Consider the following 60,948-nt stretch of genomic DNA (forward strand, 5'->3'; position numbering starts at 1 on the left):
AGTGCAGGCACCAAGCCCCAGAGATAATCCTGGAGGCAAATAAATTAATTAATTAATTAATTAAGTTAAATCTATCCCGTTCCAGAAAGTCTTTCCTTTTATTTTAAATTTAATTGCTGAGTTCTCATGGAGTTTGGTGCCTACATGACAAATTCACTACTCCCAGTGGCCATTTCTGTGGCGGGGAGAGAAGAGACACAGAGAAATGTTGAGTGAAGGGAGAGAAAGAGACGGAGGGAGGGAGGGAGGGAGGAAGGGGGCAATCATCTGCAGTACTGCTTTATCACTTGTGAATCCTCCCCCTTGCTGGTGGGGACTTGGGACTTGAACCTGGGTCCTTACACATGGTAGCATGTACCCCCTACTGAATGAGCCACCACCCAGTCCCCCTATACAGTCTTCCTTATAATCCTACAGAAATAGAGGTTTCTGTAGTTAAGAAACACATTCTTTCTAGCTCAGACCTCAACCTGGAATAAATTGCCTCTCTTAATAACACCTCTTCCCAAGAGGCAAAGAAAAGATAGCATTTAATTATTTGAGTGTTTTTCATAATCTATCCTGTATGATGATTTTTTTGTGAAATTTGCAAGATATATTGCATTAGAAAACTCAAATTAAGTCATAAAAACAGACTGCGTATAAAGCATCTAGAGCCAGGCAGTGACACACCTTGTTGAGTGTATACATTATTACCATGCATGAGGACCCACCCAGGTTCAAGCCCCTGGTTCCCACCTGCAGGCAGGGAGCTTCATGAGCAGTGAAGTGGGGCTACAGGTGTCTCTCTCCCTGTCTGTATTCCCCTCCCTTCTCAATTTCTCTGTCTTATGAAATAAAAGAAAAATAAAATGATCAAAGCTTTAAAAAAAGAAAGAAGCATCCATTATGGGTTTCCAATGCACTTCAACTGAGGATGACTTGTTTCTCTTCTCTAATTACTCAGTTGTTTACTTGTGTGATTTGGAACAGAGGCTGAGAATCTATTTCTTCCCACCATTTATACATTCTGTTGAAGTAGCTAAGCTCTATGTCTAGTTTTTGTTGTTGTTGTTGTTGTTTGTTTTGGATTTCTGTGGAGTCTATACTTCAAACTGAAAATTCTTTTAAAGAGAATACCTTAGGGCCAGGTAGTAGTGCACCTGGTTAAGTGCACATGTTATAGTGCGCAAGGATCCAGGTTCAAGCCCCTAGTCCCCACCTGCAGAAAGAAAGTTTCATGAATGGTGAAGCAGTGCTGTGGGTGTCTCTCGCCTTCTCTATCTCCCCTTCCCTCTCAACTTCTTTCTGACTCTATCCAGTGGTAAATGAATAAAAAATCAAAACAATTTTTTTAAAGAAGAGAATACCTTTGCAGAAAAATAGCATAGCAAGGAGATTCTGTCTATCATTTTTTTAATTTTTTTTTGTTATCTTTATTTTTATTGGATAGAGACTGCCAGAAACTGAAAGGAATGGGGAGAGAGAGGGGGAGAGAGACAGAGAGACACCTGCAGCCCTGCTTCACCACTTGGGAAGCTTTCCCTCTGCAGGTGGGGACTGGGGGCTCGAACCCAGGTCCTTGAGCACTGTAACATGTGCGCTCAACCAGATGTGACACCAACCTGGCCCCTCTGTCCATCATTTATGTAATGCTGTGCTCTCAAGGATTGGCTACTTCTCTAAAGAAGCAACGTGGTAAGAAGAGGTTTCATAGTGCAGAAATAAAATAAGAGGAGGCAAAAGATGAACAGAGTCAAAGTATATTTCAGGGATATTTGAAAATATCAGCAAAAATATCATGTAAACTATCAGTAAAAGTATCATGTAATTTGCTTATTAATTACATTGCACTTTTTAACATACTGTAGTTTTTCTATCATTTAAATTCTCTAAAAAAGAAGTAAATTCTTTCTTTCTTTCTTTTCTTCTTCCTTTCGTCTCTTTTACCAAAGGACTACTCAGCTCTGGTTTATGTGGTGTATGGGACTGAACCTGGGACTATGGAGACTCAAGCATGAGAACTTCTTCGCATAACCATTATGCTGTCTCCACCATCGTATTTCATGTATTATTACTTATTATTAACTGTTGGTTCCAAATTTTTCAGAAGTAAACAGTCCTTTTTATTTATTTATTTTTAACTTTATTCCCCCTGCCACCAGAGTTATCACCACAGGGTCTCTGTTACCAGCATTATGAGTCCACCACTCCCAGCAGCTATTTTTTCCTTTTTTTTTTTTTCACTTTCTATTTTTTATTGGATAGGATGTAGAGAAATGTAAGGGGGGGAGAGAGAAGGAGACACTCTTTGCCATCAAATTCAATGATGAATTCCCCCACAATCAAATGGAAATCAGATCCTAACAACAAAGGGTTTTCAATTTCATATTATTTAACATAACAGGTTAGGTTTGTAGAAGAGATTAACACCTTTGTTATCACCAATGAAAATTATATTTTTAAGAATATTCTAATAGGGGGTCAGGGAGTGGCTCACTGGGTTAAATGCACACAAAGCCCAAGGACACGCACAAGGATCCTGGTTACAGCCCTGGCTTCCCACCTGCAGGGGGGTCGCTTCACAAGTGGTGAAGCGGATCTGCCGGTGTCTGTGCCCCCCCCCCCAATTTCTCTCTGTCTTATCAAATAAAATGGTTTCCAGGAGCAGTGGATTTGTAGTGCCAGCACTGAGCCCCAGTGATAACCCTGGAGGCAAAAAATGTGTGTGTGTGTGTGTGTGTGTGTGTGTGTGTGTGTGTGTGTGTGTGTGTGTGTGTGTCTGTGTGTGTGTGTGTGTATTCTAACAGTAAATTCTGTCACAAAATATTTTTTTATAAAATGCTGTCCTAAGTAGATTATATACATAGTACATACAAATAAATAGGACAGTGCCCAGAATATACCAGGACTCAGGGTGGGTGAATTGTGCTAAGGCAGAAGTTGGAGAAAAAACTTCTCTGCAGAAGTGGGCATGTGTGAGATAGAAAGTAAGTTTTAGAACTGAAAGATGCAGAATGGATAATTTTTGTTAGTATTATCTAATAAATTCTATAGCCATGTTCAAGGACCTGGGCTTAAGTCCCTGGTCCCACCTACAATGGGGAAGCTTCACAAGCAATGAAACAGTGCTGTAGCTATATATCTATCTCTCTCCTCTATTTCTCCTTCCCCTCTCAATTTCCAAATAAAAAAATAGACGTGGGGGGGGCAGGGATTATGGCAGTGAATTCATCATGCAAACACCAAGGAGCACCAATAACCCTGATGGAAAGGAAAGGGGAGAAATTTTTTAAATTCCACCGCAAACACAATAAAAATTCTGCCAAGCAGTTTGATGCCAATGATGTCTGCTGAGGACAGAAGCATGGCTGAAGCATCTTTATTCCTCCTTATCTTACATAGTTAAATGATGCCTAGGACAACAGGCACCATGTTTCAATCATGAAGTACAAAGTCAAGACTCTAGAGAAAAGGGTGAGGCAGATAGATGCAAGCAGGTAAGTCATTGAGGTTATCAAGGAACTACTTCCTCCAGATATTTTGTTATATGATAGATAATTAAATGGTTTGTTCTTCGGGGCAAGCAGCTGACTCACCCAGTAGAGTGCACATTACCCCACACAAGGACTTGGGTTCGATTCCTTGAGCAATTGAATGGGAGCACCTGCAAAGGGGAAGCTTCATGAGAGGTGGAATGGTGCTTTGCTTTCTCTCCCTCTCTCTCTCCCTCTAGCTCTAATCTTATATCTAGAACAAGTGTGGGAAAACTTTTCTCTGCCAAGGGATATTTGGAGATGTATAATATAATTCACAGGTCATACAAAATTATCAGTTTAACAATTAGCACTAACATTGCTATTTAAAAAGTTTCTAGTGGCATGTAACTATACACTGTAATCTCACAATCTTATAACCTACTGTTAATCACAAATAAAATATTTTTTAATTTCTAGATATATTGAATTTCAAGTCCCACATGCAGTTGCCTTGGTAGGGCCAGACCAAATGATTTTACAAAAGGCCTCAAAGGCTTATATACTCCACAGACAAGACATTTCCCACTCCTAATCTAGAGGGGGAAAAAAAAGTGGCCACTGGAAGTATTGATTCATACAGGCTTAGTAAGTCCCAGGGATAAATCTAGTGACCAAAAAAAAAAAAACATTTTAGGGTAGGGGTAGATAGCTTAATGATTATGCAAAGAGACTCTCCTCTCTATGGCTCTGAAGTCCCAGGTTCAAACACAGCCTCCCACCACCACCACCACCATAAGCCACAGCTGAGTAGTACTCTGGTTTTAAAAAAAAAAAAAAGCACTTAAAAAATTATCCTTTATTCCTACAGTTATCATTATTATTTACAGAAAAGTCTCTGACTGCATGAAAAGTCATCTGTCCAAGGGCAACAAAAGGGAAAATAGATAAATAAATATAAAAAAATAAAATTAAAATTAAAAAAAGAAAAGTCATCTTTCTTCCAGATCCTCAAAAATACATTCAGTGTAGCTTTAAGATCCCATGAGCACAGCACTCCAGACAAAATAAATAAATAGAACTGCCTATTTGGTATCTACAGCTCTTCACTTGGAAAAAAAAAAAAAGGACATGTGATATTGATTCACATGTAATAGAACAGGACCTGCTTTTGGCATCATCTTTGAGTCTTATCCAGGAGACAATTCCCTGCTTTGAGAAGGCTTGACTCACAAATTTAGATTGTCTTTAAGCATATTTACTCTTTAATTAGTACAGATTTCTGGTGGCAGTCCTTTAGAAGCTTCTGTCCTTATATTAATCACACTGTCAGTTTGCATTGTATAACAACGTCTGAAATTTCTCCTTCTATGCCACCTTTGTCCTGGATCCTTTCCTCAAATGACCACAAAACACCACCTGTGTCCGTTATCAATTTGTTGTCTCTCAGTGCCAAACCCACCTTCCTCTGTCTTGCTTTGAGATCCAAGAGCTGGTCTACATTAAACACTACCCCTGAATTAGTTGGTGTAATGTTAAACTTTGTCAGCAGGGGGCATAAAAGGGCCATCTCTGGAGGAAGGGGCTGCTTCATCCCTTGTCCTAGTTCTTGTCAGTGTTTGCTCCCACTGTTCTAGAATGCAATCAATCGGTGGGATGCCCTTTGATGCTCAGGCTCCAGCAAGTTCTGCCTCCATCACCACCAAGTCTTACTAGTGCCTCAGCAGGTGACTCCCCAGGGAGATGCAAGAACATCCCAGAAGAATGACTCCCAGCTGTTCTCGCTGGCATCCTAATAGGCAGCTTCTAGTCATTGCTGACTAATGCGCCAGGCAGCACTGCTGTTAAATGGGTCACAGCCAGTCTTCTCCAACCAGGCCTGGATTCAAAAGATGGTTCGGTTCCATGGGGACTTAGCATAAGCTGCATTGGTAGTAGCTACTCCCTATATCTACTATTTTTTCTATTTTGTAGTTTTCCTTATTCTTTAATCAGTGATCCCTGTCACCAGTTAGCTATTAATTCTTTACCCCTTAGTAGTTAATGTTTTGCTACTAATTCATGATTAAATCTTTTTAATTTCTTTATTGGGGAATTAATGGTTTACAGTCAACAGTAAAATACAATAGTTTGTACATGCATAACATTTCCACGTAACAATACAACCCCCACTAAGTCCTCCTCTGTCATCATGTTTCAGGACCTGAGCACTCCCCCCCACCCCAGAGTCTTTTACTTTGGTGCAATACCAAAAGTCTAAGTTCTGCTTACTCTAAGTATGATTAAATCATTCTTTTTAAAAATATATTTTATTTTTATTTATTACTGGATAGAGAAATCAAGAGGGGACTGGGGAAATAGAGGAGGAAGGGGCAGAGAGCCACCTGTAACCCTGTATCACCACTCATGAAGCTTCCCCCCTGCAGGTGGGATGATTAAGTCTTTGAAATGAAATGTCCAGCTCAAAGTATTTAGAAATTTTGGGGGGCTGGGCAGTAGTGCAGTGGGTTAATCACACATAGCGTGAAGTGCAAGGACTGGCACAAGGATTCAGTTAGAGCCCCCAGCTCTCCCACCTGCAGGGGTGGTCGCTTCACAGCAGGTTAAGCAGGTCTGCAGGTGGCTATCTTTCTCTCCCCTTTTCTGTCTTCCCCTCCTCAATTTCTCTCTGACCTGCCCAACAGCAGCAATGGGGAAAAAAGATGGCCTCCAGGAGCAGTGGATTCGTGGTGCAGGCAACGCATGCCAGCAATAACCCTGGAGGCAAAAAATAATAATAATACTTTTCTGTCCACTAGCTACACTCTAATGCATTATCTTTACATTATTTATAAGAATTTTTCTTGGGGTATAACTTTGTCTTACAAATGCCAAGACTCTACTGACTTCTATATGTAATGATTTTTTTAAACTTTTATTTATTTATTTATTTTTATAGGACAGAGAGAAAGAAATTTTAGAGGGGAGGGAGACAGAAAGAGAGGAGGCGTCCAGGATGTGGCGCAGTGAACAAAACACTGGACTCTCAAGCATGAGGTCCAGAGTTCAGTCTCCAGCAGCACATGTACCAGGGCAATGTCTGGTTACTTCTCCCTCTCCTCCTCTCTTTCTCATTAATAAATAAATAAAATCTTTAAGAGAGAGAGAGAGAGAGAGAGAGAGAACAGCAGTAATGCTTCACCACTTGTGAAGCTTCCCCCTGCAGGTGGGGACTGGGGGCTTGAAGCTGGGTCCTTATGCACCACATCCAGATCTGTGACTTCCAAAATAAAACTAACACATTAACTGAAATGTCAGGCACAGAAAACCAAATCCCTAGCATGGTAATCCAGAATATTAATATAACCAGCATACATATTTTGGTTTTATAATTAGTGGGAAAATAATGAAACCTTTAACATCATCTTTTATGTGAAAGCAGAGTATATCTTGTTGATGTTAATTGGCCTCCTACAGAATATCACTTCATGGCCCAGAGAAATGTTCATGGCACATTCAGTGAAAACTGTGTATATAAAAGTGGGTCTACAGTAATCCCTCTCCTAGGTCTATACCCTAAGGACTCCATAACACCCAAACAAAAAGATATGTGTGCACCAATGCTCATAGCAGCACAATTCATAATAGCTAAAACCCGGAAGCAACCCAGGTGCTCAACAACAGATGAGTGGCTAAGAAAGTTGTGGTATATATACACAATGGAATAGTATGCAGCTATTAAGAACAATGAACTCACCTTATCTGACCCATCTTGGACAGAGCTAGAAGGAATTATGTTAAGTGAACTAAGTCAGAAAGATAAAGATTGAGTATGGGATGATCCCACTCATCAACAGAAGCTGAGAAAGAACAGAAAGGGAAACTAAAAACAGGATTTGACTAAATCTGGAGCAGGTCACCAAAGTAAAAACCCTGGGGTGAGGGTGAGAGTGGATATTCGGCTTCCCGAGACGACGGGGGTGGGGGAACACAGACTTTTGGTGCTGGGAAGGTGTTTATGTACACTCCTATTAATTTGTAGTCATATAAATCACTACTTAATTAATATGAGAAGGGAAAAATTGATTGTAAGTCTCAAAATTCTTAAAGCACAGACTGAGTCTTTTTAATACATAGGCTGAGTCTTTGATATGCTGACTCAAAAGCCTAGACCAGGGAGAACAGAAGCAACCGCTGGCACAGCTACATACAAATAATGTCAAAGTACATAAATTATGGTGATGTTGGTATTATACAGCAAATCCTAACAAAGAGATTTTTCAAAGTTAACCCAATTGCCAAATAATGTGATTACAACAATAACTATTTATCGTCTTCTTGAACCCTATGACAGCAGGAACCTCAAATTTCCACTATAGAGCTTATATTTCCCTCAGTCCTGGAACCTTAGCATGGGGCGCACTTTCCTGCATGCTTCTCTCAATTCATATCAAATAATATTGCATCTGCCGATTTCAACCTAATCAATGCAACGAGTACCACCTCAATATGCTTCACTTCAGACTATCTCCAGAGACTTCAGGTGTAGAATGACAACCCTTCAGCTTCATTACTCAGGTGAGAACTTTCCTTTCATAGTATCCTCTAATTCTGTTCCAGGCGATTCACTTCCTAACAAAGTCCCAAAACCTACATATAGACCAGGTCCCGTGAGATAGAGCATACGTTCACACGTATCCATAAACTAGGGCAAAATATATACCTGAAAGCAAAAGTACACAGTAGTTTGCAGTGAGTACCCCCCAACACTTCATTTGCACTATTCCAGCCTTTAGGTCCATGATTGCTCAACAATTTGTTTGGTTTCGTATGTTAACTCTCTTTTCAGTCACCAGGTTCCAGATGCCAGCATGATGCCGACCAGGCTTCCCTGGACTGAAGACCCCACCAATGTGTCCTGGAGCTCCGCTTCCCCAGAGACACACCCTACTAGGGATAGAGAGAGGCAGACTGGGAGTATGGATCAACCAGTCAACACCCATATTCAGCGGGGAAGCAATTACAGAAGCCAGACCTTCCACCTTCTGCAACCCACAATGACCCTGGGTCCATACTCCCAGAGGGATAGAGAATGGGAAAGCTATCAGGGGAGGGGATGGGATATGGAGATCGGGTGGTGGGAATTGTGTGGAGTTGTACCGCTCCTATCTTACGGTTTTGTCATTGTCTCCTTTCTTAAATAAATAAATTTAAAAAATTAAAGAGAGATGCCACTACACCAAAGTTTCTTTCAGTGTGAGGGAAGCCAGGTCTGAACCTGGGTCATGCATAAGGCAACCAAGCTCAGCTCGCTATCCAAGTGGGCTGTTTTGCTAGCTCAATTTGAAACATTTTAGAGATCTGTTTTAAGTCCTGGGAGATAGTTCACTCAGTATAGCTCACACTTTACCATGTTTGAGGATTCAGGTTCAAGCCCCTGATACCAATGGGAACACCATGTACAGCACCAAGGGAAGCTTCATGAACCTGGAGCAGTGCTGTGGTGTCTCTCCTTCTCTTTCTATCTCTGACTCTCTCCCTTTCAATCTCTATCTGAAATTAAAATAGGTAAAATCACAATTTACAAAAGCCTGTGGGTATGTATACACACACACACACACACACACACACTCATTTTATTTTCATATGAAAGAGAGAAACCAAGAGTTGGGCAGTAGTGCAGCAGGCTGGAGCCCCTGGATCCCTACCTGTAGGGGAGTCGCTTCACAAGTGTATTGTAACATGTACACTCAGCCAGGTGCACTACCATCTGGCCCTCTTTCTCCCTCTCAGTTTCTCTCTGCCCCATCAAATTTTTTCACCGGGTTCAATCCCCCATACCTCCATAAACAAGAGCTGAGCAGTGCTCTGGTAGAAAGAGAAATATTGTAAAACACTTAGGCCAGGTGACAAGCCCAAAAGTAAATAGGACTCCAAGTAACAGAAGTTACAAAAATATCAAGACACATGTTATTTCTCATTTACATAAAGGTCTAGAGGTAGACAGGGGTTATATATCAGCTTCTCAAGTTGTCAGAAACCCAGCTTGTCCATCACACAGCTTCACTAGCCTTAGCACAGATCTCTCTTATTTTAACTACAGCATCACTCAGCTCAGGCTAATGGTGGTGCCAAGGATCAAAACCAAGGCATCTAGAACCTCAGACATAAAAACCTATTGCACTACACAGTATTTATCTCCCCAGCCTTCTTAGCACAATTCCTGTGTTTATGGTCCAAATGATTTCTAGAACATCACCCATGACATATAAATTCCAAGCAGCATGTAAAGAAAAATAAATGAGGAGGCTAGCGGTAGCACAGTGGGTTAAGCACTCATAGTACGAAGCACAAGCACCCACTCAATGATCCCAGTTGGAGCACCACCACCCGCCCCCGCCACATGCAGGAGGGTCACTTCACAAGTGGTGAAGCAGGTCTGCAGGTGTCTTTCTTTCCCCCGCCATCTCCCCCTCCTCTCTCAATTTCTCTCTGTCCTATCCAAAAAGAAAGAAAAAATAAATGCAAGAGAACATTTTAGGTATGTCTACACAAAACTGAATAGAACAAATTCACTTGTTCACATTTAGATGCAAGAAAGATTAGGAAACAATCTTGTATAGCAAGTTGCCACACACCAGAGAAAATATCAAAATGTAGGGAAAGGATTTGCAATTTTGCCATGGAACACAATATAAAATAGACTACTAGTGAAAGAGGAACAGTAAATATGTTGATGGAAAGAATTATAATGTTAATTGTCAATATAGTAACTACAATATTAAAATAACACCTATTACTTACTGAGCTCAGTAAACCAAGCACTATATATATAAGCACTAGCTAGCCTAGATGCTTATCCGGTGGAGTGCACACATCACCATGCTCAAGGACCTGGGTTCAAGCCCCTGATCACTACCACTAAAGGTGAAGCAGGTCTATAGGACTCTCTGTCTCTCATACAGTAGAACTTGGGTTCTGCTTTGTGTTTTCCCTTCTATTCTTATTTTCCTGTGAGTGGGATCATTCCATATTCAGCCTTCTCTTTCTGGCTTATCTGACTTAACATGATTTAGGGAAAGAATTTTAGAATGTTCAGGGATACTTTAAATTTCCATATTAACATAATAATTATATATTATTAGTAGACAAGGGATTGATGCAAAGAAATCAAAAGTTATATTCATTCGGGTATGACACTTCCCCTAAAACATTACTCTCCCCCATCAAATGGACATAAAATATATTAACACAGTTAAGTTTCCAATCACAGAGAACACAGAACTATTTATCATGCCACTTCAAGTAAGCTCCTGGCTCTATCTAGCAATGTGTTGTGTCTTCAAAATGTATACTGCAGAATTTTTCTGTATCATTGTGCATTTTTCTCTTTCCTATCACCCTTTCCACTAAGCTGCCTTCACCTTCTTTTTGGGAAACATCATTACCACACAGTTACTTAGTATCCAGAACATTAAAAATAACTATTTCCATAGGGCTCTTTTGTCCTTAATCTCTTTGTTTCTAATAGAACTTGTGCTGTGATGGTCATCCTCAAAATACATTTCCTTTTTGATCAAAATGTTACCATCAAGCTTAAAGATTAAAAATAAAAGATATGGGGTGTATTGCACCAAAGTAAACAACTATGGGGGAGTATCCTGGTGCATGATGGTGGAGGATTAAAGTGTTATGCAAAAAATTGAGAAATTTTATACATGTATCAACAAATGTATTTACTGAAAACCATTAATCCCCCAAATAAAAAATATGCACATACATACAGCTGGGAACACAGCATAATTGTTATGCAAAATGATTTTCATGCCTGAGGCTCTGAGATTCCAGGTTCAATCCCCAGCACCACTATAAACCAGACTGAGCAGTGCTCTGGTCTCTCCCCATCCATACCTACACCCGTCTCTCTCTCTCTCTCTCTCTCTCTCTCTCTCTCGTGTGTGTGTGTGTGTGTGTGTGTGTGTGTGTGTGTGTGTGTGTGTGTAATAAGACAGACAAAAATGCAGATACAATTACATTTGTAATGGTATTCAGGATAGTATCCAATTCTTTGGACAGTAATTGTCTCAAATCACACATGCCATTAATTCAATAATCAAAACAGAAAAGCATACCATTTTTACCTGAATAAAAGAATCTGTAATTTAAATCTGTCCTATGGTCTAAACACAATTAATAAGAATTAATTCATCCCCATCAAATAAGTATTTCAAGCTACAAGAGATAGTGGTTGCAATTAACATCTGTTATAAGTGGTCCACAAGTGACTAGAATGTTAGATTTAAAAGCATAAGAAAATGCTCTACTTCACTTATCATTAGAGAAATGCAATTAGATCCATACAGAATTGGTACAGATTTACAAAAATAATCCCAAAAAGTGGGCCAAAGAACTACACAGATGGGTTTCTAAAGAACAGATACACATGGCCCACAGACACATAAAGAAATGCTCCACTTCACTTATCATTAGAGAAATGCAAATTAAAACTACACTAAGATACCATCTCACACCTGAGAGAATGCCTTCCATCAACAAACCAGGAAGTGACAGGTATTGGGAGAAGTTGTGGAGAAAAGACTTCACTGCTGGTGGAATGCAAACTGATGCACCCCCTTTGGAAGACTCTATGGAGAGTCCTTAAACAAATAAAAATGGAATTACCTTATGACCCAATAATATCACTCTTAGACATTTATCCAGTTGACACTCAAGCACTTCTTCTTCTAGCGTTTGCCCTTCTTCCGTAGCCAGTCAACAGCGTCAGGTTGAGCCTGATGTAAAGTTTCGAGACCTCCTTTGAATCTGGAGAGGTAGCAGTCACTCAAGCACTAATTCAAAGGGACATATGCGCACCCTTATGTTCATAGCTGCATTATTCACAATAGCCAAATAGTGGAAGCAGCCTAAATGCCCATCAACAGATGACTGGCTAAAGAAGTTATGGTATAAATATTCCATGGAATATTACTCTTTGATCAAAAAAATATATATGATATTGTGTCCTTTGGGACAAACTGATGGAACTGGAAGTGATTATGCTTAGCAAGGTAAGTAAAGAGATGAAAGACAACTACCAAATGGTTTCACTCATATATGGAATCTAGAGATCTGATTTACATAAACCTGCCAAGAAAAATTCAAACAAAACAGAAGCAAGAAAACTGTAAGACTTGTGAGAACTATAGTGGTTATCTCTGGAAGGTGGCAGGGTTGGGGGACACAGATCTTTGGTGGTAGGTATGGTGTTGAACTATGCATTGAAATCTTACAATCTTGTAGCAAACTATTAATAATAAACAAAAAGTATTTTTAAAATATTATTTTAAAAATTACAAAAATTATGGGATATATATACACCATAAAATACTACTCTGGGGGGTTGGGCGATAGCCCAGCCAGTTAAGTGCACATGGCGCCAAGCACAAGGACCCACATTAAGGATACTGGTTCAAGCCCCTGGCTCCCCACCTGCAGGGGGGTCACTTCACAGGTGGTGAAGCAGGTCTGCAGGTGTCTGTCTTCCCCCCGTCTTCTCCTCCCCTCTTGATTTCTCTCTGTCCTATCCAGCAACAACAACAACAGCAATGACAACAATAAGGGTAACAACAATGGCAACAAAATGGAAAAAAATGGCCTCCAGAAGCAGTGGATTAGTAGTGCAGGCACCAAGCCCCAGCAATAACCCTGAAGGCAAAAAACAAAAAAGAAAAGAAAAAGAAAAAAAATACTATGTAAAAAAAAAAAAGATGATATTGTGTCCTTTGAAAATGGATGGAAGTAGAGGTAGCTATGCTTAGCAAAATAAGTAAATAGATGAAAGACAACTACTGAGTTGTTTCACCCATATGTGGAATCTAGAGAACTGATACGTATGAACTTGTAAAACAAAGGCGGGGGCGGAGGGGGGGACTAACCATTTCTAAGGCTTTGTGAGAAATGGTGGTTATCATTGAGAGGTGGGAAGGTGGGAAGGTGGGAAGGTGGGAAGGTGGGGGGGACACAGAAATTTGGTGGTAGATGTGTTGTAGAACTCTACCCTGTAATATTATGATCGTGTAACCCACTATAAATACAAAAAGGTAAAATAAAATGAAAAGCATTAAGTTCTGAGTTTGATACCCAGAATCATGTGCCAGAATGATGTGATATTCTGGTTCTCTTTCTCTCTCTCTCTCTCTCTTTCTCTCTCTCTCTCCTCCCTCATGTTAATAAATAAATCTTTTTTTAAGACTTTATTTATTAGCCAGAAAGATAGGAGGAGAGAGAAAGAGAGAGGAAGAACCAGACTCTGGTACATGTGCTAAGGGGATCAAACTCAAGACCTCATGCTTGAGGATTCAATGCTTTATCCACTGTGCCACCACAATAAATAAATTTTTTTAAAACATATAACAAATAAACAATATTTTAGGACAAGGAGATGAAAGAATATGTTGCTAATGAACATGGGAGTTAGCATAATGGTTATGCAAAAAAACTCTCATGCCTGAGGCTTAAGGTCCCTCACACTGAAACAGAGAAGTTAAAGGTTAACTTCTCATAAGAGAAGCAAGGATTCGTCTCTTAGTTGAGGAAAAATGCAGTTTGCAGCAATCCCCCACCCCAGCCCTGCCTCCTCCCAGCATAAACAAGGCTTTCTACTCCTGTAATAAAAGTGGCCTTGGTCAGCAGCCTTAGAATCTATTTCTGCCCGAGTCTGCAGATAACCCAAACAAGCAGTACTCTATTAACAAAGAATTTTTTTAAATAACTGTTAAGCTTGTTGCTGTGAGATACTATGAGAAACTTGATGACAACATAAAAGGGCAAGCACCACTGTGCTCAGGTCCCAGTTTCTTTTCTGAACTGGAGTCTGGCTGGGTCTGCTAGCATAAACACCACTTCCTGTACTACAACCTCGATGTGTCCCATCAGTCTGTCTGAGAATCAGCTAACATCATCAACATTAACCAGAGCTGAGCAATGCCCTGGTAAAGTAGTAGTAGTAGTAATAGTAGTAGTAGTAGTAGTAGTAGTGGTGGTGGTGGTGGTGGTGGTGGTGGTGGTGGTGGTGGTGGTGGTAGTAGTGGTAGTAGCAGTAATTGATAAAAATGAAAGTTCAAGTAGGACACATGCCTTGTTCAAAAGAATCAAATCCATAAAAGGGAAGGTGGCCTCAGGTGGAATGGCATTGGGCAAGAATATATAACTCAAGAGCAAAGAAGTGATAGTTCTTTATAAGGTCAGTGACAGAGAAAAAAAAATTGGAGGATGGGTGGTAAAAGGGAAGGAGAATGGCTTTTTCTTTCTTTTCTCATTAGAACAGAACACAACTCAGCTCTGACTTGTGATAGTGCCAGGACTGAACCTGAAACCATAGAAAAGAGGTGTATTCATGTGGAATGACAACCCTTCGGCTTCATTACTCGGGTGAGACCTTTCCTTTTATAGTACACTCTAATTTCATCTCAGGTAGTTCACTTTCTAACAAAGTCCCATAACCTAGATATACACCAGTTTCTGTGAGAGAGAGCTTATGTTCACACATATCCATAAACTACTGCAAAATATATACCTGAAAGCAGAAGTACATTAGAGTTTGCAGTGAGTACCTCCCTAAAGCTTGGGATCCATGATTGCTCAACAAATTGTTTGGCTTCGTATGTTAACTCTCTTTTCAGTCACCAGGTTCCAGATGCCACCAGGATGCTGGCCAGGCTTCCCTGGATTGAAGACCCCACCAATGTGTCCTGGAGCTCTGCTTCCCCAGAGACATACCTTACTAAGGAAAGAGAGAGGCAGACTGGGAGTATGGACCGACCAGTCAACCCCCATGTTCAGCGGGGAAGCAATTACAGAAGCCAGACCTTCTACCTTCTGCAACCCTCAATGACCCTGTGTCCATGCTCCCAGAGGGCTAGAGAATGGGAAAGCTATCATGGGAGGGGGTGGGTTATGGAGATTGGGTGGTGGGAATTGTGTGGAGTTGTATCCCTCCTACCTTATGTTTTTGTTCATTAATCCTTTCTTAAATAAAAAATTTTTAAAAAAAAGAAAGAAAGAAAAGAGGTGTATTAACCATTATGCTATCTTCCCAGTCCAGAGAGTAACTTTTTCAAATAAGGATAACAAACGAGCATAGAGTAAGTTATAGTTACCAAAGACCTTTCAAGTATTCAGCTATGTATGTTCTTAAATATTAAATACCTCATAAAAACATATCATATTTTGCTATATCATTATTCAGAAGGTCTCTACTCAGAATAGGAGAAATAAAATAGGTAGCCAGAGAAGAGAAAAAAATTTTTAAAAAAACAAACAAGGTGGTAGAAACTATGTTACAGAAACCAAGACAGTGAACACCTAAGTGATAAGAGATAGCCTGCCTGTAACCTGGCCAGTGGCATACGGATTCTTAAGCATGAGGTTGCAGTTCAGTCCCTGGCATTGCATGTAGCAGAGTGATGCTCTGATATTCTCACCCTCTTCTCTCTCCCTCTCTGTTCTCCCTCATTAATAATTAAAATTTTTTTAAAGTGGGGGAGATACCATGATGGTTATGCAAAAAAGCTTTCATACCTGAGGCTCCCAAGCCACAGGTTCAGTCTCTGTACCACTAAAAGCAACAGCTGAGCAGTGCACTGGTAATTTAAAAAAAAAAATCTTTTTAAAATTTCATTCTTTTATGTGATAGAACAGAATGCAGGGTTTCTGGAGGCAGGGCTATGAAGCAGTAGCAGCTGTGTTTCTCTCCTCTCCTCTCCCAGGTCAACTACGAATACCAGAGGAGATCACCTGGGACCACAACAAGACAGGACAAGAACAACTTCAGGAACACACCAAATCACCTGTAAGTCCAAACACAATGTGGCTTATGCAAAGAGATGAGCCTAAGGAAAGGCTGAGCGGCTGGTAACAGTCCAGCAATTTACCAGTTGAGGCTCCACCTCCAGTCTGTTTTACCAACAAAACAATTGCTGAAGGGAGGAGACAACTCCCCTGAGACTCACCAAATGCAACTGTGAGTCTCCATTGCTACTGCCCTCAGAGGCTGGAACAGCAGGGGGAGGCCCTATGCTGACATCAGGAGACAGAGAACTGACCAGAAAACTCAGGAGAAGATCTACACCACGGTGCCCTAGCAGTAGGTCTGTATAGTGGAGCCTTTCCACATTGTTCTCCTGATGAGAACATGGTGAATAATTGCCTCAGAACCTATAGCTTATAAATGGGTCTTGTTTAGAAACTCACAGTGCACAGCACTGCTGCCCATATTGGCAGAGAAGCTGAATTGAAGCCTGAGCTTTGGACCCTTGAGGTGTGAGAGGCTCTTTGCATAACCACTGGATTATCTCTCCCTACCCTGCTTTATCTCTTGGTCAAGAGTCAGTGATTAAGCTAAGAAGCCTACTTATAGTTTAAAAACCCTCAGGCTCCCATAGCCTACGGGGAAGAAAAAGAACAAAAGAGGCATTAACAACCACTGTGCTCCAACTCAGGGATTGAAATAATATTGAAACAACGGTTAATTTCCACCACTGTGAACACCTTACTTAGACACAAGTCAATCCAGGCAAGAATGATCAGTAATTTGAAAAGTACTGAGAGAAGGACCTCATCACATACTATATAGAATGGTTAAACCAACAAGAAGAAAGATTGGAGAAATGAAACAAAACAAGAGTCCACCTAAAGCCCCCTAAAGGTTGATGCACAGAATAATGAGGTCAACATCCAAACACTAGTTAAGGAAACAGTCACAGGAGTGAGTAAAGAGTTGTAAAGAATTGTTCTCAGAAATGCAGACACAACAAATGAGACTCTGGAAGAAAATACTAATTATCTGAAGGTTATTAGAGACCTGAAAGATGAAATTACTGAGCTAAGAACACAACTAGCTAAACAAGCTAAAACAGTATCAGAACAGGGTAACAAAATAGATGAACTCCAGAAAACAGTACAGGGGAGAGATAATAGAATAATTGAGGCTAAATACAGAATCAGAAAGATCAAGAACAAATTAGAGACAACAAAGAAAGAAGTAAGAGATCTCAAAAAGAGATTAAGAGATACTGAAAACAGCAACAGAGACCTATGGGAAGACTTCAAAAGAAATAATATACACATTATTGGCTTACCAGAGGAAGAAAGAGAAGGAGGGGAAGAAAGAATTCTTCAGTAAATAATAGCTGAAAACTTCTCTAGTCTAGACAACACCAAAGACATAAAGGTTCAAGAATCCCAGAGGGTCCCAAATAGGATTAGCCCAGACTTCAAGACACATCATATTTAAAATGAGAAGGAATAAAGATAAAGGAAGGATCCTGAAGGCTACAAGAGAAAAAAAAGTCACCTACAAAGGAAAACCCATAAGGTTAGCAACAGACTTCACACAAACACTATAGGCTAGAAGAGAATGGCAAGATATCAAGTGCTCAATGAGAAAGGCTTTCAACCAAGACTGCTATATCCTGCTAGATTGTCATTCAGACTAGATGGAGACATAAAAACCTTCTCAGACAAGCAACAGTTGAAAGAATCAACTATCACCAAGCCTGCCCTGAAGGAAGTTCTGAAAGGTCTCCTACAGTCAGACCACCATAAATATGCCATATATAAGAACACTATAAAAATACTGGTGTTAAAATATCTTCCATCTATGATATCGATAAATGTCAATGGCCTGAATTCACCTATTAAAAGGCACAGAGCAGGAAGATGGATCAGAAAGCACTACCTAACAATATGCAGTCTATAGGAACCCTACCAAATTTAACAAAAAAAAACCACAGCCTCAAAGTGAAAAAATGTAAAACTATCATACAAGCCAATAGGCCACAAAAAAGGACAGGAACAGCTATTCTCATATCTGACATGATAGACTTTAAAATTTTAAAAGATAGGGATGTGTTGGTATGCTTCTAATTCTGCTTCTAAAAACCCCTTCTGTTTCATTGGCTTAATCCCCCCTGCTTAACACTGTATTCCATTTACATAACCACTGTTAACTAATCACTACCCTGCCTACAGGGCATTGGTTTAATCCCCACTGGTTCATGATATCTTTTTGCTCTGCCCCCTCTTGTAGTACACCCTGATTTGCACCAGTCACTTTTCGCTCCACCCTCTCTACGTCACATCCTGTTTCCACCCTACTTGGCAAGTATATATATAAGGACAGGATTGTAATTATAGTTAGTTTAGATGGCTTAGATTGTGCCGCGTTCCACATAAATAAAGAGATACTGCATACAGCTCAGCCATGAGTCTCTGGTCGTCTGTCTCCCACCCACGAAGCTAGCCCAACAGGTATGAATATTATTTAATGCTCAGTGGATCAGTCAATCAAGAGGACTTAACAATTATTAACATCTATGCACCCAATGAGAAGACAACTAAATACATCAAACATCTACTGAAAGAGCTACATCAATATATTAACAGCAACACAGTAATAGTAGGGGACTTCAACACCTACTCCTTCAACTTGAAAGATCATCTAGGCAGAAAATCAATAAGGACATGAGGAAGCTTAATGAGGAGATAGATAAGATAAACTAGAACTACTGGATATTTTCATAGTCATTCATCCCAAGAAACTGGAATACACATTTTACTCAAGTTCACATGGGTCATTCTCAAGGATAAACCATAAGTTAGGCCACAAAGACAGCATCAGCAAATTCAAGAGCATTGAAATCATCCCAAGCATCTTCTCAGACCACAGTGGAATTAAACTAACACTTAACAATCAACAAAAGATTAGTAACAGTCCCAAAATGTGGACGCTCAACAGTACACTACTTACCAATTACTGGGTTAAAGAGGAAATAAAGGAATAAATCAAAATGTTTGGAGAGTTTAATGAAAATGAAAACATAAGCTATCAAAATATTTGGGACACGCTAAGGCAGTACTGAGAGGGAAGTTCATAGCCATACAATCACACATTAGGAAACAAGAAAAAGCACAAATAAACAGCCTGATTGCACATCTTAGAGACCTAGAAGAAGAAGAACAAAGGAACCCTAAAGCAACCAGAAGGGCAGAAATAACTAAAGTTATATCAGAAATAAATAACATTGAAAATAATAAAACCATACAAAAGATCAACGAAAGTAAATGTTGGTTCTTCAAAAGAGTGAACAAAATTGACAAACCTTTAGCCAGACTCACAAAATAAAAAAGGGAGAAGATCCAAATAAATCAAATCATAAATGAAAGAGGAGATATCACAATAGACACCAAAGAAATTCAACCTAGAATGCAAGGCTTCTATGAACAACTATATGCCACCAAGCTAGAGAAAGTGGAAGCACTGGTTACTAGATACCTACCAACTTCCAAAAATAAATAAAGAGGAACAAGTTAATATGAACAGGCCCATAACAGCTAATGAAATTAAAACAGTTATCAAAAACTTTCCCGAGAATAAAAGCCTTGAACCAAATGGTTTTACAAAAGAATTCTACAAAACCTTCAAGGAAGAGTTAATAGCTCTACTTTATAAAGTCTTCTAGAAGATTGAATCCGCTGGAATACTTGCTGCCAGCTTCTATGAAGCCAACATCACTCTGATACCAAAAGCAGACAGGGACACAACCAAAAAAGAAGACTACAGACCAATATCTCTGATGAACATAGATGCGAAAATATTGAACAAAATTCTAGCCAACCAGTTACAGCAGTCTATTAAAAAGATTGTTCATCATGACCAAGTGGGGCTTATCCCAGGGATGCAAGGTTGGTTTAATATATGTAAATCAACCAACGTGATCCACCACATCAACAAAAGCAAGACAAAAGCCACATGGTCATATCAATAGATGCAGAGAAGCCTTTGACAAAAAACAACATCCCTTTATGATCAAAACACTACAAAAAATGGAATAGATGGAAAATTCCTCAAGATAGTGGAGTCTATATATAGCAAAACTACAGTCAACATCATACTTAATGGTGAAAAACTGGAAGCATTCCCCTCAGATCATGTACTAGACAGGGCTGCCCACTATCACCATTACTATTCAACATAGTGTTGAAAGTTCCTGCCATAGCAATCAGGCAGGAGCAAGGAATTCAAGGGATACAGATTGGAAGAGAAGAAGTCAGACTCTCCCTATTTGCAGATGACATGATAGTATGCATAGAAAAACCTGAGGAATCCAGCAAGAAGCTTATGGAAATCATCAGGAAATACAGTAAGGTGTCAGGCTACAAAATTAACATTCAAAAGTCAGTGGCATACCTCTATGCAAACACTAAGTTAGAAGAACATGAAATCCAGAAGTCAATTCCTTTTACTATAGCAACAAAAACAATAAAATATCTAGGAACAAACCTAAGCAAAGAAGTGAAAGACTTGTATACTGAAAATTGAGTCACTACTCAAGGAAACTGAAAAAAGACACAAAGAAGTGGAAAGATATTCCATGTTCATGGGTTGGAAGAATTAACATCATCAAAATGAATAGACTACCCAGAGCCATCTACAAATTTAATGCTATCCCAACCACATTTTTTAGGAAAATAGACAAATGTTACAAATGTTTACATCTGGAATCAGAAAAGGCCTACAATTGCCAAAACAATATTGAAAAGAAAGAACAGAACTAAAGACATCACACTCCCAGATGTCCTCAAAACTGCTTGGTACTGGAACATGAATAGACACACTAACCAGTGGAATAGAATTGAGAGCCTAGAAGTAAGCCCCCATACCTATGGACATCTAATCTTTGACAAAGGTACCCTGTTGCTATGCTTCACATTGGTTTGGTCTCACTCTCCCCCCGCCAGGAGAATTGGTTTGGCCCTTGCTAGTTTCACGCCTCTCTTTCTCCCCGCCCCCTATGCTACATAGTTCGGGAGTTCTGGTGGAGCCGCTGGAGGAGAAGGATGCAGGACAGATCTGTGTGGTGATTAGTTTGGGTTAGTTTATGAATCGTTGTTCGTGAATAAAGAAAGATAGCTTCTCAGCTCAGCCATGTGTCTCTGGTCGTCTCTGTCTACTGCCGCGAAGCTAGCCCGGCCTGCTGGAGCTCCGAATTGTAACGACAGTACCCAGACTATTCAATGGGGAAAGATGAGTCTCTTCAACAAATAGTGTTGAAAAAAATGGGTTGAAACATGCAGAAGAATGAAACTGAACCACTATATCTCACCAAACACAAAAGTAAATTCCAAATGGTTCAACAGCTTGGATGTTAGACCAGAAACTATCAGATACTTAGGGGAAAATATTGGCAGAACTCTTTTCTACATAAATTTTAAAGATGTCTTCAATGAAACAAATCCAATTACAAATCAGACTAAGGCAAGCATAAACCTATGGGACTATATCAAATTAAAAAGCTTCTTCACAGCAAAAGAAACCAATACCCAAACCAAGAGACCCCTCACAGAATGGGAGAAGATCTTTACATGCCATACATCAGACAAGAGGCTACTAACCAAAATATATAAAAAGCTTGCCAAACTCAACAACAAGAAAACAAATAACCCCATCCAAAAATGGGAAGAGGACATGGACAAAATATTCACCACAGAAGAGATCCAAAAGGCTGAGAAACACTTGAAAAAATGCTCAAAGTCTTTGATTGTCAGAGAAATGAAATTAAGACAACAATGAGATGCCACTTCACTCCTGTGAGAATGTCACTGTTGGTGGTAAAGTCACTTAGTCTGTGGAAAGCAGTCTGGAGAACTCTCAGAAGTATAAATAGAACCTGCAATTCCTCTCCTGTGGATATATCCTAAGGAACCCAACACACCTATCCAAAATGATTTGTGTATCCTATGTTCATACAATTTGTAAAAGCCAAAACCTGGAAGCAACCCAGGTGTCCAACAACAGATGAGTGGCTGAGCAAGTTGTGGTCTATATACACAATGGAATACTACTCAGCTGTAAAAAAATGGTGCTTCACCGTTTTCAGCCAATCTTGGATGGACCTTGAAAAATTCATGTTAAGTGAAATAAGTCAGAAATAGAAGGATGAATATGGGATGATCTTACTCTCAGGCCGAAGTTGGAAAACATGATCAGAAAAGAAAACACAAGTAGAACCTGAAATGGAATTGGTGTTATTGCACCAAAGTAAAAGACTCTGGGGTGGGTGGGTGGGGAGAATACAGGTCCAAGAAGGATGACAGAGGACCTAGTGGGGTTTGTATTGTTATGTGGAAAACTGAGTAATGTTAAGCATGTACAAACTATTGTATTTACTGTCGAATGTAAAACATTAATTCCCCAATAAAGAAATTTTTTTAATCTTAATATTTTTTTAAAGGGTTAGGGTAGATAGCATAATGGTTATGCAAACAGACTGCAATGTCTAAGGCTCTGAAGTCCCAGGTTCAATGCCCCCACACCACCACAAGCCAGAGCTGATCAATGCTCTGGTTAAAAGACACCAAAAAATTGAAAACATAGCCTACCCATCAACATGTGACAATACACAGTGCCCATGCATCCTCACAGTGAAAGAGCTAATCCACAGTAAATATAAATTGACCAATTACAAACAATGGGGGACAGGGTGGAAGTAAAAACCTTTATAACAAAAACCTGAACCTAAAGTCCTGGTATACCACTCCTTTAACTAAACACCTTTTCCACTCTACAGGGAGCTTGGAGTCAGATTCTTTTTCATTTCTCCAAATCAAACCCAAACTCCATCTTTTGGTATATGTCTTCCTCTAAGTCTACACTCTTTGTCAAGTCTGAGGTGCTATATAGTTTTCTCAGAGTATCCTCTCAAGCTAGTGGTAACAGGAGAAATAACAACAATAGCCATGATTTATGGAGTAATTACTCAGATCTAAGCACTGTGTATATGATCTCATATATTCTTTGAACAGTCATGAAAAGTATTACCCCAGGGCCAGAGAGTCAAGTGATAAAGCAGGGCTGCAGGTATCTCTCTGTCTCTCTCCCTCTCTATCTCCCCCTTCCCTCTCAATTTCTGGTTGTCTCTAACCAATAAATAAAGATAATTTAAAAATGTTAAGTACTGTCCCCATTTATAGATAAACAAAAACCCAGCAGTTATTTAAATTGCATATGATTAAATAATAGCTAGAAGGTAGAAGAAACAAATTTGGACCCAAAGTTTAAATTCATAACCATCCTTTAAACAGAAAAAAAACTAAGCCTACTGACTTGTTAAAATCAGACTTAGCACTGGAAATTAAACAAACAAAAAAATTGTTTTTATTCAAACTAAGATAGCTAGAGACATAGCATAATGACTAAGAAAGAAAAAGACTTCCATGGGGGTCGTGAGGTAGTGAAGCAGGTTAAGTGCACATAGCACAAAGCACAAGGATCAGCATAAGGATCCCGGTTCAAGTCCCCTGCCCCCCACCTACAGGAGGGTCACTTTACAATCAGTGAAGGTCTGAAGGTCTCTCTCTCTTTCTGTGTGTGTGTGTGTCTCCCCTCCTCTCTCGATTTCTCTCTGTCCTATCCAACAACAGCAACGACAACAATAGTAATAACAACAACAAGGGTAACAACAAGGGAAATAAAATGGAAAAAATGGCCTCCAGGAGCAGTGGATTCATAGTTCAGGCCCATCAATAAACCTGAACCTGGAGGCAAAAAAAAAAAAAAAAAACTTTCATGCTAGAGACTCTGAAAGCAGTGTTCTGCTTAAATAAAATAAATAAGAAATATGAGTGATTCCACTGACAAAATTTCTAATAATTAATATAAGGAAGTTAGGAGGAGGGCAAAGAACTGTGTTGGTGTTTGCAGTGTGAAACTACACCCTTGTAATTTTATAATTGATTTTTTTTTTTCCTGTACCAGAGCACTGCTCAGCTCTGGCTTATGGTGGTGCGGGGGGTTGAACCTAAAACCTCAGAGCCCCAGGCAAGAGTCTCTTTCCATAATCTTTATGCTATCTACTCACCCATATTATAATTTTTGTAAACCATTATTAAATCACCAGTTAAAATAAATTTTCTAAAAAGTCACAAAAAGGCAATGTTTATTTGTTTGATCCTAGATAGAAACTGAGTTTAAACAATTTTTTTTTAATTTCTTTATTGGGGAATTAATGTTTTACATTCGACAGTAAATATAATAGTTTGTACATGCATAACATTCCCCAGTTTCCCATATAACAGTACAACCCCCACTTGGTCCTCTGTCATCCTTCTTGGACCTGTATTCTCCCCACCCACCCACCCCAGAGTCTTTTACTTTGGAGCGATACACCAATTCCATTTCAGGTTCTAATTGTGTTTTCTTTTCTGATCTTGTTTTTCAACTTCTGCCTGAGAGTGAGATCATCCTATATTCATTCTTCTGTTTCTGACTTATTTCACTTAACATGAATTTTTCAAGGTCCATCCAAGATCAGCTGAAAATGGTGAAGTCACCTTTTTTAACAGGTGAGTAGTACTCCATTGTGTATATAGACCACAACTTGCTCGACCACTCATCTGTTGTTGACGCCTGGGTTGCTTTAAACTGAAATTTTAAGATTGACAAGGAAGAAAGATTTGCCCAGCAAAGCAGTGTTATTCACCTGGAGTCTCTGGTGTCTCAGCGTGATGGTCTTTCTACATAACCACTATGATATCTAACCAGCCTCTTTTAATTTTTATTCATTTAGCAGTTGACATTCTTACAGAGATTGTGATGAAATGATTGATTATATTGTCCACTGTCAACACTGAATTTTCTTTTTCTTTTTTAACCAGGGAACAGTTCAACTCTGGCTTAGGGTGGTGCCTGGGATTGAACCTGTGACTTTGAAGCCTCAGGCATGAGAGTCTCTACATAGCCATTATGTTATTTATCCCCACCCAAATTTAATTTTCTATTTCAAGTTTATGAGTAAGAGAAGTGCTTGGGAAGGTTGGTTTGTTTTGAGATGAGGCAGTAATTGCTAGAGTTTGTTGAAAGTCACAACAGCAGAATGGATTTAAATATTTTGAGCAACATATGTTGAATATAGAAAATTGAAACAAATGAACTTGCCAAAAAAAGAAAAGAAAGTAGCCAAACAACAAATTGTAGAACTTTTTGACGTCTATAGTGGTTGGAAGGGGGAGATAGAGCACAGAACTTTGGTGGTAGGTATGGTATGGAATGATACCCCTGTAATTTTATAATATTTATTTATTTATTTTTACTATCTTTATTAATTGGATAGAGACAGCCAGAAATCGAGAGGGAAGGGGGTTATAAAGAGGGAAAAAGACACCTGCAACACTGCTTCACCACTCGCAAAGCTTTCCCCCGCAGGTGGGGGACCAGGGACTTGAACCTGGGTCCTTACATACTATAACATGTGCACTCAAACAAGTGTGCTACCACCCAGCCCCAATAATTTTATAACCTTGTAAAGCACTTTAAATCTTTGCCATACATTATAAAGTGAAAACATTAAAAATAAATATTTTGAGCAATTAACCTATACTGCTTGAAATAAATCACATTGAAAATAACACAAAAGTACTTGTACTGCTTTATTTCCCCAACTTGGACTTTCAACAGTTACCCTAAATAGCAGTTTCTTAAAGTCTCCATTAAAAATAATGGACTGTTTTTGCTATTTATATCAGAGCATTGCTCAGCTCTGGTGGAGTGAATCTGTGACTCTGGAGCCTATAATAATAGAAAAAATAATAATAAAAGTAAAATAAGAACAGAAGGGAAAACACAAACCAGAACTTGGACTGGAGTTGCTGTATTGCACCAAAGTAAAATACTCTGGGGGGTGGATGGGGGTAGGGTTCAGGTCCTGGAACATGATGGCATGAAAGTCTTTTCACTTAACCATCATGCTCTCTCTCCCTTCCCCAACAGTCCTCCCCAATATGTCTGAATGGTCTTTCTAAAAAGTGTCACATCTTTCTATCCAGAAAGATATGAACTTTATTTACTTATCTATTTATTTTGTAATGGCCTCAGTGTGCAATGTTACTGCTTCTGGATTACTTTTATATTCAGATAAGAGAAGGTGGAGAGAGAGAATAATGGTTATGCAAACAACTCTCATGCCCGAGGCCTGAGGTCCTAAATTCAATCCTCCACACCATCATAAAAGCTAGAGTTGAGCTGTGCTCTGATAAAATAATAATAATCTAAAAATAAAATCAAAAGATGGGGCAGGTGGCGAACCAGAGAACTAGGTGCAGAGACTCCAGCCTGGGCACTGTCTATGAACATAAATAACCATTCCACCTGGTGAGCTATTGCTCCCACTTTGTTTTTCCCCCTCGATTCCCTCACCTGCTCAAGATTCTTTTAGAGATGCCTGTTTTCTTCTTCCAGGAAACTCAAGTCTTCACATTCCAGCTCCATTATCAGCTCAAGAAAGCACGTTCCTATTCCCTTTCTACCAGGTCTCCCTCTGACTTTATCAAGGCATAAATAAATGTTTGTAGAAATTCAGACTTCTCTCGTTATCCTGCAGCTTCCCCGTACTACCATAAGCCAGAGCTGATCGATTCTCTGGTCAAAAAAATATTAATAAAAAAAGTAAAATAAGAACAGAAGGGATGAGCAGAACTTGGATTGGAGTTGGTGTATTGCACCAAAGTAAAAGACTCTGGGGAGGCGGGGAGGGGGGTTTCAGGTCCTGGAACATGATGGCAGAGGAGGACCTAGTGGGGGTTGTTATGTGGAAATGTTATGCGTGTACAAACTATTTATTTCACTGTCGACTGTAAACCATCAGCCCCCCAATAAAGGGGGTAAAAAGATATTTATAGAAATTCAGACTCCTCTCTTGTTATCCTTCAGGTTCCGTGAAGACAGGTACTGTTTACGTTCTATTGCTTTCATTTGGAGAGCCTAAGGTGGGCAGTGAAAGAAGCCAGGGCGTCAAGTGGTGATACATCTGGTTAAGCGCACATTATTTTATCTCTTTTAATTTTTTATTATCTTTATTTATTAGAGACAGCCAGAAATTGAGAGGGTAGGGGTTACAGAGAGGGAGAGTGAGAGAAACAGAGACACCCACAACACTGCTTCACCACTTGCAAAGCTTTCCCCCCTGCAGGTGGGGACCGGGGGTTTGAACCTGGGTCCTTGCGCATTGTGGCATGTGTAAGCGCACATATTACAGCGTGCAAGGACCCAGATTTTATCTCCTGGTCCCCACTTTCAAGAGGGAATAGGGCAGGTGTGGTGTGTCTCTGTCTCTTTCTTTCTTTACCTTCACCTCCCCTTTCAATTTATGTCTCTAATAAAGTAAGATTTTAAAAAGAGTGAAAGAGGCCACAGCAGTGAAGCCTCCTTCAATCAGTTAGAGAGCAGGCTCGAACCTGGGTCAGGCAAATGGTAAAGCAGCACACTAGCTAAGTGAGCTACTCAGCTGTGTGTGAGTATATACATATACACATACACATACACATGTATAAAATTTTAAACCAGAGCACTGCTGAGCTCTGGTTTTATGGTGGTGCAAGGGACTGAATCTGGAACTTCCAAGACGCAGGCATGAGAGTCTCTTTGCATAACCATTATGCTATCTACCTCTGCCCTGGTTCTATTCTTTTTATTCCACGCCTTAAGCCATCATTGATGCCTCACAAAAGACTATATAAATATTCAGTAGGCTGGCTACATGGACCTCTACATTTGATGCCTCTTAATGTCACCTGCTTGCTACAGAACCATTGAAATGAAGAATTGTGTCAGACCATACAAAAATCGTACAATGACCACACTTTCTTTTAAAATAAGACTGAACCGCTCCATACATCTCGCGGCTACGTACCGCGCTTGCGCTATTTGCCAGCTTCTAGACTCCACAAGGTCGCTAGGCAATCACCTTTGCGCTTGCTCAATTCAGGGCCTCTCAACGGTGGGCGGGGCAGGGTGTTATGAGCAGGAAATGGTCACTGCGCCTGCGTGGTTTCTACGCCAGTTAGACTGACTGCGCAGTCGCACAAAGACCATTTTGACCGTAAACATCCTGCCGATTTGAACCGAGGATTTGGGCGGCCGGAAGAGCCGGTTCGTAACGGCAGCCATCTTGTTTATTTGAGTGAATCGGAAAGGAGGCGGCGGCTGTGGCGGCAGAGCTTGCTGCTCCGTAGCTACTCCTTACAAGGGATCCCCCTTCCCCTACCCCCTCCCCCGACCCTTTTCCCCTCCCCAGGACACCCAGCCCGTCCAAGTCCCCGCGGAGAGCACGGTAAGGCGCTCGACCGACCCCCTTATCCAGCCCCCCCCCCGCGACACCCGTTCCCCGCCGACTTGCAGCCTGGGAACCAGACGCCGCTGGGCTCCGGGACGGGGATGGCGGAGTGGGAATTGGGGAGAACGAGGGAGAGAAGCGCCGGCGCCCGGAAAGACGCTCCCGATGGCGGCGTAGGATGCCCAGGACCTGGAACCCTACCACCCCGGACCCGCGGGTGGTGGGGACCCGCACCGCCTGGGCCCGCAGCATCATCGCCTTGCCGATAACAGATGGTTCTGGTGCATTCCGAGATTCCCACCCCCCCAAAAAGAGGAAAAAAATATTTTTTAGGCCGTTATTGCGCCCGCCGCGGGCCCCCGGGCCGCGCAGGAGGTTTGAACGACCGCGCTCGGGGACCGGGCGGCCTCCGCGCGGGTGAAAATGGCTGTCGGGGCGGCGGCCTGCCGCCCGCGGGGCGCGCCTGGGGGCCCCGGGCCTACACCCCGGGTTTGTTTTCAATCAAGTGTTACCATTATTGTTGTTGTTGTTATTTTTACGGGGGGACGGGGACCTGTTGGCCAGACCAATAGAAAACGCGGCCCAAGGAGGACGGTGCTTCAGACGTTTTTGTTTTTTTTCTTTCCTGGAAAAGGAACCTAATTGGTCCCGCTCCTCTCCCCCCTCCCCCTTCTCACCCCATCTTGTCTCTTTTCCCAGCCCGCCCACCCCCCCATATACACATATACACCCCACCCCCGATTTTTCTGTGTGTCTTTACCCAAAGCTAAGAAAAAGGCTTTACAGATCGTGTGCTTGTGAAGGTGTGGGGTGCACTGCCCAGACACAGCGATCTTCTTCCAGTCGGGGAGAACGGGGTTTCGGGGGGCGGCGGCGGGGGTCAGGGCTAGGCACCCCCGGATTTGTTGGCCTCTGTGGAGCACAGGGGAAAAAAGAAAAAGACTGGGGAGACAGCTTAATGGTTGATGCAAACAAGGTTTCCTGTCTGAGGCACCAAAGGTTCTAAGGTTCAATCCCCAGCACCGCTATTAGTCAGAAACGGGGTTTGTGTGTGTGTGGTGGGGGTGTGTGCAGCGGTTTCAGGTAAAGGCTTGTGTTTCATTATCATCTTTTTGCGAGACGAGGATCGTGTCGGCGCCAATAATGTTTGGAGCAGTTGCTCTTTATATGCCTGATTGTTTTTAGAACAGTAATTGATCCCCAGTGGTGGGGCGGGGGGTCTCCTGTTTGTGTTCACTGTAAATAGCAGTGAGCTCTGTGACTGACGGGGCTGGGGAAAATCTTTTTTTTTTTTCCTTCCGTGGAAGTTAGTCAGCTGTTTTGTTTACCGTTTAAGGCAACTAGTGCTTTAAAAAAAAAAAAAAAAACACTGGTGAGGACTCCTCATGTCCAGAGATAATCAAATTCATCTTAACGTTTTGTTGATATTTGAAGGAATGACAGCGCCCGACTAATGCTTTGTATCCACAAGTCAGGGCTACATTTGTAGTGCATAGCCTTTAACTTTTCACATTATTATTACTGTTAATATTTTGCTTATAATTATAGGCGATGCAAGCTGTTGTTTTTCCGCTTTGAAGGGTATGTGCTTAAAGCTGAGAATTTTCTGCTGGGTTCTTATTGAACACAAATTCAGAAAAAGTTAAACATAGGTTAGTATAGAAGGGATTTTTCTAACTGAAGAAATAGAGATTCTGGTTTTTGTTTGTGAAAGTGTTATCATTAGCGAGTCGGACGGTGGCGCAGTAGGTTAAGCACACTTGGCGCAAAGCGCAAGGACCAACATCAGGATCCCGGTTAGAGCCCCGGCTCCCCACCTGCAGGGGAGTCACTTCACAGGCGGTGGAGCAGGTCTGCAGGTGTCTGTCTTTTTCTCCCTCTCTTTGTCTTCCCCTCCTCTCTCCATTTCTTTCTGTCCTATCCAACAATGACGACATCAATAACTACAGCAATTAAAAAATGAGGGCAACAAAGGGGAAAAAATATTTTTTTAAAAAAGTGTTATCATGTCAGAATTGTAAGGTGTGACCAAGCTGACTGATGTGGATGCCTGTATGCTCTCTTTCCTTGCGATTTTTTTTTCAGTTACTATTGTATGTATGAGTGCTGTGTTCAGCGTGTTCCTGTTTGTTGTTTTTGCAAAGTACTATGCCCATTTCGTAGATGACAGAACTAAGATGACGAAACAACCATAAAGAGGGAGCTGAGTGGGGTTAGTACTAAACGAGCATTCTACTGAGTTTGTAAATGTTTCTGGCCCTGAGGTTTCCACTACCCCCCCATCTGATTTAAACAAGCATTGATATTTAACTTAGTGAATATTTTTAAGAATTTATTTATTCATCAGAAAGATAGGAGAAAGTGAAAGAACCAGACATCACTCTGGTACACCGTGCTGCCAGCGATAGAACTCAGAACATCATGGTTGAGAATCCAGTGCTTTATCCACTGCACCACCTCCAGGACCTTAGTAGAACAATAAGGGTGAGGGAGGTAGCTTAATGGTTATGCAAACAGATGTTGGTGCCTGAGGTTCTAAGGTCCCAGATTCAATCTCCTACACTACAAAACCAGAGCTGAGCAGTGCTCTGGTTTAAAAGGAAAAAAAAAAAGTTCAAGGGCTGAGTATGGACAGTTTTGTACTCTAGAGAATAAAAGAGAAAAAACTAATCAGAGAAGCTTAAGCAGTTTTAACTTTCTAGTTAGTGATAAGCCAGTGTTGAAAGAGACCTGCAACACTGCTTCACTCTTCATGAAGTTTTCCCCCTGCAGGATGATGATGCAGTAGATGATGCCTGTATGCATTCCAAGTTTTAAGTCAAAAGGGGTAGGTCTTACTTTACTGAACACCCATTTTCCTGAGGTAACCAACTACCTGTTTATATTGAAGCCTACAGAAGCACATGCCAATATATAGAGAACCCTTTTTTAAGAGTGTATGTACATAGGGGCCAGACAACCACTGACAAAGCCTGGACTCTGTCCCTGAGATTTGCATTATCCCACATACACACACGGAACACCACATGGAAGTACTAGTGTCATGGAGCCCCATGATATGAAATCTCTCTGTGAAATGTGGGGGGGGTGGCATGCCAGCAGCACTCCTAGTAGAGTGCACATGTCACACAAGGACCATGGTCCAGCCCTGGGTCCCCACTTGCAGGGGGAAAGCTTCCCCAGTAGTGCATCAGTGTTGCACGTCTCTCTCTGCCTCTCTCTTTTTTATCTTTTTTTTTAAATCTAAACTTTATTTGATAGAATTAAGAGGGGAGAGAGATAGGAAGGGAGAGGGAGAGACCTGGAGCACTGTTCCACCACTTGTGAGGTTTTTTTCCCCTGCAGGTGGGGACTCAAGGCTTGAACCCTGGTCCTTATACATGGTAATATATTCATTTAATCAGGTGCTCCACCACCCAACCCCCTCTCCCCTCTACTTCCCCCCAACCCTCTCAACTTCTGTAACCAAAGTAAGTATCAAATGTGAATTTTAAGTCATAAAACTGGCAAATTCATATGCACTAGACCTTAACACCACAGGCATGTCCACATGTGCATTACATGTGCATGTTGTATGTATTAAAGATTGCATGGGATTGTTCTGCGGTTGTGTTGAAGTGTTGTGCTATTAAGTCGGTTTAAGTGAGGGCTAGTGAATTTGGAATTTGCACGAGATGTTGCCACATTGTACTTCCAAGGGGTTACAGGTTACACTAATATATTGCACCTCACTTGCTCTACCTTAAACATCAGCTATTGGTTTTTCCTTTTGAGGGAACTGGGATCTTAAAATTGCCAGGTTTTGCTTTCTTGAATATAGCCATTAGAAACAATTTATCTCACATCAAGCTTCAATGACTTTTCAGGACTAATTACAGAATATTGTTTGTTGATTTCAAGAAAGGCCATGCAATTGCTAAGCACTGCTTTTGAACCAGAAACAGATTTCCTTTTTATTTTTTTTCCGAATTGGAATTCTAATTCACCATTCCAGGAAGCCAATGTTTTCCATCTACTATATATATATATATTTTTTTTCTTTCTATTTTATTTGATAGGACAGCGAAATTGAGAAGGGAGGATGAGGTAGGGAGAAAGAAAGACTCAGCCTCACTGCTTGTGAAGTGTCTCCCCCTTAAGGTAGGGAGTGGAGGCTCGAACCTTCCTTGTGTATATTAACCTATAGAGCCAGGTTTCTATTAAGGTCTTCTGTAAAGGATTAAATGACTTTGAGATCTTCAAAGCCTACAGAGGGGAAAAAAAAAAGCCTATAGACTGACTTTTTAATACAAGTCAACAGTTGATCCACCACTATGCCTCAGGCTTCCATCAGTTACTAGGCTTGTTCCCTCTTACTAATTGTCTCAGGACCACTCTGTGTTAGTTACACAAATACACTAGTGCCAAGAAAGTGTCTATTTAGGATTCTGCTTCAGCATAGTGGATATTTCAGTCAGAGTCTTGTTGATTAACACTGAAGTGCTGGCCATGAGCTGCTGACACCTGTTGGAAATGCCAGTGGTTTCATTTTCTAGAATCTGCCCCATGTCTTTGCATACATTAATTATGATATCACTTAGTGTACCCACTTCCTTCCATTAATCACAGTTAGTAGTTGACAATTGGCAGACAGTATTCTAAGAATTAAATATTCAAAAGCTTTTCTGTTTATTTAAAACAGAAAGGTCATTGATAGTGCAGTCTGGGTACCTGTGTGTGGCAGTGACTATTTTTAAGTGACATTGCCAAATTGGGTTTCTGTCTTTTAATTTTTTGTTTGTGATTAATAGTGGGTTACAAGATTGTGAGATTACATGGTATACTGCCAGACAGCACCTCCCACCAAAATGGTGTCCACAACTCCCCCAAAAGAACCACCATAGTTCTTAAAAGTCTAGTTGTAAAAAATAGTGCTATGGGGTCGGGCGGTAAGCGCACACAGCCTGAAGCGCAAGGACTGGCTTAAGGATCGAGTTAGAGCCTCGGCTCCCCACCTGCAGGGGGGGTCGCTTCACAGGTGGTGAGGCAGGTCTGCAGGTGTCTATCTTTCTCTACCCATCTCTGTCTTCCCCTCCTCTCCATTTCTGTCTGTCCTATATAACAACAACAAGGGAAACAAAATGGGAAGAGTGGCCTCCAGGAGCAGTCAATTCCTCAAGCCCTAGCAATAACCCTAGAGGCAAAAAAAAAAAAAAAGATGGTGCTGAATCATCATTCTTGTCCATTAGTGGTTGTTTGTTTCTCCCCTTCAAACTTAAAAGACGAAGTGTACAGTGCTGAGCATTTGTTGAATCCTGGGCTAATCTTTTCCTCTTTTAATAGAAATTTCTTAGTATGAATTAGTGATTTCCCTAAGACATGGGAATTTCAGGACCCATAGAAACACTGGTTAAAAAAAAAAAAAATGAAGGGAGGAGAGATAGAATAATGATAATGTAAAAAGGCTCTCATGCCTGAAACTTTAAGGTCCCAGGTTCAAACCTTGCACCACCATAAGCCAGAGCTGAGCAGTGCTCTGGTTTAAAAAAAAAGATGGAGATGGGGTGAATGTGACTAAATTATTCTCCCAAACATTTTTGATAAGCATGAAATCTCATGCCTGTGATAGGTTTAATGCATACTTCTGTACATCATTGGAAAGAAAAGGCAGTTTCCTTATTTGTTTTTTGGGCAGATTAATGTTTTGCAATTAACAGTAAAGTATAGTAGCTTGTACATGTGTAACATTTCTCAGCTTTCTTATGAGAACTAGACATCCCTCTGGTGCATGTGCTGCTGGGGATTGAACTCAGGATCTCATGTTTGAGAATGCAGTGCTTTATCCACTGCGCCACCTCCCTGACCACCATTTCTCAGCTTTCCACATAACACTAACCCCCACAGTCTCTTTATGAAAAATGTAAATCAAAATCAGTTTAGTCTGTGTCCACTGCCAACCCCGCCCCCCAGTTTCACAGTCCTGCATCTCTGTAACCTCACAGGTTTTGGTGTTGCCATTCTTTACTAGAAAGTCATGATGACGCATTTTTGTTTTTGTTTTTGTTTCTGGTGTTTTGTTTTCCTCCAGGGTTATCACTGGGCTCAGTGCCTGCACTAGGAATCCACTGCTCTTGGCAGCCATTCTTTTCATTTTATTAAATAGAGGAGGGAAGGATAGAGGGGGAAAGAGAAAGACACCTGCACACCTGCTTCACTGTTTGTCAAGTGACACCCCATCTCCCACAGATGGGGAGCCCGGGGTCTCAAACCCAGACCCTTGTGCAGGTCCTTGCACTTTGTACTGTGTACTTAACCCGGTGTACCACCACCCAAACTCTGTCATGACACATTTTTGCATAGGAAAAATGAGTTAAGATTTTTTTCCTACAACCTAGTAGCATTATTTAATTCTTGTTATGGTTGTGCTGTGTATCTATAAGGTTGTAATTTGTGTTTTCCTAATGGCTTGTAATAGTGTGAATCTTTTTGTTTATTCTTTTTCTTTTTTCTCATTGTTGTTGCAAATCTTGTCTATATAGCCTCTTTGAAATTTTATTTATTCTTGCCCATTCTTTAATTGGGTTTATTTATTTTGTATCGTGAGTTTTGAGGGTTCTTCATGTATTCTACCTGTAAGTCCTCATCAGTTAATTTGCAAATATTTTTCCTATTCCGTATCTGTCTTTGCACACTCTCAGTGGGCTCTCTTATAGTGCCTCCTAATTTGATGAAGCCAACCGGTTAATCTAGTTTTGGGTTTTTTTTTTTTAAATATTTTTATTTATTTATTCCCTTTTGTTGCCCTTGTTGTTTTATTGTTGTAGTTATTATTGTTGTTGTCGTTGTTGGATAGGACAGAGAGAAATGGGGAGAGGAGGGGGAGACAGAGAGGAGGAGAGAAAGATAGACACCTGCAGACCTGCTTCACCGCCTATGAAGCGACTCCCCTGCAGGTGGGGAGCCGGGGTTCGAACCGGGATCCTTATGCCGGTCGGTCCTTGTGCTTTGCGCCACCTGCGCTTAACCCGCTGCGCTACAGCCCGACTGCCAGTTTTTTTTTTTTTCTAAGACTTTTTTAAAATTTATTTTCCCTTTTGTTGCCCTTGTTGTCTTTTTATTGTTTTTGTAGTTACTGTTGTTGTCAATGCCATTGTTGTTAGATAGGACAGACAGAAATGGAGAGAGGAGGGGAAGATGGGGAAAGAAAGATAGACACCTGCAGACCTGCTTCACCGCCTGTGAAAGGACTCCCCTGCAGGTGGGCTCGAACTGGGATCCCCACTCCAGTCCTTGCACTTTGCACCATGTGCGCTTAACCCGCTGCAGTACTGCCCAACTCCCCTGTTTGTTTGTTTTTATGGGCCATGTTTTAGAGACTAGAGAGTGAAATTAGTTATTGTACAGTGTTTGGGTTTTTTTTTTTTTATGGCTGGGGTTTCTTTGTTTTTGCTGTGAGTAACACTCAAGTACTTTAGTATCTTTTGATGAAAAGAATGTCATCTCAGTGGTCTGAGAGGTGGCTCAGTGGATAAGGTCCTGAGTTCAATCTCTGGCAGCACATGTACCAGAGTGATGTCTGGTTCTTTCTCCTGTCTTTCTCATAAATAAAATCTTTTTTAAATAATGTCATCTCATAGAATTGCTTTTACATCTGTTTCTGGGTTATCTTTTTTTTTTTTTTTTTACATTTTATTTCTTTTTAATGAACGAGACAGAGAGCTGCCAGAGCACTGGTCTCAGCTTTTGTTGATGGTGGGACTGGGAGTTGAACTGGGGACTTTGGAGCCTCCGACATGAAAGTCTTTTGGATAATCATTATGCTGTCTCCTAGCCCTGTTTCTGGGTTATCTGTTGTCTAAAGCAGGAGTATTTATTTCTTTTCCCCCATGATGTTGACTATTGTAGCTATATCCTATTCAGATTGAGTAGGCTACTCAAATGTATTCATTTTCAAAATAACCTAGTAATTCAGTAGCAACATAAGTTTTAGAAAAATCTTAACCTGGTGCTGGGGAGAAAGTATAATGGCTATATAGACTCAAGCCCAAGACTCTTGGGTCCCAGGTTCAATCCCAGCACCACCATAAGCCACAGCTGAGTAATGCTCTGGGGTGTGTGCGTGCGTGTGTGTATCTCATTAAATAAATACATAAAATATGTATTAAAATGTCAGTGGGATTTTGATAGCTATATTCTTGTTAAGATCTAAATACAGATTCATCATGTTAGAGTAATGAATAAATGGTGGTATACCCATTCCAGGGAATACTTTGCAGCAATAAAAAGGAACATAATACAACTGAGTCTCAAAATGTCATCCAAAAAAAAAAAATGTATGCTGTGTGACTTGTATTCAACATGATATTCTTAAAGTGACAAAAATGAATAAAGTTTCAGTTGCATCGGCATCTGGTGGAAAGTAAGGAATAGATATGCTAAAGGGTTAGTGAATTGGGAGAGCTTCACAGTGGTGGGATAGTTTTGTGCCCACTGTATTGGCTTGTTGTGGTTATATAAATCCACACTTGTGATAAAAATACATAGAATTATATACCTACAGGGCAGAGAGTAGATGGCATGATGGTTATGCAGAGTCTCTTGCCTGAGGCTCCAAACTTTCAGGTTCAAAACCTCCCCTTCCCCACCATCACCATCATCATCAAACAGAGCTGAGCAGTGCTCTGGCTAAAAAAAAAAAAAAAAAAAAAAAGTTAGATACCTACATATACCAACCTGCCCTTTTTGCTACTTACTATAAGATGTCATCATTGGGGAAAACTGACTGGGTAAAATTATCTAGGACCCAAGAAATAGAAGGAAAATAATCAGTCTACCTATTTTTTCCTCCCATAGTATTTCAGTATTTTAATGACATGTGGTATTAAAATATTTAAAATATTTACTGTATTTAAAAATACAGTAAACTTTGAGAATGGGGAAGACTACCAGTTCACATACTGTGTGTACTCTCTAATCTGGAGTTTTCAGGCTGTCCTATTTATATCTGTGTGCTAATAACTGGAAAATGTGAACAACAGGTTTCTACTGGGACTTTCATAAAAATTTGTATATATTGTCACCACTGTCAGGCTGTCTGAATTGAGAATGGAGGTGTGGACACCTTTTTCTTGAGCCTCAGCCTTTCTGAGTACCCACCTGTAAATTGGGGTCAGCTACCCTTTTATGGAGTTGAAGTGCTTGGCACCTAGCAGCTGTTAAGGAAAGCATTTAGCTAAGAATCTGGGTGTCTTGGTGGGTTCTGAAAATGAATGTCTACCTTCATTAACCAAGATAGGAATGGAATTAATGCTTAGTAAAATCTACACGGTTTTCTGATGGCACTTTTAATATTTAAATAACTGGCACTTATATTTGAGCATAACAATGGGGAATAAGTGATTATATACTACTTTGCTGCTTTTTTCCATAGTTCTTAATATTTCTCTTACCTTCAGAGTTAAGGAAATGTTTTTTCTGGGAGATAGTGCAGTGGAAGATCATGGGCCTTGTGGGCATGAGTTCCTAGGTCTTGCCTCACATGCTGCATGTACCAGAGTTGCTCTCTCTCTCCCTTCCACCATCTCTCATTACCAAGTGAATACACTGACTTAAAACCAGTTAATTAAATGTTGACCACCTCAGTTCTCTCAAAGTTCTCCCATGAAAAAGAACAAGAAAGTTGTAATTTCCGATTTATTATATGCCTTAAATAATAGTTAAGTTCTCTAAGTGTGTTTACATTTTACCTTTTTTTTTTTTCTCCTAGGTTTTCTTCTGTTTCATAGTCAGCCAGAACAATGTTCTACGCACATTTTGTCCTTAGTAAAAGAGGGCCGCTGGCCAAAATATGGCTAGCGGCCCATTGGGATAAGAAGCTAACCAAAGCCCACGTGTTTGAGTGTAACCTAGAGAGCAGTGTGGAGAGTATCATCTCACCAAAGGTATGTTCGTTTATTTTATGTTCTTTGTTTAATGACACAGAGTAGAATATTAAACAACTTTTTAGGAGAGTCTCTGTATTAGTGGCAAATAGGTTATCCAGAGTTTCAGTTAGACATTTTAAAGTATATTTACTTATTTATTGGTTAGAGACTAATTGAGAGGGGAGGGGGAGATAGAGAAGGAGAGAGACACCTGTAGCCCTGCTTCACCACTTGTGAAGCTTCCCCCCAGCAGGCGGGGACCAGGGGCTTGAACCTGGTCCTTGCGCATTGTAATGTGCTTAACCAGGTGCATATCGCTTGGACCTAGTTTGACATTCTGTTTAAAAAGTCTGACGGTAGATGGGGGAGACAGCATAATAGTTATGCAAAAGACTTTGATGCTTGAGGCTCTCAAGTTTGAGGCACAGTCCCTACCACCACTATAAGCCAGAGCTGAGCGTGCCCTGGTGTCTCTATGTTTCTCTTAAAGTCTTTACTGCGCTCATTTCCTAAATACTGAGTGACTGTCTCCAACCAGAATAAAAACCTTCTGTCTTTGGTTCACTGTCTGCTCTTAGATTTTTATTGGTATCATCTGAAAGTGTTCTACAGCAGTGGTTTTCAAAAATAGCGTAATTTAAACATTATGAAACTTTTGTATTGCCCAGAAAGGCCCTTAAAAGTACAGAAGGGAGGCCAGACAGTGGCATACCCAGTAGAACACCCATGTTACCATGCATGAAGATCAGGTTCAAACCCCACCTGCTAGTGCAGGGGGAGGGGGAAGCTTCAGAATCTGTGGAGCAGTGCTACAGCTGTCTCTTTATCCCTATTTCTCTGAAGAAAGGAAGGGGGAACCACCAGCTTCCAGGAGCAGTAGAGTAGCTGTACGGGCACCAAATGCCTGAAAGAACCTTGATGGACAAATAATGTGTGCACTTAACCAGGTTTGCCACCACCTGGTCCCACTGATGGGCAAATAAAAATAAAACACAGAAACACAATTACAGCTACAAACACCATTACCATTTCAGTGAAGAATAGGCAGGTTAACTTCAAAAATGTATGGAAGACAAAAAGATTTTAACACTCATTTATGTTTTTACGGTTGTTTTCTGGACCTTGTCTTTATGCAAGTATGTATAGCTATCATTTGTCCAGTAATGGAAAAGTTCCAAATCACAGTTAACTGTATCATCTTGTGCATTTATATTGCTATAATGAATCATACTGATAGTAAATAAGAGCAGTTCATTATTGATGGAGTGAGGACTTTACAATAGTGTAAAGATGGGAGGTGATAGACTTGTTCACAAAAGCCTTATGGGGAAGTACATGTTTAAGTATAAACTATTGGAATGGATTCTAACTGTGCAATTTACTGCTATTTATCAATAAAATATTTCATTTTGGGGTTCAAGCCCCCTGCCCCCACTTACAGAGAGGAAGAGCTGTACAAGTGAAGTAGTGCTGCAGGTACTCCCCTCCCCCCTCCCGGCCACTCCTCCAGTTTCTCTATCCATGTCTATCCAAAAAGTAAATTAGGATATTTTTATAAATAATGAGATATATCTTTTTTAAAAAAGAAATCTTTAAAAATAATAATAATGAAATCTTTCATAAAGAAAAAAAAAATATTGGGCTGGGGAGACAGCATAATGGTTATACAAAAAAAGCCTTTCATGCTTAAGGCACCAAAGGTCCCAGGTTCAGTCCTCAGCACCATCATAAGCCAGAGCTGGGTAGTGCTCTGCTAAAAAAAGAAAAAATATCTAGGGTAATACCATCTTGAAAACTATAGAGGAAAATAAGTGACCTATAATATATCTCTACCATAGAGGAGAAAACATTTAGGTTTTTTTGGTATGCTAGGACTTGTGTTAATATGCATGTCTGCAAAATCCCTGTTTATAACAAGATTACATTCAGGAAAAAACTGTTTATTACTATAATCTTAGTTTTCTTAGTCACGTATTCACAGATTTTTTAAAATATTTATTTCTTTTTGTTGCCATTATTGTTTTATTGTTGTAGTTATAGTTGTTGTTGATGTTGTTGGATAGGACAGAGAGAAATGGAGAGAGGAGGGGTAGACAGGGGGAGAGAAAGAAAGACACCTGCAGACCTGCTTTGCCGCTTGTGAAGCTACTCCCCTGCAGGTGGGGAGCCGGGGGCTCGAACCAGTATCCTTATACCATGGGTCCTTGCGCTTCACACCACATGCACTTAACCCACTACGCTACCGCCCAACTCCCTCACAAATTTTAAGTTTAAAAAATGCAGGATCTAGACTGGAATTGAAGAGAAACAAGTAGGACGCAAGTAGCTGCACTCCCCTGCTAGAACCTCCAAACAAGCTCTTATAAATCCAATATAAAAATGCTAATGTGAGAGGGCCAGGTAGTGGCTCACCTGGTTGAGCACACACTATAGTACACAGTAACCATGTTTCAAGCCCCAATCCCCACCTGCAGGGGGAATGCCTCTCCCTCTTCTTTTGGCTCAATTTCTCTGTTTCTAGCCAAAATAAATAAACCTGGGTCCTCAGAGTCTCAGGCATGAGTCTTTAGAAATTAAAATTGTTGAAAAAGAAAGAAAAGCTAATGTGTATAGTAATGAGACGACTAATGCTGGGAATGCCTTAATGTATATGCACTTGCATTACTTTTATTTAAAAAAAAAAAAAACCCTCACAATTCCAAAGCAATTTGCCCCTGGGATTTCATGTAAAGTATTATGAACCTGTAGCTTATTGTTTCTTTAGGCACGATTTATTTTATCATTATCTTAAGGGGGTGACCCTCATTTTAGCATTTTGTTTTTGTGGAACAGGGCCTGATACAAGCCCAAATTTTCCTCTTCCTGCCACTTTTTTCATCAGGTGTGTTCCGGGCGTGTTATGTGGGCATGGTGCTCTACCCAGGCAATGCTAGTCTTAATTTTTTATTATTATTATCCAGTACAACCAGTAAGAAGTGTGATTCTATGAAAAGACTTTCTAAGTCTTTTCTAAGTACAGTCTCAATATAGTACAACTTTTTTTAGTATAGTCTGAGGAATTTGAAATGCTGATTATTACTATTTTATTTTCTACTACTACATCTTTTCTATATACTAGATCATACAGAAGCATTGATCTTGGGGGGAAAAAGGCAAGAAGTGTATTTTCTGGCTTGAAGAAAATGGGTACAGGGCAGGGGTTGTTAGCATAATGATTATGCAAAGAATCTTGCCAGAGACTCCAAAGTCTAGGTTCAATCTCCCACACCACCATAAACCAAAGCTGGTCAGTGCTGTGGTTTATAAAAATAAAAATGGATACCATTAAGTGATAATAAGGAATTTGGCAGTTTAATCTAGAGCTTTCAAAATAGGAATATTGGCTGTTGGGTTGGGAATGGTCCAGAGAAGCAACCATACTTAATGTCTTGGGTTCTTATTTCATACTTTGTTTTTCCCCCATCTTTCTTTCTTCCTTTCTGTAGTTATTGGATAGGAGGAGAGAGAGAAAGAGAACCAGAGCATCACTTTGGTAGATGTGCTGCCAGGGATTGAACTCAAGACCTCATACCTGAGAGTCCAATACTTTATTTACTGTACCACCTCCTGAAACACTCTTATCTTCATGGCTACTGCAAGTAGCTCTATCCCTGCTTACAAAGCTGGAAAGAGGAAAGGAGGGGATCCTTCTTTTTCTGAGAAAATCTCTCAAATTCTCTAACAAACTTAATAAATTTGATTACATGCCCACTCAAGGATAGGCATTAACAGAAAGAAATTAGACAATTAACTTTTGAGGTTAGAGACATTAACTTCCCAAACAAGATAGGATTTCAGACAAAGAGCTGTGACTTTGGATTGGCAGCCAAGTGTCACAGACCCCTTAGATTGTTAATAGCAAAAATCTCTGATATGCTTTAATTACTGTTTCATAGCTACCTTCACATCAGAGCTCATTCTTGAACACTCACTGCCAGTAGGTAGTAAGGGTTTGTTGTTGTTGCTTACAGGATTATTGCTGGGGCTCAGTGCTAATACTGTGAATCCACTGCTCCTGGTGGCCTTTTTTTTTTTTTTTTCTCTCCCTCTCCATTCAAGGGGGGGGGGGTAGAGAGAAAGATAGAGACCTGCAGACCTGCTTGACCACTCACTCACAAAGCATCCCTGTTGCAGGTGGGGAGTTTAGGCTTGAGCCTATTTCTTGTGCATAGTACCACCTGGCCCCCAGTAGTAAGAAAAATGTGATTCTAAAACTAGGAATCTGACTATACGTTAGGTTAATATTAATGTTTATTTGCAGGTAAAGATGGCACTTCGAACATCAGGACACCTCTTACTGGGAGTAGTTCGAATCTATCACAGAAAAGCCAAATATCTTCTTGCAGACTGTAATGAAGCGTTCATTAAGATAAAGATGGCTTTTCGGCCAGGTAACTTTTTAAAAAATATTGTGGCTTCTTATGTTTGGTTAAAAAAAAAAAAACCTTCTAAATAATACTAGATCAGTATGCTTGTTTTTATTGCAATACAAGGAAGCCTTCAAAAATAAGGCAAGACTAAAAAGGTAATGGCTCAAGGAAGGAAAATACATACGTGGAGTTATAAAAATCACCCCTTCTTCCTTAGGCATTGCTTTTATTCTTGTAGCCCTGTTTTCAGCTACTTTGAACAAGTCATCAGAGATTGAAATGTTGAAAGTCTCTGTAAATTTGTCAAAGGTAAGGCTCTGTAAAGAGATCTTAGGATTTTATTTCTTCCCTGAATTATTTTAATATGTTCTTAGACAGCTTTTAAGTTACTCAGACTTTTTTCATTAAATGTCCTGTATAGTGTTTTGTTTTACTTTAGGTATTGACTGTCTTCAAAATTGGATTCCAGCAGCCAGGGAAATAGTGCAAATGTTAGAGCATAGGTTTGCTTGCCTGAGGCTTCTGGCTCAATCCCTGTTACTGCATGTACTAGATCATTGCTCTGGCTTGTCTGTTTCTCTGTTCTATGTGAAACTATCTTTCATATCATAAAGAAAATAAACCTTAATAATAGCGGTAAAATAAAACTCAAACTATTACTTTGTATAAATGAGATACCTTATACAGTGATTTTCTGAGCTTATATTTTGTCTTATTTGCTATGAGTTGGTCAGTTATGGTTTTTGTTTGTTTGTCACGAGAACACTACTCAGCTCTGGCTTGTGGTAATACGGTGGATTGAACCTGGGACTTTGGAACCTCAAGCATCAGAGGCTGTTTGCATAACCATTATCTACCTACTTTCTGTCCCTGAGCTTGTATTTGAATACTTAACATTTATTTTACTGTGTGAACAGTTAAATTTTTGAGATCTAAAATTTTTGGAAAACAATTAGGCATTTTTACAGACTTCACTGTTTTCTAAAGAGTCTACTCATTGTATCGTGTAGCATATTTTCTATAATGTTTATTTACTTTGACAAGAAAGAATAAATGAAGGAGAGAAGGCCAAAGGCTACCCATCTCTGATTAAGATGGTACTAAGGATGGCACTTATAATATCAGTCATAAAAGTTCCTTGCTAATAGGCTCACCTACCTACTCATCTTAATAATACTGTCTTTTATTTATTTATTATTGGATAGAGACAGAATTTGACAGGGGCGGGGGTGAGATAGTGAAGAAGAGAGGCAGAGAGACACCTGCAGCTGTACTTCACCACTCATGAAACTTTACTTCTGCAGGTGGGGACCAGGGGCTTGAACCTGGGTCCCTGTGCACTATAGTGTGTATGCTTAACCAGGTGCACCACTTCCCGGCGCCTTTTAATAATACTGTATTTTAGGCAATGAATATTTTCGAAAAATTAAAAGAATCATATGATCTCACTTCTACAAGTAACTTTTCAGTATGTCTTCCTCAAATTTCATGTTTATTTAGAAACTTACTAATACTTGTAGATGTGTTTTAAAGACTACAACATAATTTATACTTTGAGTTTTATGGCTTATGATTACAGAATAACAAAAATATTTAACTTCAAGGTACTTGCCTGTATTATCCATTTTACTAACATTTAACTTTAAAGAGATTATACTGGCTTTCTCTCCTTTTGCTCTTTTTGGTTAATCCGTGTTGTGGCCAGGGCTTCAAGCTTACCATTTCTTTTGCAGGTGTTGTTGACTTGCCTGAGGAAAACCGCGAAGCTGCTTATAATGCCATTACTTTACCAGAAGAATTCCATGACTTTGATCAACCGCTGCCTGACTTAGAGTATGTTACCTTTTTTTTTGTTTCTGCCTTGGTCCACAAAAAAAAAAAAAAATTATATATGTTACTGGCCTCCAAACATCTAGTTTTCCTTGCAGTTTTCTGACAGTAGTACACATGTAACTAAAATGCTTATCAGCCTTTCATTTAAGACAGTGCATCAGTGTGGAAATACAAATCAGCCTTTGTTCTTTTGACCCCAGTTTGAGTTGAGGACTTATCTCTTATTGGTTGATACTGATCATAAGTCTTCTAAAAATCTATAAATGTTCAACATCTTCTCTATTTTTCCTTGCCATTTGTTGAACAAAACTAGTAATTTGTTTTGAAATGTTTGTGCTCTTAAAATTGATGGATGATATTGTTCTCAGAGACTTAAGTTTTTTTCCATATACTGAAATTAAATATATTTGAAATTCTTTAAAGTGACATTGATGTGGCCCAGCAGTTCAGCCTGAATCAGAGTAGAGTGGAAGAGATAACCATGAGAGAAGAAGTCGGGAACATCAGTATTCTACAAGAAAATGATTTTGGTAATAGAGAAACAAGTTACTAACCATTACTGTAATTGATAAAATGTGTTGCAGTACTACTAGCAATTTGAAAAAGGAAACTCTGTTTTCACCACTTATGAAGCTTCCTCCCTACACATGGGGACCAGGAACTTAAGCCTGGGTCCTTGCACACTATAATATGTGTGCTCTGCCAGGTGAGCCACTGCCTGGCCCCCTCAACTCCTGGCCTTTTTTAAAATAGTATCTTCAAAATTGATAGCAAGCTGGAGTCCTGTTTTTATTTATCTAGTTTTCCTTGCTGGGGATTCACTGCTTCAAACTGACTTTCCAAGAGAGCATAGACAAAGGGGAAAATATTACAGAGCTGAAACTCCCACCCAACCACCCACCCCCTGGTCTGCTAAATAGAAGCCCAGTCTCAAATCGGGTTGTATGCAGGGCAAAGCAGGAACACTTATACACATGAACTCTCTTGCCAGCCCCATATTCTTGAAGGTGTCTGTACGTATTAATGAAGTCTAACATGCACACTTATATTTAGCCAGCATATTTAGAATAGCCTAAAGTTGGGTCTAATGTTGGAATTTGCTAGGCTTGCCCCAGAAATTGGTTTGTAAAGTACAGATACTATAGATTTAAAATTTAAGCTGGGTGTTTTGGCTTTCAAGGATAAATAACACTTTGGTGTGCAACTGAGACCATTATTATTTTTTGAAAAAAAAAAAATCATTGGTTTATTTTGTGTCTGAACTAATGACTGAAATTTGTTCAGGTGACTTTGGAATGGATGATCGTGAAATAATGAGAGAAGGCAGCGCCTTTGAGGACGATGACATGTTAGTAAGCACTAGTGCGTCTAACCTTCTGTTAGAACCTGAACAGAGCACCAGCAATTTGAATGAGAAAATTAACCATTTAGAATATGAAGATCAATATAAAGATGATAATTTTGGAGAAGGAAATGATGGTGGTATACTAGGTAGGTGACACATGGTTATTCTAACTAGTTATGTTTAAAACAGTAATTGTGGTTCTTAAGAACCATAATCTGTATAACTGGGTGAGCTGTGACCATTTAGTTCTGTAATAGTTTTCTTTGAAACTGTAGCCTACGTGTAACATTACTTGACTTTATGTAAAGTGTTTGTCTCAATTTAAAATTTCACCAATTCTTAGAACTATTCTTATTTTTGGTTGAACTGTTCTTAGTTTTCATTACCTATGTGAAGTAAATAGATGTTTTACATTTTGTCATTGATATTGCTAAATTAAAACTGGGAAGTTTTTTCACATACTACTACATTTCTGTACACTGCCTTGAGATAATACAGATTTAAAACAGATTTAGCCTATTTTAACATAATTTCATTTTTCCAGAAATTGACTGTTAGTTTTAGCAGCTCTTTTTAACAATTGCATTTCCTATTTCAGATGATAAGCTTATTAGTAATAACGATGGTGGTATTTTTGATGATCCCCCTAACTTGTCTGAGACGGGCGTCATGTTGCCAGAACAACCTGCACATGATGATATGGATGAGGATGATAATGTCTCAAGTAAGCATTTTATAACTAACTATATGGTATCCAAAAAGTATTTAGTATGGGGCCAAGAGATGGCATTTTATCCAGTAAACACCTATAGGGTAAAGGGGCCCAAGGTATGGGCTATTAAAAAATTTAAGATTTATTTTTAATTTCTTTATTGGATTAATGTTTTACAGTTGATAGTAAATACAATAGTTTGTACATGCATAACGTTTCTCAGTTTTTCATTTTAAGGATACTTAACATAGCTCCAAAGTCCCAGGTTCACTCCCATAAGCCATAAGCCAGATTTGAGCAGTGCTCTGGTTAAAAAAAAAAAGATAGAATACCACAAATTAAAAGCCTTAGCTTTTAGCGAACTATATAAATCATTAAAAAATAAATCATTAAGTCCCTCTTCCCCCCCCCCCCAAGAAAATGGGTGTGGGCTGTACACAGATAGAAAACATGTTGGTCCATTTCTTAGTACAGTGGGATTCCCTTCAGTTTCTCAGAGGGGTTAGCAGGGCCCCCACAAGGGTGTGTATATAAAAATCTTAAGCCTTTTGTGATCAAATTTCTGTCTTTGTAGTGGGTGGACCTGATAGTCCTGATTCAGTGGATCCTGTTGAACCAATGCCAACCATGACTGATCAAACCACACTTGTCCCAAATGAGGAAGAAGCCTTTGCTTTGGAGCCTATTGATATCACAGGTATGCTAACAAACTTAAACTGTAAAATGTAAAACATAAGATCCTAATTTTGGTTCTTGTCCACAAATCTGATGCTCTTATTCTAGATAACTAAGTTCTTTCTCCTTGGTCAAAGTCATCTGTCTTAGAATCTTTATGTCAGTTATAATATTCTACAGTAAAAGTGTTTGTGAAGTGGAGAAGTATGGGACATACTTTGATAGTGTTCCCAAAATGCTAATAAGCTTACATGTGTAACAGTTAGAAAATACAGTGCATTTATAGTAAATTACAAGTTTATTTTCCAAAGTTGTAAATTCTGTATAATTGGGACTGCAACCTGAGAAGAAAATGTACTTTAAATATCAAGCAACTCTAAAATCACATTGTTACTGTGTACTGAGAAACAAAATGTTTTTTTTTTTTATAATTTCTTTATTGGAGAATTAATGTTTTACATTCAACAGTAAATACAATAGTTTGTACATGCATAACATTCCCCAGATTCCCATTTAACAGTACAACCCCCACTATGTCATTCATCATCCTTCATGGACCTGTATTCTACCAACCCACCCACCCACCCACCCCAGAGTCTTTTACTTTGGTGCAATACGCCAATTGCATTTCAGGTTCTACCTGTGTTTTCTTTTCTAATCTTGTTTTTCAACTTCGGCCTGAGAGTGAGATCATCCCATAAAACAAAATGTTTTAATCGATTGTAGCTGCTTCTGAGTAACAGATAACTAAGATGAATTTGGATATAAAAACTTGAACAATTTTTTATGGTATGTAGGTATATAGGGCGTATAACCTCAAATACAGTATAATTGGTAGAATGAGATTAACTTTTTTTTCTGTGTATGAGCTGATCAAACTGTATGGTTTCTTGGCTTGGTTTATAGGGATTGCTTGCTGTGTACCCAGATCGGGAACTAGCAGGATAAAAACCCAGCAGCTAAATAAAAGGAGCATGGTGTTAGTAACAAATATCCAGAGAACTGAGAACGAGGCAAGCAGACTGTTGTGCAGTGGTTTAGATAGGATCCTGAGACAGACTTTGATGCTGGTCAAGAATTTGTACCCAGGCAGGGAAATGCGTAATGAATAAGCAAAAAGACTTTTCATGGTTTGACCTCCACAAACCCTGGTCAATCCCCCACCTAAGCCAGAACTGAGCAGCACTTTGGTTTGTTTTTTTAAAAATAAGGGATTTGAACTTTTTAACATTCAGGAAAGAGAATTTTGTAGCTGGAAGATGGTTGGATAGTGGTTTTCACACTATAATCTCTTTTTTGAGTATTGAATTTTGAGCCACATGGGTATTAATTTAGGTAAAAACTTATGGGAAATATAGATATATACCTTACTGATAAGATAAAATCAGGTATCTAGGATGGAATTGTAGGTGTAATATCTGAATTTGGGTTTGTTTCACTTCAGTGAGTTGCTTTTACAACTATTATCTCTGAATTTAATTTTTCAAAAAAAAAAAGTAATTGCTATCATTTATGGGATATTCTGTCTACAGCAGAGTATACTGAGAATATTTACAACTCTTGTTATTAACCGTATTTCGGATGAGAAACTGAAGAAGTAAACAAGACAAAGTTAACCTTTATAGTTGCTCAGAAGTGGCAGAGCCTGGGTACTCAAACTGAATTCTGAATCAAGTGTGATAATTTCTCTATATTTTATAAATAAAAATATATTCCTTTATATTTATAATATAAAGCTGTTGCAATGCATGGCAAGAAGTGTATCTTGACATTATCTTGCTCATTGTGTTCTAACATTAAACGTACTCAGTTCTATCATTCTGTACATTTTTATTATCTGTTAATATGCCACCTCTGTCCTGAGTGGTACTTGGAGAAATGAAAACAAATTCAGCTTTACTTTTCTACCAAGTGTGTGGAAAAGTAGAAAATATAGTGAATCCAAGTCTAAAGACTACGTTGCCTCTTGGGAAAATGACCTTACTTTATCATTCCAGTCAAAGAAACAAAAGCCAAGAGAAAGAGAAAGCTGATTGTTGACAGTGTCAAAGAACTGGACAGCAAGACAATCAGAGCACAACTTAGTGATTATTCTGATATTGTTACTACTTTGGATCTGGCACCACCCACCAAAAAATTGATGATGTGGAAAGAAACAGGGGGAGTGGAAAAACTCTTCTCTTTACCTGCTCAACCTTTGTGGAATAATAGACTACTGAAGGTAATACAGTTTGTGAAACTTAATCTCTTTTTCATTAATCATACTTAACTACACAGAACCTGATCTGCAACTTTAAAAAAATTTTTTTTAATTTTTCAACTCACAGTTTGGGAAAGAGAGATCCCTTTATTTACTGGATAAAGACAGTCAGAAATGGAGAGAGGAGGGTGAGAGAGAGAGAGAGAGAGAGATGCAACACTCCTTTGCCACTCGCAAACCTTTCCTTCTGCGGGCGGAGACTAAGGTCTTAAACCAGGGTCCTGGGTCCTTGCACGTGCACTCAACCAGGTGCTTCACCACCTGACCCCCCACAGAACCTGATCCTGAAAAATTATGTTAAAGTCTGCATTTTAAGTTTTTGTGTTATCTTTATTTATTTACTAGATAGAGACAGCCAGAAATTAAGAGGGAAAGGGATGATAGGGAGAGAGACAGATACCTGCAGCACTGTCACCACTTGTGAAGCTTTCCCTCTGCAGGTGGGGACCAGGGGCTTGAGCCTGGGTCCTTGCACACTGCAGTGTGTGTGCTCAACCAGGTGTGCCACCACCCAGCCCCCATCTTTGATGCTTTTAACAAGAAATAGTTCTCTTTCCTCAGCTTCCTATGGTAAAGGATTAGTTGTATTGTCTTAAGTGTTTATTATATGTTTTCTCCTTTTTTCTTCTCTTCCCCTCCCCTCCCCTCCCATATTCCCCATCACCATCTCATCTCTGAAGAGAAAGAGACCACAGCACTGAAGCTTCCTTCGGTGTATTGTATCCCAAGCTCAATGGGTCACACACAGCAGAGCCACACACTATCCAAGTGAGCTATTTTGTCAGTCCTGCTGTTCTTAAAATCTCTAGATAATGTTTTTTCTTGGTAGGGTATGAGGTGGCCCTCTTTCTTACAATATAGAATTCTGACCCTTTTTTTTTTTAATATTTATTCTCTATTGTTGTAGTTGTTGTTGTTGTTATTGATGTCTTCATTGTTGCATAGGACAGAGAGAAATGGAGAGAGGAGGGGAAGATAGAGAGGGGGAGAGAAAGATAGACACCTGCAGACCTGCTTCACCACCTGTGAAGTGACTCCCCTGCAGGTGGGGAGCCAGGGGCTCAAACCAGGATCCTTAACGCCAGTCCTTGTGCTTTGCACCATGTGTGCTTAACCCACTATGCTACCGCCCGACTCCAAAGTTTTTGTTTGTTTGTTTGTTTTTTGCTTGTTTGTTTATTTTCCTTTCCTCAATGACTGGTCCATTTCTACTTTTTGAGGCTCCACATCATTCCAAAACAAGATTTGGTATATTGGATAAATAAAGCAGGCTCTTGCTTTTCTAATGTTGAAATATGCTTAGAAACAACCAATTTGGGAGTCAGGCGGTAGGTAGCGCAGTGGGTTAAGCACACGGTGCGAAGCGCAAGGACCAGCATAAGGATCCCGGTTCAAGCCCCCAGCTCCCCACCTGCAGGGGAGTCATTTCACAGACGGTGAAGCAGGTCTGCAGGTGTCTTTTATCTTTTCTCCTCTTTGTCTTCCCCTCCTCTCTCCATTTCTCTCTGTCCTAGATAACGACTATATCAATGACAACAACAGTAACTATAACAACAGTAAAACAAGGGCAACAAAAGGGAAAATAAACTTTAAAAAAAAAAAACCAATTTTACTAAAGTGTTTCAAAGTTTTCTATTATTACAACCACTGCTACTGCACTGCTCACAACTTTTTGTATAGCAGTGTACTGTCTCCAAAGCACTCAAAGCTTTTTACTTATTAGAAGCTTAATAAAGCAGAAGCAAGTCACTTAAAATACATACATTTTTGGGCTGGGGAGCTAGCATAATGGTTATGTAAAACTCTTTCATGCCTGATACTTAGAGATCCCAGGTTCAGTCTCCAGAACCACCATCAGCTGAGCAGTGCTAGGGGTAGGGGGCTGCTCTCTTAGTCTTTCCTCTGTCCTGTCTCTCCCCTGCCCCCTTCTATCTCTATCATTAAAAATAAAATGCACATTAAAATACATTATTTTACTTAGTGTACTTTATAGGACTTTTCCTAGGAATATAATTCAAAAAACAAGGAAAGAGCTACTTCTGAGAAGATATTTTGTTGCTTAGTTTGAAAGAGACTAAAAGTACCAAAAAGTGGTTCTGGTGAACATTCCCACTCAGTGAAATGTAATGCAGCCATTAAATAATTGAATGTGTTTATAAGCTAACTATGTAATTGAGTATATATGGACGTAAGTTGCAGGAAGATAGAAATTTTAGTGTCACCTCAAATTACAAGACAGTGAATCGTAAGCTTTATTTTAAACTCTCAAATTGCTGTTAGCACTTGAGAACTTGTTCTTGAAGTCATTTTAAGATGGAATGAAGTGGGCAATCAAGAGAGTTGGCTTGGTCATGGGCACAGCCTTACTCGGACCTGAGGCCCCACTGCACTGAAGGAAGCTTTGGTGCTGTGGTGTCTTTTCTCTGTCCTCCTACCTAAAAAGCTTGGCCTGGAGCAATGAAGCCCCGTTGACAATAGAAGACCAAAAAAAGAAGAAGGGATAAAGTAAAATATGATCAAATATTGGGTAGAAATAATAATCATATATACCTTGATTACAGTGATATATAATGGTACTAAAACATTCCTATGGAAAATGTAAGTGTCGATTGTGGGTTTTCAGTTAATAGAGTTTTATAACTTTCTAAAAAAAAATTTTTTTTATATAGCTCTTTACACGCTGTCTTACACCACTAGTTCCTGAAGACCTTCGAAAAAGGAGGAAAGGAGGAGAGGCTGATAATTTGGATGAGTTCCTCAAAGAATTTGAAAATCCAGAGGTTCCCAGAGAGGAACAGCAACAGCAACATCAGCAACGTGATGTTATCGGTCAGTTCTGTTGAAGTAGTTCCCTGCTGTAGTTTAAGTGATTTGTTTGGCTTGAAATGTACAGTTGTAAGGCCAAAGACATACACTAAGGAAAAGACATTCCTTACTGTATTGTGACTGCTTTTAAAACTTGTTTTTATGAAGGCTTTGAAGATTTATGATCAGTTAGGGGAAAGCTAAGGAAGGGATTATTTGGTGTTCAACTTGAGTTGAGTCTTTATGACTCTACCTCACTCTTTCTAAGTATATTATAAATCAAATAGTCTTTGTAGAACTAAAATTTTATTTGATCTTCTCTCTTAGAGAAAATACCTATCTTAACTTATTAAACGGTATTAAAAGGCTCCTAGGCATATATTTATTACAAGTGAGTGTTCTGAACTATCTGTGAAGATGATATGACCTTGGCCTCCTCTTCATATGTCATCCTGCAGATGAGCCCATTTTGGAAGAGCCGAGCCGCCTCCAAGAATCAGTGATGGAGGCTAGCAGGACAAACTTGGATGAGTCAGCTATGCCCCCACCACCACCTCAGGGAGTAAAGAGAAAAGTAGGACAAGTTGATCCAGAGCCTGTAATCCCTGTAAGTAGTACATCTCTCCTTCAAGGTGTTTGGGAGGGGGTCGGTTGGTAGTGTGCCTGCTTGAGCGCATGTTACAAGGCACAAAGACCCAGGTTCAAGCCCTGGTCCCCACCTGCGGGGGGAAAACTTTGCAAGTGGGAAAGCAGGTCTTCAGGTGTCTCTCTCTCTCTGTCACCCCCTTCCCTCTCAGTTTCTGGCTGTCTGTATCCAAAAAGTAATACCAAAAAAAAATTTTTTTTTCAGATGTTTGGGAGTAATCAGCCATCATTTTAGATTCCTACTATTAGCAAATAATGTCTAAGGAGCTCCTTTGAAGTGTCTTGGTTAACTAGCAAGTGGCAAGGAATGGGTCCAGAAAGGGCAATTGATAGAAATGCAGAGTGTTCAGTGTGAGAGAGGGTATTTAGTTACTGGCCTTTGTGACACTTCCCAGATAGCCTTGATTCAGACTCACCTAAAATAAACTTCTTTGGCTAATGTTAAATTCTTAACTGTGCAATTGGTTTTGGTTTGTTTTTATTTTAAGCAATAGTCAGTGGGTGAGTCTGATAATTAGTGATAAAGTGAGAAGAGCAGCATATGGAAGCTGTCAGCTTTTTTAAATGTGTTGAGAGTAAAATGAAACTAGCTAGCTTCCTGCTAAATTAATAGAAAATTTCTAGTAGGTTGGTCTAGAAGGTGGCGCTGTGGATAGAGCATTGGACTTTCTAAGTTCAGCTCTCAGCATGTGATGCTCTGGGTTTGTGTGTGTGTGTTTGTGTTTGATTTTTGTTCACCAGGGTTATGGAGCTCGGTGCCTGCTACAAAGCTGCTACTCATGTTCTGGCTTTGGTTTTTGTTGGGTTTTTTGTTAGTTTGTTTGTTTTGGGTTTTTTTTTTTTTTCTCCTGTATTTTATTTGATAGGGCAAGGAGAAATTGAGAGGAGAGGAAGAGAGACAGATAGACACCCACAGACTGGCTTCGCTGCTCATAAAGTGTCCCCTCTGCTGCAGCTGGGAAGCAGGGACTTGAACTCTAGGTCCTTGTGCATAGTCTGTGCTCCACCTTCCAGCCCCCAATTTTTTTTTTTAAGTTAAAAAAGATTAGTAGATTGTTGTACATGCTGGACCACATAGTGACAGGCTGTCACCTGGTGGATATTTAGGTTGTTTGGCTATTGGAAATAGTGATTTACGGGGCCAGGCACCCGGCTAAGTGCACATAGAACTATAACTATGCACAAGGACCCACCCGGGTTTGAGCCCTTCCTTCTCCCCACCTGCAGCAGGGACACTTTACAAGCAGTACTGCAAGTGTCTGTCATTCTATTTTCTTCAATTAAGTGCTCAGAAGTGGGATTCATAGTAGTTGGTTGTTCCATTACTACTGTACACATATTCCCTTTTCTGCAGAGACTTGTCAGCATTTGTAAATTCTTGGCCAGTAATAGTCATGAGGCCAATATCGAAGGTTTTGTGGTTGTGTCTTTTTTTTTTTTTTTTTTTTTTTTTTTACATTTTCCTAAGGATCAAAATTTGTAAGGTAGTATTCGCCACCAATCAGTTGACTTAAGGTAGAAAGAGAAAAATAAGGTCTGGTTTCGAGTTTCTCAACCTTAAGTCTATAGAACAAATAAATCAAAGAGGATCTTTTTGGTTTCTCTGAAATTTTATGTTTAGCCTCTATCAAGAGGCACGTACCGATTTTTTTTTTTTTGCATGTACCGATTTTAAATACTTTTCTGTGCCCTCTGTGGTAAAGGAGCTCATTTCTGGGGTCAGGCAGCACCTGGTTAAATGCACACATTACAATGTCAAGCACCTGGGTTCAGGGCTGCAGGTGTCTCTGTCTGTCTCTGTTTCTACCCTCTTTTCAATTTCTTTGTCTCTATTTAAGAATAAATAATAAATACCCTCTCTTCTCAATTTCTTTGTCTCTATTTAATAATAAATAAATTTTTGTTTATTTATTTGCCTTCAGGGTTATCGTTGGGGCTCAGTGCCCGCATTACAAATCCACTGCTCCTGGCAGTCATTTTTTTCCATTTTGTTGCTGCTGTTATTGCTTCTGTCCTTGTTGTTATTGCTGCTGCTGTTGAATAAGACAGAGAAGTCGAGAGAGGAGGGGAAAACGGGGAGAGAAAGATAGACACCTGCAGACCTCCTTCTTCACTGCTTGTGAAGCAACCTCCCTACAGGTCGGAAGCCAGGGCCTCTAACTGGGATCCTTACTTAGGTCCTTGTGCTTCACGCCACATGCTACACCCACTATGCTACCACCCAACCCCCTAAATAATATTTTTAAAGCTTATTTCTGTGGTCTGGGAAGTGGCGCAGTGGATAAAGCATTGGATTCTCAATTATGAGGTCCTGAGTTCAGTTAAAAAAGAGAGTTCTTTTCATTTATTTATTTTTTGTTTTATTGCCACAAGGGCTATCACTGTGGCTTGGTACCTACAGGATGAATCCAGCACTTGTAACAGTCTTTTAGAGCCACAAGTTAATCACTTAAACTGTTCTAATACCCCTTTTTTGTTAAGTGTCTGCAGTTTTATGCAGTATTGCTGGCATTATCAGATTAATCTGTTTATAGGCTTTTCTCTATTGCTATACAGTACACTGATTACTTATTCAAGTTGTAATGTAGTTTTGCAGTGTTTGTTTATTTTTTATTGGAAGGCACTAGAGATACTACCTCGGTGTTTTCTTCCTATTTGGTAAACTTAAGGTGCTATATTCTGTACTTCAAATCCATGAGATGACTCACCTGTTAGAATGCACATCTCATCGTGGACAGGGACCTAGGTGCAAATCCCCCTCCTCCAGCACTGTATCAGGGATGCTACCAAGAGAATCTCCACTAAGATGGGCTGTGCTGTGATAGTTCGCTTGTCTTCCATTGTGTGTGAAATACAAAAAAGAGGGAATCAGGCAGTAGCGCAGCGGCTTAAGTGCACATGGCACAAAGCGCAAGGACTGGCAGAAGGATCCCAGTTCAAGCCCCCAGCTTCCCACATGCAAAGGAGGCACTTCACAAGTGGTGAAGTAGGTCTGCAGGTGTCTGTCTTTCTCTCCTCCTCTCTGTCTTCCCCTCCTCTCTCCATTTCTCTGTCCTATCCAACGACAAAGACAGGCAACAATAATAATTACAATAAAGCAACAAGGGCAACAAAAGGGAATAAATAAATTAATTTACAAAAAAACTTTATAAAACAAGAATGAAAAAGTCAGCCCAAGAGCAGTGGAAGGGGGTACTAGAAAAGGCTACTCTTAGAATGTGCACTTAAATTGGTTTATTATTTTAAAGCCCCAGCAACCAGAGCAGATGGAAATACCTCCTGTTGAGCTGCCCCCAGAAGAACCTCCAAATATCTGCCAATTAATTCCAGAGTTAGAACTTTTACCAGAAAAGGAGAAGGATAAGGAGAAGGAGAAAGAAGAGGAAGAAGAGGAAGAGGTAAGGAAAACTATGGAGAGGGATTTGAGGAATAAGTTCCTATTCGAGATGCACATAGGCCTCAACCAGTCCTTTCATTTTTCATATTCAAACTTGATCAGTTGGTGTTGATCATCATGTTCAGATATAAGCAGAATTAAACCATGATGGTAATGTTTGTGTGTGGCAGCATTAAGAGATCGAGCTTTTGGAGCCAGGTGGTGGCACACTCAGTTGAGCACAGTTGTTTCCTGCGTAAGGACTGGGGTTCAAGTCTCCAGCCCCCACTGGCAAAGGGAAAGCTTCACTAGCTATAAAGCGGTGTTCTCTGTGTATATCTTTCTCCCTCTTATCTTTTCCCTTCCCTCTTGATTCTCTGTCTCTACAAGAAAGGGAAGGACTTTTGCCATCTGTTACTCAGTTGCATTCTCTCTGTGGCCTCCTTTAGGCAGTCTAAGGGTCATTTCTTACTGCTCTTAATATCAGCTTCTGGTGACTTCTTTGGTTTGGAAATCAGATTATCAGTTTTTTATATCTTTAGACTTTAACTGGAAGGGAGCTGTGGCTCAACTAAAATAACAGTGAAAGCATACTTTTTTTTTTCAGTAGTAGTTTATGAATGGACCTCTGTCGTGTGTGTGTGTGTGTGTGTGTGTGTTTTAAGACAGTATGTTTCCTAGGTAGCATAGAAACTTAAATTTCTAATACTGGAAGTTATGGACTGTATACATTTTCAGTAACATTGTTATTTTTGCTTTATTGCTAATAAGGATACTATATTGTTTTGAAACCAAAGTTTGGCCCAGCAGCTATTACAGCCTATTTACTAGGGTCTTAGATTTAGGCTCTTACTAGGTGTCTGAAAGCTGGATGACTCAAGTAAAATACATTATGAATTAAAGTGTCAATAGAACAGTACTACTTGTTTATCTTCGCAGTTCTGTGGGCTCTCTAGTACTACTTCATAGGAGTCTGCCAGAAAGTAATCTTTAAAAAAAAAAAAAAGTATAATTACAGCCTGGTGCCACAATGAATTTAAACCGTTTTATCACATTTCTGTGTGGGGGCTCTTTTTTTATTCAGGAAGAAGATGCTTCAGGGGGTGATCAGGATCAAGAAGAAAGGAGATGGAACAAGAGGACTCAGCAAATGCTTCATGGTCTTCAGGTATGCTGGTTCAGTCTTAAAGAAAAAAGACCTCGTTAGGTGACCTTGGAGGGTATAATTTTAAAGCATGAGATCCCAAGTTCAGTGTTCTAGAATGGTGCTCCTAGAATGGTGTGTGTGTGTCTGTCTGTCTCTCTCTCTCTCTCTCTCTCTCTGCCTCTTTCTACCTCTCTCTCCTCTCCAGAGCACTGCTTAGCTCTGGCTTATAGTAGTGCAGGGAATTGAACCTGGGACTTCAGAGCCTCAGGCATGAGAGTCTGTTTACATAAGCATTATGCTATCTCCCCTACCCCCTCTGGTTCTCTCTTAAATAAATGATGTAACACACACAAAAGGCGACTTTTCATTCTCCTGAAAAAAAAGTCACATGCCATAACCAAAAAATTGTTGAATCAAGAATAAGACCACAAATTTTCCAGGGGAACATTCTCCCATGATTTACCTGCAAAGCAGAACTGTGGTGGTAATTTATGAAACTTCTGTGTGTGTTGGCGGGGGGGGGAGTGTTAAGGCAGATTCGATGTGTCGCATCAGTCATATGAGTTATCTTGTATTTGAAATACCTGTCAGATTGCTCTGAAGTTTGCAAGAGTAGATGCAAAGAGTTAATTTTGTTGTTAAAATGTTTTAAGATTTGAAAAGCTTTACGTGCTAGATTTTCTACTGTATCATACTAGATGTTTACAGAAGTTATTCCTTTTAAATGTAACTGTAACCATTTGCTCTTTTCTCGAACTCTTTTAATTTTAGATATGCCTTCTTGGTTTATGTGAATAATTGCTCTTTAATGGTTAAATTAAAAAAAAAGAAACAGTTCACTCCCAAAACCCCAGCATGATAAATGATCTACTTTCTCATTGTCCAAAATTGGTATCCTTTTAGAATTAATATTTTATGTAAAATAGTTTCATTCAATTATTTTATATATTTGTCTATTTCAGCGAGCTCTTGCTAAAACTGGCGCAGAATCTATCAGTTTGCTTGAGTTATGTCGAAACACAAACAGAAAGCAAGCTGCAGCAAAGTTCTACAGCTTCTTGGTTCTTAAAAAGCAGCAAGCTATTGAGCTGACACAGGAAGAACCCTACAGTGACATCATTGCCACCCCTGGACCAAGGTTCCATATTATTTGAGCAGCTAGAAGCATTATAGCTAGTGTCCATTTCACTAGTATGTACAAATTGGCCCCCATGTGTAGGGCACACAAAACCCTTTGAGGAAATTTTAAATTTTGTCTGTACAGTCTCTGCCTTTTTGTTTGCTTTTTCCAGCATTTTATTCATTTCGTCTTTAAAGGAAACTGCGTGTGTGTGTGCGCGCGCGCGCGTGCGTGTGTGTGTGTGTGCGCGTGTGTGCACGTGTGTGCTGTATGTGTGTTGTGATTGTGATGGAGAAAAACAACACCCCAAAGATCCAGAATATTATTTTTAACAGTTCAGAACAGATGTGTGCAATATTGGTGCGTGTAATACATTATCAATGAAAGTCGGGACTTTTATCTTAGTTCTCCATTACTGCATTGGAAAAGAAAAGAACAGTTTTATTAAGAATTATGGTGTGAGTCTTTGAGAGAAAGTGTCTTTCCCATGAATCATCAGCAGTTTTCTTGGTCACATTGTGCTTAGGGGTGATGCCCAAAATATCAGAGGTCTTGAGAGACATTTTAAAGTATAATCCATGATGACCAAGGGACTTTGTGAAATTGAGCTCTAACTCATACTTTTAACTACAAAAGGCTTGATTTCTGTTTTGTAAATCATTCCATTTGAAACTTTATAATGAACCTTATGTTCCAAAAAAAAAAAAAATAGTTTTAGTGAGGCTCTAAACTGAGCAGAAATACTTTTCATAGTAGAGTTATCTATAAAAAGCAACTTTCCATGAGCTTATTTTTAATGTTTAGTTTTATTTGAGTACTCAGATCATGAAAATAAAATTTGCCATATCATCTAGAAGGACAGACTGATGGAAAGCTATAAACCTGGTTGACTTCTAAGCAGACAAAGCTGTAAAAACTATAATGGCTTCTCTGATATTTATTGTAAGTTCTTAGTACTGACCTCTTCTTCCAATTCCGCACATGCACACTCCCCTGTGTTAGAAACTTTATTTTCATAGCTCTGCAACAGAAATCATTTCCAGTTTCCTGTAATTTAAGAAAAGCACATCCAGGTCTTTTATTATTAACAGACAAGATAGCACCAGAAATTATGTGACTATATGATTATCAAAACATGGCTTAACTTTTTAGGGCAAAATTACATTTGAAGTCTAGCTCAAGTGTGGGCATTTTTATGAAGAAAAAAATAAATAACTTTTCGAAACTCAGACTTCTGTGTATACCCAGTAGTTTTAAATTATGTGAAGTGTTTTAAATTTTTGAACTCGTAATTACTGTTTTGATGATTCTGTTTCTTGAGAATAGTAATTGTAAAAATGCTACTGCAGCTTTATTTCCAATCTTACGTGCCTGTAAACCATGGATTTTTCTCCCTTTGTAAAAAGACATTGTAGATAATTGAATGTTTAATTATAGAAGTCATTAGATTCTTGTTACACATTTTGTTAGTCTGGTTTTTGTTGCTTATCGGGTTTAATATTGTTCTTGAAGATATAGTTGATGCTATGTTATGTATAACTTTTCTAATAAAAGTTGTGTTATAAGCTGTATATTTTGGGTTATTGGTTATTCAGTTGGTCTTATTCCCCAAGTAAACACTGATGGAAAGTTTATTATGCCTTGCCTTTTTGTATTCCTTACCTAGAAAAATATTCATACGAATAATACATTTTTTAAGATTTTACTAAGGTAACATGAGGAGAAAGCACAAATGTCAGCATCATTCTGACACATGAGATGGTAGAAATGTAGCTTCAGGGCCTGACTGTACTACCTGGTCTGCCAATTGATGGGATTTTAAGAGGTCTTTGACAAAAACTGAAGATTCTCAGAGAGTTTTTGTTGCTCACCTCTTGGTTTGTGAGCCATATGTTAAATAACTGAATTAGAACATATTGTATGAATAAGGGGTCTGGAGATAGTACACAAAGCAAGTGCCTTTTGCTGAAAGCCCTAGGTTCTAGTCTGTAGCACTCCTACTTGGTAGAACTTACATATAGTAGGGCAGTGCTATAGTCTCTCCTTATGTTAACCAAAAAAAAGTAAAAATAAAAATGAGGCCTGTTTTTTTATTGTGTTGCCCTTACTACAAGAGCCC

The 60,948-nt window shown here is 39.6% G+C and overlaps 1 protein-coding gene across 1 annotated transcript; it reads left to right on the plus strand.

Moving 5' to 3' along the window:
- The first annotated feature begins 28,402 nt into the window (after window positions 1-28,402).
- On the plus strand, window positions 28,403-60,400 carry RAD21 (RAD21 cohesin complex component). The gene is made up of 14 exons (XM_007516654.3): window positions 28,403-28,597; window positions 38,346-38,520; window positions 42,803-42,932; window positions 44,645-44,744; window positions 45,168-45,274; window positions 46,029-46,235; window positions 46,688-46,813; window positions 47,376-47,498; window positions 49,474-49,697; window positions 52,406-52,565; window positions 53,000-53,148; window positions 56,435-56,584; window positions 57,647-57,730; window positions 58,672-60,400. The coding sequence occupies exons 2-14, from the start codon at window positions 38,377-38,379 to the stop codon at window positions 58,861-58,863; spliced, it is 1,896 nt and encodes a 631-aa protein (XP_007516716.1). The 5' UTR covers window positions 28,403-28,597; window positions 38,346-38,376; the 3' UTR covers window positions 58,864-60,400.
- The last annotated feature ends 548 nt before the right edge of the window (window positions 60,401-60,948 follow it).

The sequence above is a fragment of the Erinaceus europaeus genome, chromosome 1 (genome assembly GCF_950295315.1).
Source record: "Erinaceus europaeus chromosome 1, mEriEur2.1, whole genome shotgun sequence".
In the NCBI taxonomy this organism is placed as follows: Eukaryota; Metazoa; Chordata; class Mammalia; order Eulipotyphla; family Erinaceidae; genus Erinaceus; species Erinaceus europaeus.

Excerpts from the sequence above, each read along its gene's own strand:
- RAD21 (XM_007516654.3), top strand. The coding sequence starts at position 38,377 with ATGTTCTACGCACATTTTGTCCTTAGTAAAAGAGGGCCGCTGGCCAAA. Across the intron at positions 49,698-52,405 it reads GGAATAATAGACTACTGAAG|CTCTTTACACGCTGTCTTAC; the intron begins GTAATACAGTTT and ends TTTTTTATATAG. Across the intron at positions 53,149-56,434 it reads ATCCAGAGCCTGTAATCCCT|CCCCAGCAACCAGAGCAGAT; the intron begins GTAAGTAGTACA and ends ATTATTTTAAAG.